Source organism: Chelonia mydas, chromosome 3 (assembly GCF_015237465.2).
Source record: "Chelonia mydas isolate rCheMyd1 chromosome 3, rCheMyd1.pri.v2, whole genome shotgun sequence".
Lineage (NCBI taxonomy): Eukaryota > Metazoa > Chordata > Testudines > Cheloniidae > Chelonia > Chelonia mydas.
In genome coordinates, this window is record NC_057851.1 from 182,791,382 (window position 1) to 182,863,470 (window position 72,089).

The window sequence follows — 72,089 nt, forward strand, 5'->3', positions numbered from 1 at the left end:
GGGGAAAACAAGCAGCACTTGAGAACAGGAGTTTTATGGTTCTGAGTGGGATACAAAGTACGGAGAGGTTACTCTGGACTCCTTAATGATTCTCATAATCCAGAGAATTTGTGTCTGCATAATCCCTGCAAATCAATAGGAGAATAAACCTAATTGCTCATTAAGGGCTAGATTCTGGTTTGGGGCAACATGCCTATGCACATAAATAAGAACTCCCCTTTTAACCATTGATGGGCCACTCAGATGTTGGGTCCAGGCATTCAGGAGTAAGTGGGGCTATGAGCCCACTTATTTTCCCCACCCCAAGGAAAGCAGGTGGAGAGTGCACAGAGGGGTGGAGAGTGGATAGTCTTGGTTTCACGCCCCCAAACGCTGACCAGCACAGCTGTGTTGGTCGGGGGAGGGAGGGAGCCACCAGAACTGGCTGTACAAATAGGCCAGCAGCAAATCACTAAGCCCCAGGAGCAAGGAGGAAGCAGGAATGGAATTGTGACTCAGAAGAGTTTCTCTGAGTCATAACATCTCCTGGGGCTATGCCTGGGTTGGTGCAGCTCGCACACCACCTCTTGCTCAGGAGTGTATCTACAGTCACAGTCTACGCTTTACTTAAACGATCTAAGTACAATATAAAGGTTCAGCCACATTATTTCCAAAACGTTTTTTTTTTAAATAAGAAGAGCGCATCTAGCACAAGCAGGTGGCTATCAAGGAAACATGCTCAGCTCAAGCTGCACCACTAACCACCTCCTTTATGATCTTCTCCCACTCTTGTATCCATGCCTTCTGCTATATAGTGTCTAGCATACCCCCGCCCCCCTTTTACTCTTTTCCTTTCATGGCAAATAATCCCTAAATATGGAAGAGTGGAAATGGGGCTCCTCATGTCTTCTGCAGGGACATGGAGATATTCTGGGAAGGAAAACAAGTTGTTCTTTTGGGACTTTTGCTTGTGCTCTAGTCTTTTCGCTGTTTTGGAGTGAAAAGAATAATTTAAAAGTGCATAATCCATAACCTCACTGCTCTTCTTTCTTCCTCTACCACTTCCAGTTATACCTGTCACTGGTGCAGTCACTCCCAAGTTCCACTAACACCCTCCCTCTCAAAATAACAACCCTGTTCCAAATGTGATCATGATTTCTGATGGTGTGAGTTAGTTCTGAACACAATGTTTCATTTCAGCAGCTCAGTTGGAGCCTTCCCATTCAGCAAAACTTCACATTTCCAGCTGGCTCCATATTGGGTTCCAATTTTCCTCCATTAACATTAATGCAAGTTACTGACTGAAATTCACCACAAGTCAATGAGAGGCTGGATCCCTTAATGTTTTCTTCAAGTTCACTCTTCAAGACCAGTATTACAGATGCACACAGGTTCGCTATGAAGAGCAAGCTTGCCAGGTGAATGACAAAAACCTTGAGAGCTAATGTTCTCAGGCTTTGAGGAGGCAGTTTATGTATGAGCCTGGCAGCAAGCCAAACAGAACAAGGCAGGTCTAGAAATTATTCAGAATGCAATTAAAACATGTCTTTCAAAGCTGATACATTTATATCTGGCAGCGTGGAAGATTAAAATGTAAAACACTTTCATACGCTCTGCATCTGGGATGGACAGATCTCACAGGGCTGAACCCCTTGGCAGTACTCCTTGACCTGAGGCTTCTCCTGTCAGGACCTCTTTTAAGCTCTCTCAGCTGCCAGTTCTCTCCCCTTTTCTCTGAACTCTGTCTCCTCTCAGACTCTCTGTGATCTGGATCCCTGTGAGGCACTAAACACCATCTAGTCCCAACTTCAGTGGGCGTTGAAGGTGCAGAGTGCCTTGCAGGACTGGTCTCTCTGTCTTTTCTCCTCCTTTCCTTCAGGCTTCCTTTGTGCTATCAGTGCCTTCTAAACTCATCATCCGGCAACCTGTCTGACACAGCCATCGTTATCTCACCACACTATTCCTGACTGCTACGTCTAATGTTATTGCTAATGTGCTAGCTAGCATCTTATTTCTTACCCATCTGCTCCTTGGCCTGCTCACTGTCTCTAATTGCCCAGCTGATTGATATTGAATTGTTACTCAAAATTTCCCCACCCCACTCTACCAGCCTTAAAGAGAAGCATTAACTATACAACTGGAATGGGGTCCACGCCCTCCAAACTGTGCCTGCTCTTTAGCAATTTTTAGACGTGCAAGGGAAAAAATGGCAGGATTAACTATTTAGCAACCCACCATCGCAGCTGTATTCTTCCAACCTACTACAACTAACGTAGCCACGATACAAACTAGAGTAGGTAGTAGGAGGTAGAACCTTCTCTGCCGTCTGGAACACCCTTCTGAAAACAATAGACGGACACTCACATTGGCCTTCATTAGACCCCCTCCCCCCCCCCCCCCCCGGTGTAAAAAAGACCATGACAAGAAGGAAACAACTAGGCAGTACATTCAACAGCCCACAATCCTCCATGCTTTTTTATAACTGACATGCAGCAGTGAGACACTACAGTGATAGGTGCTTTTAGAAATGCTGATTGATTAGATTGATTTCCCTTCCTCAGAGTCTGCACATCAGACTCCAAAGACAAAGGGAGCTGAAACATTAGTCCATACATTTTTTCCCATTCACTTGTAAAACTTGTTACACCTCATGGCACTAATGCTTTCGGAAAGGAGAGCATGGCTTGCACTGCATCTTGTCACTTTTCAGTTATTAGTTAATGCAGAGACATGCCAGTCAAGGAGGGCCTGCTCCCAGTCCCTCTGAAGTCAACTGGAGCTTTGCCATGGACTGCAGTGGGAGTAGGATGAGGCCTAGGGAAAGCAACCAGCCTCCCTAAACCACAGGGCATTGCTGAGTTTTTGGTGTATTAGTGAGGGAAAAGATGTTGAGATGCCACTTTTGGGAGATATGAATATATAACATGCAAAACTCCCACTAACTCAGGCTGTTTCACATTGTGAATGACTGCTATGGAGAGGAGGAGGACTCTTGGACTATGCTGAGGGTGATCCTTTGCACCTATACTTACTAACACAATAAAACAAAAGAGCCAAGTTTTGTCCTAACCATGCAGCCCCCATTAACTTCAATGAGGTGTAACTCGGGGCAGACCTAGGATCAGGATTTGCAACTATGCCAAGCTAAGTATAAAGTGAAAATACAATATAAATAAAAATCCCTCAGTCAATGAAAAGTGTTTGTTTTTCCAGTGATCTACAGGTCTGAGCTGTCTGCAAGAACAATATTCCTGAACAACAACAATATGATGGTAGATCAAGTCAGCTCAGCATTTAAAGGAGTAGTGTGAGCAACTCAAAAGAAGGCTAGAGGTTTTTAAAATGATATTTGTACAGAATTAGAAACTAATAATTAAAATGGCAAATTGTCAGAATGACACTACACTTACACCATCGTCACAATAATTATCTCACCAGAATTTCAGAGGCTGCTTTCTTTTCTATTAGACTTACAGTTAATCTTGTAGAAATAACAAATCCTCCCTGAGAGAGGAGTATAGTAGTAGTAATAATAATACTCAGTACTTCAAAGTGCTGTACAGTCATTAACTAATTGGTCCTCACAGCACTCTTGTATTATCATCATCTCCTTTTGGGGATGCTTATACATGGGAGGGGGAGAGTCAGATTCTGCTTTCAGCACACTAATGAAAACCTGGAGTAACTCCATTGACTACTGAGAGATTACTCCATATTTGCACCGGTGAAGATGATAGCAGAACCTGCCCCAGGTATTTTAAGTGACTTGTTCAGAGCCACACGTTGGGTTGTTGGCAGAGATGGGATTATAACTCAAGAGTTTCTGGCTATCAGTAATCTACTCAATCTGCTATTTCTTGCCAACATTGCACATATCCTGAACAGTATGTGCACAATAAACTACTATATTTCCTGTCTCCTGTGTGAGTAAATAGAAAATAAGTAACAGTCCAGAAAGCAAGATGAAATTCAAACTGCTTTGAGGTTCAGATCAGTTAGACCAGGTACCCTTCTCCAGTTCCAACAACCCCAAGGATTCTCCCTGCCTTTGGGGAAAACTTGCAAAATCAATCACAGGGTCTCAGCAGATCTGGCAGTCTCAGCTGGGTTTACTGCTGTTTTCAAATGTCATTTTATCCTGGAGCTTCCATGAGCCACAAGCTGAGAGGCATGTAAAGAGGGTCAGAGCAAGGGAAGCTGAAGATTATGGGAGGAAAGATGAGCATGGGTGGGGAAGAGCCAGATGATGGATGACCCAAGGATGTGCCTGCACCAGGAAGGAAAAGATGCAGGACTGAGGATTGGGCATTGCAGTGCGGAAAAGCATGTGACTAGGTGGCAGAAGACCTCTTCAGACTTTTTAAGACTTACCTGAATCTAATCACTAAATGAAAGAGGAATCTTTTCTTCCTACTTCTCAAAGTATGGTCCACCAAATTAAAGCATTCTATATTAAGGCAACATAAAGGGTTTGATCAATATAGGGAATTGCACTAAACCATAAATATTTGTAATTTCCTTTGCATCCCCAGGGTTATTTTGGTTTGTGGGCTATGGGGTTTTTTTTTTTGTTTTTGTTTTTTTTTAATGAAAGGGGTGGAAGCTTTTTGCAAAGCAAGGCTGTTGGAGAATATCATGGACATGTTCAGATATGAATTAATTAGAATTCCTGTACAGTTTTCTTATGTTAATTATAGCTTAATTTGATTGCTTAATAGCTCTAGTTTTCATAATGTTTAGCACCTGTTGTAAATTACACAAGATAAATTGTCTTCTACCATCTACTGTGTTTACTCCTAAATTTTGCCTTTACCTTTCAGCTCATGACTTTGGGTTGGAGCTGTCTCCTTTTCTTGCCTGTGGCCTTTTCATCAAAGAAATCTCTTTCACTGGGCTATTGAACCAATGAAGAAGTAGATTTCATTTAAATACCTTTTTTTAAAACAAAAAACAAGTGGTTTTAAAAAAAAAGTGTATTGGGAAACAAGAATGTTTCAGATGCTTTAAACAGTGCAAATGTTGACCCCTGGTATTATGCATTTATTCCATTTATGGGTCATCTTTTTTTCCCTTTCCCTTTTTGATGCACACCGGTTTTTTATTCTTCTTTTGCAGGATTATTAGACAGAAGTGGAGGCCCTGCATCATTAATTGATTTCTTCCATACATTGTACTATGATACAATTTTTCAAGGCTGTGCATAATTGTGTTCTCTGTGCCAGTGTTCTATGTTCTGTCCTTGTCATATTGTCATTGAAGGCTGATTCCACCCTCTGTAATTGGAGATGTTCTACTTTTGGACAAAGGTGTGGGGGCAGCTCAGGGGAACAGCACTGACATTTACTTCATCAATTTATTTTTATTGTTCCTACATTTATTGCAGCTATAACAGCCCTTTAATAGTTATATCTCCTCCCTGTAGGGTATTCTGGTATTTGAAATTTTTTTAACTCATTTGTTCTCATAGATAACAGTAAAGTGCATTTCATGCTAACCTTTAGGTTTCAATCTTCTCTCTTTTTTGGCTCTGAAGCAGTTGCAGCTTTAAACTTTTACTGCATTGTCAATCGAAAGGCCACCACCACCGAGTCCATTCTAATGCTGGAGTAACCACAAATTAGTGGTCCTGAAAATTTCAGGGAGGTTAGTACTCAACCAAGAGTACAGCGATTATCATCGTTCAAAACTGATCATCCTTTTACAGAAGAGGGGGGGAATACAGTAAATACTAACATCAAGTCTCCTTTTACAATCTCCAGTCAAATAAGGGATCATAATTAAATCTTTATGACTAATGGAGTAACGACTTGACCAGCTGTGAGTCTGTGCCCTTCAGTACCTGGCAGACAAGATATTGTACTAAATGTTTAAAGAAAATGTCAATTCAGTCTGCAATTTTTCCTTTGCCTCTAGTATTCCCCCCACTCCCTCCATGGAAGGGACATTGTCTCACTGGCCAATTATATCACACTTGGTACTTCATCTCCAGTATGATAGCATCAGGGCAGACGCATGGTTTCTAATATTTAACTCATGGATGAATTTAGGAAGGTAATTTTCACTATTCAAAGTTACACCCCCGACTCCGTATGTAAAGTTTCAAATAGTCACCTTCAATGAAAGTTTACAATGGCCTCTCTTATATGGCCCGTGGTTAGGGTGGACCTGAACTTGGCTGTATAAAACCCCAGATGGTGGACAAATTCAAATCCAGATGTGAACAACACAGCTGGACCGTGTTCTTACAGTGGGCAAGACAAGACAGCTGTATCCAACATCCCTACATTTTGGTGAAGTCTGGATTCAGAGCTAGCGCTGAACTTTGCAGCATGAGCCCATCTCTAATTTCTAAGGTGCTGTAAGAAGCTGACCACCTCTTGCTAGATGCTGACCTTCCTTGATGCTCATTGATCTCAATGGTCAATGGGTCAACTGAAGTCTGTGGAAGTTGAAGACACCCAGCACCTTGCGAAATCAGATCTCAAATGCAGCAGCTTATAAAGGATAGTGAATTAAATGCCAATAAAATACATTTCCTCAGACAGCGGGCCTGATTCTGGTTTTAAGGTACTTACACATGGCAGTTCTAGTGCTGTAAGTACTTAGGAAAATCCACCTGGAAAGCAAGTGTGCTTTCCTACAAAGATAGGGAAAAGGCACACAAGTGCTGTGCTGGGGTCCTGCGGCCACAGGAGGATCCATCTTTCTTTTAACTGCAGCGGTTGGCAAGAACATTTCTAACCTCACCCCTCTGGTTCCACCCTCTTTCATTACACAGACAGATTCTTTACCTCAAAGCCTTTTTTCTTAAAGACACTGCCAAGGAAGAGCTTAATTAAAGTGAATGGAGACATTCAAAAGAGAACAAATTAGGACAGGGAGATAAACAGAAATCAGATGATTAAGGATAAGAAAAGAGGACTAAAGAAAGCAGTGTAAAAAACCTATGTTGTTTCTAAAATGGAGCTGCGTGACTGTCTCTCTACTTGAAGTACCCAAATCTGCCCAAAGTTAAACAACATTGCATTGTGTGCTTTGCAGAGGACTTGTTTGTGTTTGCTAACTAGCCAGCAGACTAGATTATTTGGAAGGATGTTTATTAATGGCATATATAAGGGCTACCCACGAGAGAGGGGTAGTCTGGAGTCAGACTGCTTCTCCATAACAGTTACATTGTTTATGCCAAAGCGTCAGCTCTCAAGCCTGAGTCTGTATCAGGGGGCCTGATCTTGAGAGATGCTGAATACTGCTGGCATGGTGCTGTATGCGCTGCATATCATCTACATCAATATAAGTTAAGGCTGATGTCAATACTAGTTGATCATGCACAGGTCCTATAAGGAGGCACTCAGCGGCTATGGGACCAAATGCTGATAGCTGAGGAGTACATGCACCCACCACATTGGCTTCAGAAATCTTTGCCGGAACTGCAGTAAGTTCACTCCGAAGCTTGTTAAAGCTTGTGTTGCTGCTATCTCAAATTATACACATGTAAATCAGGAGTCATTCCACTGAAGTTGGGGATTGAAAAGTTTGTTGGAATTGGTCCTGCTTTGAGCAGTGGGTTGGACTAGATGACCTTCTGAGGTCCCTTCCAACTCTGATATTCTATGATTCTATGAAGTCAACGGCATTATTACACCACTGCAAAATTGGTGTGAGGGAGTTCAAAATCATGTCTTCTGTACTTACTGCCTTCAAACCTTACCAACACTGTTTAGTGCTTCCTCACACATGTAGGTCCACTGACGCCTGTAGAACGATGTATGTGGGTAAATGCTCGTCAGTGGGAGTCAGATTTGTAGAAGCTATATGAGTGCAAATATTAGATTTATCAGGCCAAATTTTCACAATAACCCACCGGAGCTCTGGGCCACGCCCAACTTCAAAGCACTGGCTACACAGCTATTTTTAGGGCGCTAGCAGGAGCCCTGCTAACTCATATCTGTCAACCCAGGAAAGCTTGCTGCTGTGGGCTGCATAGACAAACCCTTCATCTCTCTGTGCCATGATTCCCCCATCTGTAAAACAGGGATAATACTGTCTTGTCTTTATAGATTATAAACTCTCTGAGGCAGCGATTTTCTCTTATTATGTGTCTGGACAGCACCTAGCATAATGGAACCCTGATCTCAGTTGTTGTCCTAAGTGCTATTGTGATATAAGTATATAATAGTTAATAATAATTACAATAAGGTGATAACATGGAAAAAACAGAAAAATAGTAAAGGCCACATTGTCACCTGTTGGCTACATCTACACTAGAGAGTTTACAGCAGAGCAGCTGTACCAGTGCAACTGTGCCACTGTAATATCTCTCATGTAGCCGCTCTATGCCGAGGGGAGAGAGCTCTCCCGTTGACATAATTAATTCACCCCCAACAAGCAGCAGTAGCTATGCTGGTGGAAGAAGCTCTCCTGTCAACATAGCACCGTGCACACTAGCACTTATGCCAGTGTAATTTATGTCACGCAGGGGGGTGGAATATTCACACTCCTGAGCAACATACATTTTGCCAACGTAAGTGGTAGTGTAGACATAGCCTTACTCTCATTGGGGAGCAGTTACTCACATGAGTAGACCCAAAGAGAATAGCTTGTAGGCACTACAGTAATATAAATAAATAATAATAACAACAGTACTTTTAGGCAATTAAAAAACATAAGGCTCGTAGAAGTTTGAATGTGCGAATGTACAATCAACTAGTTTAAAATGCTTTCAATTTGTTTCCCAAACTATCAAAATGCAGAAAAGAGAGCAAAGTAAATGGAGTGTGGATGAAGCCCTGTTTGCACTTCTTAGCACTTATTTTAACTGAATACAGACAAGAGAAAGAGATCCAAGTGGGAAGCTATAAAAAGCAATTTTAATAAATTGGGTGACAGAGGATTTCAAAGAGCTTCTGAGAAACAGAAAAACAGATACTTACAACAGTACTTTTACATTTAACTTTTGTTATTAATTTGCAAGAACTGAAAAGTTTGTGTTCTGCATAGAGGCAAAACGAATTTCCACAAATATTCACACACAATTTTAATACATTTGCTGTGACTGTGGTGATGCCCCCTTTTGTGTTCCCTTTCTAGCTAGTGATTTTGCAAGCAGGAATGTTCAGAGGAAGAGCAAATTTAGGCAAATATTACAAACTACTTGTGGAAAGCAAAAGTTTGACTTTGTAATTGCAGGCACTCAAACTGGAGACCATATTCTAAAAATTATGTTCAGTCAGCTGTAGATTTAGCAAGAGGCTTGAGCACATGTGTCAAGGTTCCTTCCCCACTGTGAACTCTAGGGTACAGATGTGGGGACCTGCATGTAAGACCCCCTAAGCTTATTTCTACCAGCTTAGGGGAAAACTTCCCCAAGGCACAGATTTCTTTCTTGCCTTGGGAACTAGCTTAGGTTAAAAACCTGGTATGCTGCCACCACCAAGCAATGTAATAAAGAATCCGGGAAAAGCCCATTTGGAGACGTCTTCCCCCAAAATATCCCCCCAAGCCCTACACCCCCTTTCCTGGGGAGGCTTGAGAATAAACAAGATGAGCACAAACCCCTTGGATTTTTACGATCCCAAAAACCCAGATTCTTAAAAATCAGAACTTTATTAGAAGAACAAAAAAAAGGTAAGAGAACAACTCTGTGAGATCAGAATGGAAGATAATCTCACAGGGTGATCAGATTCAAAACATAGAGAATCCCTCTAGGCAAAACCTTAAGTTACAAAAAGACACAAAAACAGGAATACACATTTCCTCCATCACAGTGAATTTACAAGCCAAAACAAAGAAAAACCTAATGCATTTTCTAGCTAGAATACTTACTAACTTTACAGGAGTTGGAGAGCTTGCATCCTTGGTCTGTTCCTGGCAAAGGTATCACACAGACAGACAAAAACCTTTTTCCACCCCCTCCAGATTTGAAAGTATCTTGTCCCCTCATTGGTCATTTTGGGTCAGGTGCCAGCGAGGTTACCTTAGCTTCTTACCCCTTTACAGGTGAAAGGATTTTGCCTCTGGCCAGGAGGGATTTTATAGCACTGTATACAGAAAAGTGGTCACCCTTCCCTTTATATTTATGACAACATGTTTGTCTTTAAGCACAGGAATTGTCCCATTGGCTTGGAACTACTCATGTGCTTCAAGATAGCCAGTGATGTGGAGTTTGGGTATTTTCTGAGTGCAACTAATTTTGTTTACACCAGTCCTTCAACAGAGGCAGTTACATGCATGCCGGCAATCCCCTCTTTCAGGAATGTTGGCCAGAACACTGTGTCTGATTCCCAGGGAGCAATTCTGCCCCAAGAACTGATCCCAGTTAGATTAAGGCAGAGAGACCTCCCTGCTGCTTACAACAGCTTCTCCGAAAAGGAACTGAACCACGAAACTGACAACATAGCATTCTTCAGAGCCTGAACAGTGCTCAGAAAAAAGGACTTGTAAAACTATGTGCAACTCTCCACCTGGTGACTTCCACCATCACAGTGACTGTATTTCCCATCTTGTGTGAGCCCATTTTCAAACAAGAGACCCCTAAAGTTAGGCGCTGAAATGTGTATGTAGACACCTAAAAAGGCCCCGACATAGCAAGGTGCTTTTAAGCACATGCTTAGCTTTAAGCAGCTGAATGAACCCAACGACATATTTAATGTGCTTTGCTGGATTGAGGATTTTCAGAAGCGTTGAGTACCCCACAGCTCCAGCAGACCTGAATGTAGACATCTGTTTTCTGGAAATTGTGATAGAGGTTTCATTATTGGCAACCCCAAAAGTTCAAAAACCATGCATCAGACCCACAAAATTATGAGATTTACTTAAAATTCATGATTTTTAAAAAATCATAAATTGGGGGGCGGGGGTAATTTGTTTTCTGGATTGCATTCCTAGGATTCAGTTTTCCAAGCTTTACTCTACAGCCATGAGGGCTAGAAACTTAATTTAAAAAATAAAAATAAGAATAAAAAAGTGAGCTTCTCATATAACAAGACTAGGAACTGGGGCTTTTGGAAAAACAGCAATTATCACAAGACTTGACAACACTGAAATTTCCAGCCTGATTCTGCAGACCCAGGGCTTTGGATACACATCCACACTTTTACATGGCTATCTTACTGGACCTGAACTCTGAACTTTCCAAGGTTTGACCATCACAAATTATTCCAGTCTTTGCCAGTTTAAGTAAACCAGCAATTACCCTAGTAAGAATGCCAAAAAAAACAAAAACAACTTATAGTCTATGCCACCTGCAAGGAAGAGCGGCTGTTACAAAGCCAATCAGAAATGAAAGAATCAAATAGAGGTGCAAATATCTGTGCCAATCAAATACAATGTTTTCCCCGAGTGGCCTGGTTTATGGAGAAGGGTGACAAAGCTCATAGTGATAGCTGAGGAAGAAAGTGAAAGCAATAGGTCTGGGTCAAGCACTGAGCCTGTTATAAAGGAGGATTGCTATTACAATAACCACGTATTTGCAACGTTATACTGCAGTTAAGGTTGTGTCAGAGCTCCCATTAGGATCCCTCTATTCTTTCTATTCCCAAGGATTTATAACTCAGCCACAAAAATCTGCTATCAGTTTATATTTGTGGGGGTGGGGTTGCTTTCTTTGCTTTCAAAAGCAATTTGTAATTTGTAGGCCTTCATTTTTTAAATCAGAAAAGAGAATTTAAAAAAAGGCAGAAGCAACAGATGTTTATGCTCAGGTTCCTCAAACACTTTGATTTGCCTTTTCTACAATGAAATTTTGCAAGCAATTCATTTTTAACAGAAGGGCCTTTCCTAAATTGACTGCAAGTAATGATTTATTTTAAAATATAGTTAAGGTGCCAATAGTAAAAAAAATAGGATCAGAATAAGTTATTTTCTAAAGCTGACACTGGTTCAGCTGCCTGCTGACTGAGTAGTGCTCTTTGCTGAAGACGTCCCAGTGGCAATACATGTGGACACAGGAAGGAGCAGCAGAAATAAATATCCCCAGTACCAGGCCTTTCTATCTGATTCTTGGTTTTGTTATTCATGCTTATTATGATGCTAAGATGTGACTCCCAGATATGCTCGCCTTAGAAGGCAGGGATTTCTACAGTGACATGAGTTTACCTCCATCTAAGATTGGGAATATATCCCTGGAAAGCCTGCAGATGTCATTACATAGCCCATTTCCTCTCTACCCATAGGTATTCTTTTGAGGCTTCCAGCTACAGCTTTTAAACTAGCAATTGTGGGTGCCTCACTGTATAGCTTGCCAACTTCCTTAAAAGAGGCAGTGTGCCCGTTCTCTGAAAATTAAGCTTCTTTACGGTGTCTCAAGTTGGGCACCCAAAAATCACTAGTTACTTTTGAAAATGTAGGCCTTAATTCATATCCCCTCTTCAGTCTCTGTGATTTCCCTCTCTCTGCAGAAGTAATTATTCCCTCAGGCCAATTTCGTCTGTGGTGTACTTTCATTGAAGGCAATGGAGTTACACCAGAGAAGAATTTAGCCTTACAGTTTAAATAATTTACAAACGCATATAGGCTCAAAACATATTTGTTTCTTCTGTGTTTTATTTTACCAGCAACTTTTATTTGCACGTTTTAAAGCTTAGTATTAATAGTCTGATAGTTTGCAGACTTTGTTCCCATATGCCTTTGTAACCTGGTATGTTGCTTGTTTATTGCAAATAACATTTTATTTTTTATTTGCAAACTGATCACAATTAGTTTATCTGTAAAAATGTGGCTCACAAAACTCACATGCTTACCTCACGTGTTGTGAGGCTTAATTAGCAAATGTTTGTACAGTACATTAAAGATGAGAAATGCTACACAAGTATAATTACTGAGTCACATTTCTATTACTCTGTTGTTATTATTCAGCATGCTTTTTAGTCATATTTCAGTATACTGTGACTTATTGGGCTTTCATGGCATCTACCAAATCAGGATGGGGAAGAGAAGGCTTTTGATTAGTGCTCTAGTTCCAATCCCGGTGGATTGGTTTCCCCCTGGGATGAGTTCTGCTCAATTCTTATTCACTTTCTTGAAGAACTGAATAGCCACATGAACAAACCTTCCAAGTGTCACTCCCCTGTGGACAATGCACTTAGAACATGCCTGCAGCAAGCAGGATGTGTGCACGGGGAAGCACACACATGTATTTGTGGTTTTAAGGCCAGCCTGAATGGTGACAAGTCTGGTAAGTGTCTTCTTCAAGGAGCCAGGGCAGTTCCGAAGTACTATATGGCAGCACAATTTCAGAGCATATAGAGTTTAGGAAAGTCTTTAAGCCATTCTCCCCTTTTGCTACATGTTCTTTTATTCCTATTTATTTAATCTATAATTTATTGAAGATGTCACTTGATAGGGTCTTTACTATGCCTCGCTGGAACTTCTTCTAAAGTACTTCTCAGTAGGCACTGCATAACTCCCCTTTGATTACCATGTGATTAGTTTGTTCAACTGATGGCCTTTCTTCTCTAAGATACTCATTGTGTCTTCTGCCTCCTATGCAGTTCTTAAGAATTTAAATGAGCCATTTTATTTCTTCCTACAAGCAAAGATCGACAAACCCAGCCCCACCCTTCTGCTTTCACTTTTAGTGTGCCTAATAAAAGTCATGCAATTTTTTTTTCCTGTGGGTCATGGCTAATGGAGAATTTTATGTTGTTTCTGACATTGTTTGTTGTGCCTCCCACGAGACTAAATGCTTCTAAAGATTGAAAGACAGTAGCATAAATATCGGGGAAATGCCTCTGGTGTGTCAGATCTAATTAGACGCTTGCACTTGGGGGACAAACGCCTTCACCATATAACTCAAAGCTCACCCTCATGCACACAGAGACTAGCAAAGGGAAGGCAACATGAATAGTACATAGGCCTACGTAGAACAGTCTAACCTGGACACAGTGCCAAATTAGAGCCAATTGCTTTCACTCTTTTAGATCAACCCCCAAAACTTTTACTATATAAAATATATATGCCATATTTGCACTGCTTTATCTGTTTGCTTTTCCGAGATACAGAAAATCCTCTCCTTAGGGGCTCTCAGTTCAGGTTTCAACTGGGCTGAATTATGCACACGTGAAGAAAAACCAAATGAGACGAGTCACTTGACATGTACTCACCTGGGACCAGATCCCCCCAGAGGGGGACACAGCCCCAGTAAACGGACTGCTCAGTCAGCAGAGCATGGGCCTGTGGAATGGAAGCCTCTCACAGGTACTGGCAAAGTGCTGCAGTGGCTTTGGCAGGGAAAAGAGCAGTACTACTCCGGCTAGTGCAGGGCCTGGGAAGAAGTAGTAGCAGATGGAGCCCGCTGTACAAGCCCTCCATTGGGTTTTGGTCCCAGTGGAGCCATACTGGCAAAGACCTCACCTGCCATTATCTCTGTGTCCTAGTCCAAGGAGCTGCCATGCGGATAACTGATTCACAATGCACAAGAGGGTACAGAGTTCCCTGAAGGGGACTCTCCACTGCTTGAGGCCCTATATGGAGTGGAAACTTTTTTTCCTCCATGTTTGGGGCTTCATTCAGCCATGAGATTTTCCCTTTATTTTCATCCCTAAATCTTAAGCAGCAGCCTCCATCCCCTGCTGTTCTGACTTTACTCTTGCCAGGGTGTCTCTACAGCCTCTAAGTACCACAGAGATGGGTATCTTAGAAATACCTGCGACTGATGGATATTTATGAGTATTGTAAACAGGTGAACAGCTAGAGTGGCTTGTAACTACCAAACATATTTTAATTTGACAACTAATAGGGACTTGAATCCAGGAGGTGACAGGTGAGGACACTTGCCCAACTGTATCAGTTACATTCCTATGGCTAGTAGCAGATTTAGAGCCAGATTGGGAAGCTGTTATATTGGTGAGCACTTACTCATGCATGTAATCCCACAGAAACCTTCAGTGAGTAAATGCTCACCACTGTAAGTAAGGGCTCTCCAGTCTGGCCCCTACTGAATGTCTTCCACTATAATATAAATGTTCCTTAATCCACCCTCTACTGTTCAAATATCTAAAGTTGTTTTTTAAAAACAAGAAGTGGGACAGGTTTCTCCATTCTGCATGTGTATTGATGAGTGTCTAAGGTAGAGACTGATGTTTGGATTAGCAAAGTATAAACCCTCAGGATAAAAGTCCGGTGTAGACCTAATTTTAAACTTCCCCATCTCTCTCCACCCCAAACTTGAGAGAGCAGCTCCCTCTGTGGGTTTTCCTTCTTTGCTGTTTGTTTGTTCATTGACAGTGTATCTAGGGAAGTGAGCAAAGGAGAATACCTTGTGGCTGCTAAGAAGTATTCTTTATTACTTCTACGATGCATGTCAATTGACAGATGAATTTGAACAACAAAGAGAGAGAGGATCCTGCCCCGCAGAACTTGCAAGCTAGTGATAAAATCCAACCAACATTTACACACATACATAGCCCTAGCTCCACTGACTAGTCCCTTTGCAGTCAATTACACGCAAGTGTGGGAGTGAACTACCCATGTGAGTAAGTCTTGCAAATCTGTGTTCCACATTCTTAGTAAAGAGGCACTCAGGCATTGCAGTGATGGTCTCAATATAAGAACCTAATTAGAGAGAGAGAGAGATACTAGTAGAACTATATTACAGTAGCAGCCATAGGGCCCAGTGAGGACCATGGCCCCATTGTGCGAGGTGCTGTACAAACACATGGTCCCTGCCCCAAAGAGTTTGAGAATTTACAGTCTGCATTATGATAATTATTTATTAATTATCAATAAAATACACTTTCTTTCTACTGCACATACCAACTACAGTTTAATAAGTACCTTCCAAAATGCATAACAGATGAAATACATAAACTAAGTAAGAGTGTCCTATGAAAATCCTTGTCCAGTAAAAAGCCCTCTGTGACCTTCACCCAAAAATCAATGTGACCATCAGAACTTATAAGCTAAATAATTCTGGGTGCTTGGAAGTAAGAGATAGCTCTCTTCCCCTTGAGTCAGCACTGAATCTGTGATCCAGGGGCCATCTTTGAGATGAGATGTAAATCCAAAGCCCTGACCCTGTGGGGTCATTAAAGATTGTATGTCTGTTAAAGATCCCTTTGCACATTTCATGAGAGAAATGGTTTTGATCCTGGTGTCCTGCCTGAGTTTCTTCCTGTATAATTATGTGCTACTTACCTAAAATCCACTCTGCAGCTTTAACTGCATAAGTAAGCTCGGAATGATTAATTTTTATCAGTAATTGTTGGTAAACATCAATTTCACCATAAACACAAACTGATGAAAAAATATTTCCATCTATAATAATCGAAATTTACAGATATGCAAAGTAAGAAAAATGCTGCTAGAGAGTTAGAGATTGATTTAAGGATTTACTTTGTATATTTTTACCTGTGATGTTAACAATTTGTATTTTAAGAGTTATAAAGCTTTAACTCTTTGAATCTCAATAACTACTGTCATTAAGTAATTATTGTCGACCCTCGCCTGCATAATTTCCACAACTGTGAAAATTTAAATCAATTTAAAAAATGCTTGAAACCCATAATTTTGCAAAACTGCAAAAATTTAAACATACAAATTTTAAAAATGTTTAAATATAAACATTGATCTTAGTCATTGAAATTATAAAAAAAAAATTATTTCTGCCAAGCCTATGCATATGTTATCTTCACTTCCTGCTAGAGACAGGCCTGAGCCAATTGCCAAATCTAACTCCCTGGCCTGCCAAACTTTAGGAAGGTTTGGGTCCAGATTTGAATTCTGTAGCTGGCCTTTATGGTCCTGAAATTTGTTGAAGTTCGGCTCTAATTCCAGCTCCAAACTTTGCAGCTTGGGTTCACCACTAATTCCTACACATTGCTGTGCGATGTTAATACCTGCTGTTAAACAACTGCTGCTTTTCATCTCAGAGATGGCTGCATTTCTACAGTGGGTAAAGTGATTCCACTTCCAAAAGGGCTTTAGGCTCTTCGGATGTGAATAATGGTATTTAAAAGTACCTTCTCACCATATATTCTCCTTTTAAAAGAAACTATGCCCATGACACTTCTCACGGTAAGAAACAGAGTAGCCCAAAGAGCAGCAATATGTGGAGACAGAGATACAGTCTATATCCACTCCTACACAGAGATCCTACATAGGACCCAAAACCCTGCTCCTACTGACCTCAGAAGGAGAGGAGGTTTATGAAAGCCAACGGGACTTAGGGAAAATTTTACCCTAAGTAAAGTGAAGGCTCAATCTTTCTCTTAGCATGTTGAAGTCCCAAGTGCCAGACCACCGAATCCCACAAAGGTATCCGCGTATTATGAGCACAGCCAGTGCTCCCACTCTGCTCCTTTGGTGATGAGTAAAAGCTCTGACATGTTGTTCTAAACTAGATGGCATGAAGTGTGTGTGTCACTGGGGTAGGGAGTATTATATTCTCCTCTTGATCCAAGAGAATTTACATCCATTGCTCCCCAATGACTCAGACAAGAATACACCCTAGGGGAGTTTGCAATGGATGTGAGCGATACTAAGACAAAGAGGCACATTTGTGGGAGGGAGCCTCATTCTAAAGAGAGCCATCAAAAATGGTATCGGAATATTAGAATTGCAATCTTGTTCCCCTACATATTTTCTGAGATTGGTGGGGGAAGAAATCACTGTTAACAGTGTTCGGAACTTCAGCAGCAAAAGAAAAGGTTTTGCTTTGTTGTGATATGAGCAAGCAGCAGCCTCATGGGCTTAAAGTGTGCTTTTGAAATGAAGAGATTTTAATATTGTTCATTTCCAGCATGAGTTTGACCAGTTCCAGATTAGCTCCTGGTATTACAGAACTAAATGTTTTCAAAAATATCTTTAATGAACTGAAAATGTTAATTTGAAAGTCTGTGCTGTGGAAAGAGTGAGACTTGCAGAGGGAAGGAAATGACACACAGTTTGTTGACTGGCAGGAGGCTACTTTCAATCCTGCTTTAAAGAGGCAGAGGAGAGAGAAAGGTCTTTATCCTGTGTCAGAAATACAGAATCACACCTTGTCTTCAAGGAGAGCTTTGTCACAAATCATAAAGGATGATTCCATCTTCCCCAGCCTTTTGTTTCTGGACCATGACAGCCTCAAAATAAAATGTAAATCCACAAGCCAATTTGGATCTTTTTGAACCTGGCATGGCATGCTGGGAAATACACCCACAAAAACCCCTCAAAGGTTCCCTACATCACCATCATAGCAACAGTCAGATTTTTGTCAAGGTGCTATTTCGCATTAATGTCAGCAACACCCACAGCACAAAAAGAAAAACCGGAGAGTAACAGGCTGTGCTAAATATGCTGATTATAAATCATCTGACAGATATAATTATAGGAATTGCTCTCTGTACCCAAACTGTTATTTATTTCTGCTGCTGTGACCCTGCACAGGGAACTTGCCACCCCAACTCCCGCCAAAAAATGGCTTTTCTAACTGAAAGAAAATCCAAGCCAAGTTCTACTAGTACTCTTGGCTGGGTGCCAGGAAATGTGTAAATTTTCATGAGCTTCGGCTATTTTGCCAGAAGCCTGCAATGCGTCTGGACATGAACGGTTCCCTTTTGTAAGCCCCGGCCTGACCAACCAGGAAGTTCTAAACAGAGAAAGAGAGAGAGACTTCTGCACTGGTAATACAATGACTTTGCTGTAGTACCTTTCCTTTCTGTACCAGGCATCATATTTGGGGCGTGGAGATTGTTAGATCCTTTTAATCCTTCAAATAACCAATTTTTGTTCATTGATTTGCTGATAACCTCACTCTCGCTCTCTCAGCTTCACAATGGATATTATTAACTCCGCTTGTTTCTGCAAATACGAGCTTTAACCCCTTGTACTCCTATGGGATGGCAGGAGAAGGAAAAGAGACATTTATGTGATATTTATTTTCAAAGAGAAAGAAAGAGAGTCACAGTTTCAAGTAGCAACAAGCCCTTAACTCAGTGCTTCTGAGAAGAGTACTGGAAATGCATACTGCTTCAAAGTATCAACTTCTGCCCAACAAGCAAGTCTTTTTCCTTATAACTTTGGCTTGGAGTTTGTATTTGAATAAATATTAAATATTTCACATAACTCACAATAATATAATCTTTGGAACTTTTACTGCTTAATAAAATCCTTGTGGTTTGTCTCACAATTCCCTAGTTTTCGTTTCTTTCCTTTTTAAAGGTAGCCATAAACTTAAACACAGAAGTCACAATTATTTTCTTGCTCCACACTATCTTTTTAACTGGGTGTAGATAAAAGCATAACTGGGTGGTCATAAAAGCATAGCCAAAAATAAGTGTATGTTTATAAAGAAAATTAAAAATACAACTTCATACAACACCTCTTTCCTATACCATTCCATCCCATCTAGCACTAGAATTCAGCTCTTGAAAACATCCTTCAGTAAGAAATGAATACAGAGAAATGTTCACTGTGACTTTAGGCAGCCACACACCGCACAACAAAAACACTAACCCAGGAACCGATCCTTGCAACAAAGCCCGTTGCCAACTCTGTCTGCATATCTATTCAGGGGACACCATCATAGGACCTAATCACATCATCCACACTATCAGAGGCTCATTCACCTGCACATCTACCAATGTGATATATGCCATCATGTGCCAGCAATGCCCCTCTGCAATGTACTCTGGCCAAACCGGACAGTCTCTACGCAAAAGAATAAATGGACACAAATCAGACGTCAAGAATTATAACATTCAAAAACCAATCGTAGAACACTTCAACCTTCTGGGACACTCAGTTACAGACCTAAAAGTAGCAATTATTCAACAAAAAAACTTCAAAAACAGACTCCAACGAGAAACAGCAGAACTGGAATTAATCTGCAAACTGGACACCATTAAATTAGGCTTGAATAAAGACTGGGAGTGGATGAGTCATTACACTAACTAAAAACTATTTCCCCATGCTAATTTTCCCCCTACTGTTACTCACACCTTCTTGTCAACTGTTTGAAATGGGCCATCCTGATTATCACTACAAAACTTTTTTTTCTCCTGCTGATAATAGCGCACCTTAATCGATTGGTCTCATTAAGAGTTGGTATGGCAACCCCCATTTTTTCATGTTCTCTCTCTATATATATCTATCTTCCTACTGTATTTTCCACTGCATGCATCTGATGAAGTGGGCTTCAGCCCACGAAAGCTTATTCTCAAATAAATTTGTTAGTCTCTAAAGTGCCACAAGTACTCCTCGTTCTTTCTGCTGATACAGACTAACACGGCTACCACTCTGAAAACTTTAGGCAGACTGTGACTTTGTTGACTAGGAGGAAGCATTGCAATATGAGGTCCTGATTCAGGACAGCACATAAGCATGAGCTTAACTTTAATTGGACTTAAACATGTGAGAAAGAAACCCTTCAGACTTTGCATCTAAAACAGACCAGCAGGAACAATGGGGCTGAGGTAATATAAAGCAGTAACCAGGTCTGGAGTTCCACGGGCTCCATAGAATACAAAGATTATTATGACAGGTTTCAGAGTAGCAGCCGTGTTAGTCTGCATCCGCAAAAAGAAAAGGAGTACTTGTGGCATCTCAGAGACTAACAAATTTATTTAAGCATAAACTTTCGTGAGCTACAGCTCATTATGATAGTCACATTATAAAACATGTGAAGATAAGCAAATAACAGGACAGGTATATGTACCACCAAGCTGAATAAGGGAAGGGGAAATAAGGGAAATGGGAAGAGTGCAGCAGGAGACAAGTGATCACATACATGGCTGGGGAAAAAACCCACAGAATCTTTTAGATACAAAGCTCCACCGTGCTCTACAACAAATGAACCCAAGCTACAGCTGGACCACTGTGACAGTACTAACATACTGGGATTTATGTAATTTGTTCCACTTTTCTTAAAGCCATTGCCATCTTTCAGTCCAAATAATGCTGAAGTCTGTCCAGCTACAGAATGTGCCTCAGGATGTTTAACATTGAAAACACTGTCATTCCTGGTCCTGCAGACCTTATTCAGGCAAAAATCAACAGCCAAATGAAGATTTCAGGGAATGGCCAATTACATGTCCAACATTTGTAAAACTTGAACAAAAAAACACAATCTGATTTCATAGCTAGCCCCCCAAAAAGCACACCCACTCTCACACACACACACACTCCCCTGGTAGAAGAGTGGTAGCATATCAAGAGATCATATCAACTGTAAATGTTTCAAACATTAGGCCTTAAAACTAGAGCTATGCAGAGAACAGAAGTTCTGTTTCATGAAGTAGTCTGAGATTTTAAATTTAGCTTTGTCCTGAATCAGAACAAAACCCAAAAATTCCAAAATTCTCCACAAAGGAAAAGTCTGGAAAAAATCATGTTGGGTGATTCAAAACATTTTATTTTGACAGTTTTCACTTTTTTATGTTGTATTGTACATAATATATTATAATATATAATAAAATACAAAATAAAAAGTCTATATGAAAAGTCATTTCAACATGAAAAATGGAAACATTTCATTCTGAAAATGGTAAGAACCGGTAGTTTCTACGTTTTCAGAACTATCTTTCCCAGTTTTCTTCCTAATTAAATTCCAGCAAAATCAACCTGATTTCACAAAACCTTTTGATTTTGACAGAACTGCATATTCTGATAAAAAATGGTTCCATTGAAATTTCTCCAATATAGTCTACCTAGTGGATTCCCAGTAAATATTTACTTCTGTGTCTGGTATTAAAGGAGCCTTTGTCAGGTGGTCTTGTTGGGGTCCATTCTTGTTGCCTCTTCTATGGATAGTCATGTCAGGGTTTCATGCATACCTTCATGCTGACAATCAAGTCACAGGTCCCTCCCAGTGTTCTGCAGTGATTGCTTCTCCCTTTTCCCTGGTCCATTTCAGCTTGAGCTGGGCCAGCTCTAAATAGCATCCTCTACTCTTGCCCTGGAGTTACTGAGCTGCATTACCTTGAGGACTCTCTCTTCCAAGATATCCACCCAGCTTCCTTATTGACTAGCTGAGGTCCTGACCTGGCCCAGAAAAGAAGAAGAGCAGGTATAAGCAAGAGGTTTATTACATCACTCATATTTAAGTTACAGTAAGCTGATATCCTCACTCCAATAATTTGATGTACATGCAGAGTTCCTTGCTGGGAGGGAGCCAGGGGCTTCAGTGTCCAAGAGAGTCCAAAGGGAACAGAATAAGGAAGGTGCCCAAATGAACAAATTACCAGTAACAGCATTTTCTATTAAGGACTGTTTTGAAATCCTAAATACTCTTGAGTGCCTAAGTGAAAGGCAGCCCCCTGCAAAGAAAGTTAAGATGTACAACCAGCACTTACTAAGGAGATCACCGGAGGTCTCACTGACATTGTCAATGTTACAGGATACAGTCAAAATGTTCACGTGGATGAACTGTTCTTGAACAATTGCTCCAATGTATTAGGTATAAGCCGGCCTTTCTTCGGCATCAGGTGTGCCTGCATCTCTTTCCACCTAGTTTTCCTTCAATAAATATATTTAGTTTGGCCAAAGAAATTAAAATCCCAGTCTGAATTAACATTTTATTTCCCGCACATGCCACTTACAGCATTCAGTTTAGCAGCTGGAGTGTAAGATCCTGCTCAACATCAGTCTTTTTCAACTCCTCCAAGACACCGCTGCCAGCAAGCTGTGTTTATTGCACTTACCCAAATATAGTTTCATTTACTGGAGTTGGAGAGAACTGAGATTAACCCAATTCATCCTGGCCAAAAATGTGCAGGGCAACAGAAGCTGAAAGCACGAAGACAGCAGCTTTCTATCTATTGGAAGTGGCTGTACAAAGAGTGTCAGCATGAATAGGCTGTAACAAGGCTATTCCATGTCACCTGTTCATTTCCCCTAAATACAAGATATTGCCATGGATGACTTACTGGTGACAGAAGCTGTGTTTTTGTGATCAAATACAATCTAAGTGTACATTGATTAGGACTTTAGTTTAAAAAAATTAAAGTGTTTATGAAACGTTCATTCAAATGCAGCAGCAAACCTTCCAACACTCACCTAGAAGCTTGTGTACAATGGTGTCAATCTCAATATAGAACAGGCTGAACTAGCAGATCAGAAAAAGAAACCCATGTCTGTTCATGGGGGATGTCTGTTCTGAAAGCCTATGGAGGAGAATGGGGCATGCTCCCCCAGACTACAACTCCTATGAGAAGCAATGGTGGAATTTCTCAGTCAAAATGTTTGTTTTTAAATCAGAAGTTTTGGGCCAATATTTTTTGAGTTTTTGCTGAAAAACATTCAGCTTTTGGTTTTTCACTGAAAAGTCAAAATTTTCCATAGAAAATTTAGGTGAAAACTGATTTTTTTCTCATTTTAATAAAAATTTTCCCTGTGTGTGTTTGTTTGTTTCTGATCAACTCTACTCATGTGCTTTCTGGGTTTAACCCTGCTCCAAAAGCTGACTGTCACATTCTGCCCTAGCTTGCAATTCCAAATGGTTTGAAGATGTAATCCCCTCTAGGGTGCTGTGCAATACCCTAAAAGGTGTGAATAACTATGACAAGGTCCACATGAGGAAAGAAGGAATGCAACCTACTTGTCAAGTGTAGACTATAAGCGCTCTTGAGAATTACTGTCACCTGGGAATGCAGAAGCAGCTGGGGATCCAATAAAAAACAATTGTTTGACACACTCCACCAACTAGTGGCATCTATACCATTTCTGTTGGTTGCTTCCCTCAGCCTACAAGCATTATTCCATTCTTGTCTGGTTTGGGCTGTAGCTATGTCCCTGTAACAAGGCCTTCGCTTGCCCTCGCAACAAATCAGCCAGAGATCCCTTCTGAGTGCAATCACCAGCACTTTTTATTTTTAGTGTCAGCTCCCACCACCTTCTATTTACAGTCTGCTCCAAACCAGCAACCTGGGGGACAGCTCGCTTCTCCAGCCAGCAGGGCTGCACAGCCTTCGATTCGACTCGACTCGACTCGACTCCTTTCCTTTCTCTTCCCCCTCTCCCTTCCTGCCAGCTTTATATAGCCCCCGGCTAATAAGGCCCGCAGGTGCTTCTCTTCCAGCAATTAGGCGTGGCATACTCAGCCAGCCCCAATTAATGCTTCTTAATTGGAGCTGGGCTAACAGGGGCCTGGCTCAGGACCTCCTGGCCAGCACCCTGTTACAGTCCCCTTCTCTGTTAGAAACTGGATAAACTGATCCACCACACCTTCATGGGAAGAGACAGAAAATAAAGCTTGGTTTCATCAGCATACTTATAACACTGCCATCCAGACTTACTTACTAACCCTTTTAATGGCCCCATGTGCATGCTGAACTAGAGGGGTGACAAGATGGAATCCTGTGGAACTCTGTATGAACTGGAATAGATGCCCAAATGCCCAACACAACCCTTTACAAATCACCCATACAAAAAGGAGTAGAGACATACAAGCAACCCCAGGAGCGTCCCCAGATACATCAACCACAGCTTGTGGTCAGTGATGTCAAAGGCAGCTGATGAATACAAAAGAGTTAGAGCATGGACACCCAATCTTCCTCTGTCTCCGGAGAAGATTTCATCAGGGCCAACAGTGTGATTTCTATACTCTGTTTAGATCCCAGTGAATAGGTGTCTCAGTCAAGAAGACATAGTTTCAGCTGGGACTAATTGGCATTGCTGCAGGCAGTCTGAGCCAAGAGGCCAGGGACTGAAAGGGCATGGTGGCTCTGATCCTTAGAGGGGTCCCTCCAAATATAGGCTGAGATGTGTTGGTTGGTAGTGCAAGGAAGGCTGCTGTGACACTGCACATGCTGTATCTGTTCTCATTATGCAATGAACAGATTCAAAACACGGAAGTAAACAGAGGCCAGGGGACTGGCAAGAACACTGTACTTGTATAACTTGATTAACATAAGGGCCCAGATTCAGCAACGTATTTAAGCATGAGACTAACTTTAAGTAATGTCACTGATTTCACTCAAAGGCATGTGAATGTGGGTCCATATATTTGTGCCTTGTTGAAGCAGGGCCATAATTCAGAAAGATTAAGTATAAAACACTCCACAGTAATACAGTAATATGGGAAATTTTGGCAAAAGGTGGATCATAAGTGAATCATGTGAACAGTATGGTGAAACTGAACATTCCCTTGAATTCTAATGCCTGCCTGCCCCAAAGATAAATACAGGATGAGGACTGTAAGCCAGCACTTCTAGCCAAATGTCGAATTACTCTACAATGGAAATCCGGCATATCCTCCTCCAAGTCTGATTGGATAAAGGATATCAAAAATATAATCCATCTAGAAAAAACCTGCTAGTCAGGTAACTAAAAGAAACTCAATTCACCTTATTGATGCTCCCAGAATACAGTCATGAAAAATTCTCACGGTAAAACACATTAACGTGGGGATGGATAACTGTCTCACATCTCTAGCTCACCTATTAAAACTTAGTAATAAGCCTGACTTGCATAAAATATTCAGATTCTGTACTATCAATAAGTCTTCATATGACACATCTAAATCCCTACATGGTTCTACACAATCCATTGTATTCTGTTATCTACTATCTGTAAACCATCTGTAAACACTCAATTGTCATAACAGAGGAGATAGCCTCTTTTCTCCATTTACTGTATTATTTAAAATTCCTGAAAATAAATATAAAATCCCCCACGTCTTGGACTCTGCTAGCACTTTCCTTGACTCTTACCTTCTCCCTTCTCCCAAGGCCAAAAGTATTGGCGCTATCCTTGACTTCAAGCTTTCTTTTTCCTCTCCTCTCTCCCTTGCACATAAATCTTGTTTGTCAGCACCTCCAGAACATTGACAAAACTCATCCTTACCTTGACCCTGCCTTGGCTGAACTCTCTATCCAGACAATAATTACTTCCTATCTTGACTATTGTAAATTCTTTTTCGTGGTCTTCCTAACATACAAACGCTTTAAGCTTTAAGTAATCCAGATTCCTGTGACCAAACTATTTTCTTTCTCCAAAAATTTTCTATTTTCTCACTACATCACCCCCATCCTCTGTTACCTCTAGCTTCTGAGCTGTTTCCAGCTCCAATTCACAAGTGATCTGCTGGGGCCAAAATCTGCTCTATGTCCCATGGATCAAACACCCAGTGATTTCAGCGGGGCTTGCACTCACAGAAGTGAAAAGACATGAACCAAATATTACTTATTACTCCATCCTCCCTCCTTTCTCGACTGTAAAGGCTCTGGAGCAGGACCTGCCTCTTACAACATGTATATACAGTGCTCTCTCGTTTTTGCTCCCTGTGACATGTTTTGTTATAATGTGTATGAAGGGAAACTACATGCAAATTAATCACATCATATTGTACATTTAGATGTTCTAATGGCTGCCTGCCATGCAGCAAACCCAGAAGCCACAACACAACCTTTAATCTTGTGTGTGTTCATATGTGCTATAAGGAAAGATGTAAATATGCTACAGTTTCCCACCACATGTTGCCATGACATTAAGAACATTTATCAGTTTGGTAGGCTCTGGGTGATTTTTGGTTGAGAGGTATGTTGCTATTAGTAGTGATAGGGTGATCACTGACCCACAAGTATCAATCCCTATTCCAAAGAGTTTGCAATGTAAGGCCCTGATCCAGCAAAGACTTAAGCACATGCATATTTTATGTGTGTGAGTAGCCCCAGTGAAGTCAAGTTATACATATAATATAGGAAGTAGGCCTAAGAACTCAAACAACATATGAAGGGCTATAGAAAAGGATAAAACTAGACTGTATTTTCTCCAGAGCAAGGACTGTCCACAACTCTGTGTGCATACAGTGCCGAAGACAACAGAGAAGGGACCCAATCTTGGTTGGTCCTTAGGCACTACTGTAAACACGAGTAATAATAATAGAACATACAATCACATTTTTTAAAGTAAATATCAACTATCCCTCTCTGCCCCTCAACCTGGCCATTATTGCTTGGCTAGTTTCTCCTAGGCGTTGTGGCAGAAGAGGCTCTCGAGGAGATATATGAAGGAAGAGAGGGTAATGGCCTTACAGGTCAGTTCAAGGAAGGCATTTGATGTGCAGGAAACAAGGTAGAAGATAGTGAGGAGATGCAATACAACCTATCTCTCCAGGCAGGTCAAAAGTTTGGGACCTTCCCCACAGAGCTGGGCACAGCGGGACTGTAATCAGTCAGTGTTTCTCTAGTAGGTCCAACTTTGCTCCCCATCTTTTTGTAAAGTATAAAAAATGATGAATTGCTTACATAGGAATTGATCTAGCTATTATTTTATGAAAAATGAAGGATTTCCATATCTTTGGGAGGGCCATCTAAAGAAGTTTAAAATAAGGGACCCAAAGTGATTGCATTTCTCTGTCTTTTCTGGCATTTTTAGGTACTGATTAATATAGAGTCGTGGCTGTCTGAGCAGTCTGGGGAAATCAGTAACATTAACCATTGGGAAACATTTACATTTATGTAAACCTCTCAGTGTTCCATATGTTATGCTTGTTTTCTCTTCTTATTGCACATAGGACAGTTGAGACCATCCTGGCTCAGAGATACAGAGTGGCTTCCAGGTGCCACTGATTTAGAAAGATCTTTGATGTTGTAATTCAAGGGATAGATACTGTAGCAGTAAAAAGAAGCTATTCTGCTAATGTAAATGAGATGGTGCAAAGGAGTTAAACACCCACATGAAAAAACAAACACACACACACTCACAAAACCCTGCCATGCATTGTGCTCTTTAAATAGCTCCCTTATTCATTAAGATTATGTTGGCCAGTAAGGGTTAAAAAACCTTCCTAGTCCAATAGCCCTTTAGGGTTGATGTGAGTGACAGGAGTGCCACAAGCGATGATGTCACAAAGAGAGGTGCAGTTTGTCCTGCTATACCATCTTTCACTCCAGTGGACTCGCCTTCACAGACAAATTGATTTGCAAAGGTTCAGGCTGGCAGCTCAGCCTGCTTTGCATACAGAACGCTCCCTTGTGACACAATAAAAAGTAGCCTGGCAAACAGAGGAACACAGCGGGAACTGGCCGGTTCAAAGTCCAAACTCCACACCCCCTCACCCCAGTCTGGTTTGAAAGGTCACTGTGTGTCTGGGAAAATAGTCTCAGGATACGATCCTTTATTAAAGGTCACTATTTTTCAACGGCACTTAACACACACTTGCACACAAATTGAGACTGGAAAAAAAAAAACCTGGGGGCTGCCTTGCATTGTACATTGTGCTAGCAAGATTTATGTCTTGTGGTCACCAGCAGTAAACACACACTGCTTCAGTATTAAAGTTCACATTAATCCACAGATTTTTTTTTTTTTTTTAAATCTGCCTCTGTCTCTGCAAGGCAAACAGTGGCAAGCTAGGACTTTAGTTAATCTCTTTTGTTTCTGGCTCTGTGCTATATCATTACCTTCCCTTGTTATTATATATTTTTGTTTCACCGCCAGCATTATTCTTTATTTACTGGTCAGAGTTATAGCTTTTTTTAATTACATCAATGGGAACATGTTATTTTACTACACATCTCTATATAATATACCTAATATATACTGTACTATTTGTATCATAGTATTAATATCTAGAGAGAGAAATAGTTTGAGAGAAAAAATTAGAGTGTTATAATCAGCCATTAAACTATAAAATCAGAAATAGAGTAATTAAACCAGCAAGTACAAAGGTTTTTTAAAGCAAGTCAATCATATTTATTTTATCTTTTTCTTATGCAAATACATTATTAAAAACAAAACAACTATTGCAATTTTTCCTCCAGTGACAGCTATTTTACTACTAATTTACGAAGAATTTAAAAACAGCTACTGCTCAATTCAGAAGAAAACGGTTTCTAATGATGAGGCCAATAGTTTCTAAACTAATGTGCACAATTGCAAATGGCGGGGGCAAGGAGGGAATTCAGTGAATTTTAAATAGCAAACAAAGCATATAACATTGAGGATTTCCATCCTCCTACATAACACGCTTTTATAAAACTTTTGCCAAGAATATATTTCCTAGCTATCAAAAGTATATAATTTTTTTCTGATTACAACAGCTGTGAAAATATACCTGTGTAACTGTGAAAAATCCCAGACTTATTGTAGTACCCTAAACAAAACAAAGATGAAAGATTTTTTAAATATGGACTTGTAAAAAGTAAAATATTTATCACCATGAGAAATAATTCTGCATGTGTTTCTAATATTTTGTCATAAATACTTTAATCCTTTGGTCCATTCATTTTGCACCTCATCTGGATTTGACTTGTTAAGGGTTAGTTCCTTTGTAATGTCTTCAGCACCTCTCCATAGTTATTGATTGTGCTCTCATTAAAACAGCGAGATCATAAATACCATGCTGAAGAAGTGAGAGGAGGCCGCTGAAGAAGAATAGCTCTTCATATAGAAAGATAGTCTGAAAAAGCAGTGAGTGAGAAGGTAAAAGGGAAATGAAAATATTAGATAGAAGTGAAACTCCTTTAAACAGATGAGTCTATATATGTATGTGGGCTGTTTTTAGAAAAGTGCTATACTTCTCAAAGGTCATTAAACATGTTGAGTTCAGGGAGCTCATAAAATCTTTTGTCAGAGGATGAGATTTGATGGATTTTTATACACAGACACACACACAGACACACACACACACTCACAATTAAAAATAAAGGGCCAAATTGAGAACCCTTTGCTCCCAGTAGGGAGCAGTTAATCACCAGAGCAGGCCCATTTCACGTGTACAATTCCACTGAAGTCAATGGGACTGCCTGGGCATGTAACTACCAGAATTGGGGGTTCACAATTCTTTTGGGGTTCCAGTTCTATATTCCTTGCACATTCACACACCCAAACCCCAATGAGCATTGGAAAAAGCTTTGGGTAGGCAACAAATTCAGGATGTGGCCCTTTGTGTAATATGCCATCTTCACAAAGCTTCTCCCTCTTCCGTGCTAATGACCTAAAAATTCTCCTTGTACTGTATGTACCATAATCTGCTGTCCTGAAAGGAGTTTATGCACTTTGAATAAAGGCACTAAGTCTTTAAAAGGATGCCAGGAAAAGATAACAGAACTTTTAAACAAAGCAAGTTAACTGTCCAGAAGAATCAACCAAAATTGCTTTCTATCCTCTTAAAATGTATTAAAAAAAAGGCTTTCTACACCTTTTCAGCAGGGCTGTAAATTCAGCCGGGATTTGAAGTTAAGCTAGCACTGACCCTTCTTTGGTTCAGTTTCAAATAGGAGTTCTGGGATTTGAGGGCCACAGGTCAGACAGCAGAAGAACCAGTCACTACCCATTACAATACAGAGCCCAAATACAGGTTTTTCTCTCTCCTGAGGCAACCATTCTCCTTAACACTTCACAACTGTCCCTCAAAGCCATTACAAGAAAGATCTGGAGTCACACTGTAAACATAAATGCCTGTTGGAATTCAAACTTATGGCCCCAAAGTGTTGAAAGTCAGTTCACTAATACCTGAAACATTTGTGGCTGAACAGAATGATCTCATCTGTCTCAGCAAATGAGGCTTTTAGGACAGGTTCAGAAAGAGGTTGGGGAATCATATGACCAGGAGATGTGCTTTTTTCTCCTCCCCGCCTACCTATTTGTGTTCATGCCTTACCCCCACCCACCATTTCTCTCTCTCTCTAGGTGATTTATTCCCATGCTTATTGAGGTTCATTAAAGCAATATACATTAGCTGCAGTGACACCCACTGCTGAGGGAACAGTTGATCTACTGGCAATTCCCCTGCTGCTAAAGTCCACCAGCAGCTTGCCGTTATCTCCAGAAAATGCTACTCCTTTTTGTTCACCAAGCTTCATTTGCATCCTGTCCTGCAAGCATGCACAACTTCAGTTCTTTATGTATAATGGGCTAGAACCTCAGCTGCAGTTAAAGAACACATAGTGCAATTTGGAAAGAGGCCTGTGGCTGTGTTCCCTTGGTCTGGGACCAGCTGCATGCGAGGGCCTGTAAATCTATGCTAGCAGCAGAAAGGATGGTGTAGGAGCCTTTTACAGTGTTGCCAACTTGCATGATTTTATCATAAGTCTTGTGCTGTTTGGTGATTTGTCTTAAAGCCCCAGCTCCTGGAGTCATGGGATTACACATGGGAACTTAAACTTTCCATTTCAGATAAAAATTTTCTGGCTCTTATGGTTGCAGAGAGAATCTTTAAAACATAAACCCTAAATGATCAAAACCCAAAAGCAGGGCTGTCAAGCAATTTAAAAAATTAATTGTGATTAATCGCACTGCTAAACAATAATAGAATGCCATATATTTAAATATTTTTGGACGTTTCCTACATTTTAAAATATATTGATTTCAATTACAATACAGAATACAAAGTGTACAGTGCTTACTTTATATTTATTTTTATTACAAATATTTGTGCTGTAAAAAACAAACAAAATAGTATTTTTCAATTCACCTTATTTCAGTACTGTAGTGCAATCTCTTTATCATGAAAGTTGAACTTACAAATGTAGAATTATGTACAAAAAAAAACTGCATTCAAAAATAAAACAATGTAAAACTTTAGCGCCTACAAGTCTATTTAGCCCTACTTCTTGTTCAGCCAGTCCCTCAGACAAACAAGTTTGTTTACATTTGCAGAAGATAATGCTGCCCGTTTCTTGTTTACAATTTCACCTGAAAGTGAGAATAGACGTTGTAGCTGGTGTTGCAAGATATCAACGTGCCAGATGCACTAAAGATTCATATGTCCCTTCATCTTCAACCACCATTCCAGCGGACACGCGTCCATGCTGATGACGGGTTCTGATTGATAACGATCCAAAGCAGTGCAGACTGACACATGTTCACGTTCATCATCTGAGTCAGACGCCACCAGCAGAAGGTTGATTTTCTTTTTTGACGGTTCCGGTTTCCGCATCGGACTGTTGCTCCTTTAAGACTTCTGAAAGCATGTCTTAAATCTCATCCCTCCCAGATTTTGGAAGGCACTTCAGACTCTTAAACCTTGGGTGGAGTGCTGTAGCTATCTTTAGAAATCTCACATTGGTACCTTCTTTGCGTTTTGTCATATCTGCAGTGAAAGTGTTTTTAAACCAAACTATATTTGCTGGGTCATCATCCGAGACTGCTATAACATGAAATATATGTCAGAATGCAGGTAAAACAGAGTAGGAGACATACTATTCTCCCCCAAGGAGTTCAGTCAAAATTTAATTAACACATTACTTTTCTAATGAGCGTCATCAGCATGGAAGCATGTCCTCTGGAATAGTAGCCGAAACTTGAAGAGGCATATGAATGTTTAGCATATCTAGCATGTAAATATCTTGCAATGCTGGCTACAAAAATGCCATGCAAATGCCAGTTCTCACTTTCAGGTGACATTATAAACAAGAAGCAGGCAGCATTATCTCCCGTAAATGTAAACAAACTTATTTGTCTTAGAGATTGCCTGAATAAGATGTAGGACTGAGTGGACTTGTAGGCGCTCAAATTTTAACATTATTTTGGTTTTGAGTGCAGTTATGTAACAAAAAGAAATCTACATTTGTAAATTGCACTTTCACAGTAAAGAGATTGCAGTACAGTACTTATCTGAGGTGAATTGAAAAATACTATTTCTTTTATCATTTTTACAGTGCAAATATTTGTAATAAAAAGTGAGCACTGTACACTTTGTATTCACTGTTGTAATTTAAATCAATATATTTGAAAATGTAGAAAAACATCTAAAATAGTTAACAAATTTCAATTGGTATTCTATTGTTTCACAGTGTGATTAAAACTGCAATTAATCGCAATTAATTTTTAATTGACAGCCCTACCCAAAAGACATACAATAAGAATGTACATTTATTGTTTTTAAAACTCTCATGGTTTTTAAGCTAATATTCATGATTTTTGAGGCCTGATTTGTGATTTATTTTAATACTTGCAGTTGGCAATACTATATTTATTATTAATTATTATGTGTATTACCATTGCACCTAGGAGCCCTTGGCCCTGTACAAACACAAAAACAAAAAGATGGTCCCTCCCTCAAAGAGTTTACAATCTACAGTCATTATGCCAGCTCTACTCCACTGCATTCCCCTATACTCTGATTATCCTCCTATACAAACACAAGAGCAGAGATCCTAGTCTGTAATATAGAATAAGTGTATCTGTGTGTAGATCTGTATCATTACAGATGTGTGTAGCAATGCCTACACTTACAGTCGCCTGTGCACTTCCATTATAATGTAACATTTTAAAGTAGATTTTAACTTTTGGGCTGAAATTTGGTATGCTTGCTCTCAAACTGGGATTGGATTTTTTTTTTCCAGAAAGTTTCATCAGAAATGTTTGAGCCATTTTCAGTTACAGAAGGAGTCAATAAAATGCAGGTTTTTCTGTTAAGGAAAACCATGGGCAAGTTTTGTTTTTTTTTTAAATAGCTCTTGCACCTTAGGGCAAGGTGATAGAAACTTGAAATCCAGTAGACATGGAGTCTCTAGGTTATATATATTCCTTTCATTGGTACAGTGAAAATTGTATTAAAAACATACTTCATGCATACACATTAGATTATGATCCCCAATTAAAACTAACAGCATTCCAGTGTTCCACTGATCATATGCATGTGTGCACATATGAACTGGCTGGAAATTGCCACTGAATTGTCTCAGGATTCCACTGAACATGCATATGCCCATGAAATACATTGGAATGGAATTTCAGGTAGACAACGGTGGAATTTGATCTGTGAAGGTTCATATGAAAGGAGGGGGGGCCCAAGAGGAGCCTTACCTTAAGCCATGTGATTAGGGGTATGTCTACACTTTGAGATGGGGGTGTGTGGCTACACTATAGAGATCATAGAATATCAGGGTTGGAAGGGACCTCAGGAGGTCATCTAGTCCAACCCCCTGCTCAAAGCAGGACCAATCCCCAATTTTTTCCCCAGTTCCCTAAATGGCCTCCTTAAGGATTGAACTCACAACCCTGAGTTTAGCAGGCCAATGCTCAAACCACTGAGCTATCCCTCCCCCCACTATGTTTAGCATCCTAGCTCTGTGAGAGCTAGCAGAGGTGTGGCTCCTAAAACTGGGTATCACACCCCAGCTCAAAGTGTAGACATAGAAAAGTGCATATGGAAGGAGGCATATTGTGCAGTGCTCAGCATTCTACAGCAGTCTAGGAAATGGAGAAATAACATATGACAGAATGTCTTTGTTTCTTTATTTGGGGCAACAATATTTTATGAGAGTCTGAGCTTGGTTTTGCACATGCACTTCCATTTCCCTGCCCAAAGGAGAGTTGTGGAGAGCCCAAAAAGCTGGTTCCCCAAAATGTCACGTCCATGTTATGCTCAGCAGCTTGGCTGTGCACTTTTGGTCACACAAATTTACAAGTCTGGCTAAGGCCCCTCTGAAAATGTAGCCTTGTTTGTTTTAAAATAATACTATGCATGGTATTAAAATAATAGCATGCAAGGTGAGGTCAGTTTTGAAGAGTAGCAATAATATGGACACGTGAAAGCAAACGAAAATGAGGCTGCCCGAAAACAACACGGCGAAGAGCTATGGAAGCTGACCTGAAAAACCTGGAGCACAGCTGGGGAACCATTGAAAGGCTTGCCAGAAACAGACAGGAGTGGAGGATCTTCCTCACTTCCCTAAATGCAAGAGGCGTAATAGGAACATGATGATGATAACGATGGGGGGAAAGAGTCAATAAATATCTTGATACATGGATGTATCCATTGTTCAGGACTCTTCTAGAAAAGAGGGGTATGTGAGAATGCAAGTGTGTGTACCTGGCCCTGGGAAATTTTCCATAAATAGAATAGGGGCTAGGGTAGAGGCAATATATTGTAAACTTGGTCTTTACACATGGTGGCCCTTTCCTCATTCCTCCCTCCAAGGCATGGTTTTGCTTTGGCAAAGCTGCCATGTGTCAGATTTTTCTGAGCATTACCTCTTTCCTCACCTCTGTAAATGGCTGGGCCATGCACCTGACCTTTGTTATAATAGTAATTACAATGATTTTGATTACCTTAGAACTATACTTTGGAGAGCTGCTGTCACAGAAATGATCAAGTTTTGAAAAAAAGGTTTGCTTTTGGTGCCTGTAGAGGAGCTGATGCAAGCCTGGGACAGGATGAGTTAATAAGAGATGAGTGGGGTGATATGTAAAGCAACAAATCCCTAACCTACTGCACAAATCTTTGATGGCTATGATCAATAGATTCTCAGACCACACTGACATAACCTTGTCATGCCTCAACAAGGGTACAGTGGCTAAAAAGGCACAAGAAAGAGGGGAAGGTATCATTTGCACCCCACTCCAACAATCAGAATGTAGCAAGTGACCGGTAATGGCTCCTTGGCCTTGTACTGCTTTTACAATCCTTCAGCTGAAGCAGCTCAGCTCCGACTGCCAGCAAAGCTTGAGCACCCTTGAGACCCTGGTGCAGATAATCATCATCCACTCAGTGACAAGAAGCAGAGCACTGCTTCGGTACCAAGGAGACAGAATGTGGCAGGGCACCAGGGTGCCATCTTAGACCAATCCCAGCAGCAGCAGCAGCAGCATACAGAGATGGGTGTGTGTGTTTTCCTTTTAGTATCCTCTCAATAAGGAGGCTGTCAATGCAGTTTTCCTTCTAGAGTGCCTGCTGCACCAAACTGAGCCCAGCAGCAAACACTGTTATAAAAAAAAATTACATTAATGTGTGTAAAAGCGTAATAAAAAGAAAGGTGGTTGGGCTATTTTTTCTTGCTTAAACTGAAATCCAGGTTTGGGTTTCTGATTATATAAACAAAGCTAGCAAGCCAGAGGCACCACTCCTTCCTCACAGTACTTCTCATAGTGCTCTTGCTGTCATGTGACAGCATTATGGTTAATGGTATTGCATTGTGTGTACAATACACAGTGAATTGTACCGCTGCATGGGACAGCCCCTAAGGTTTGGGGAGTGATTGGTATTTTTTGTGCTGACTAAAGGGTGGGAGAGGAATCATTTGAGGGACAGAGAAGGGGGGTGGGGGAGAAAGCTATTTAAATCTGAAACAATTATTCAAATATCCAGATTCTATGGGCCTTTGTAATCATTGCTCTTCCCATTTCTACAGCACCCCTGGCTATTGGTTTGCCTTTTCAGAGTTGCATTGGTGCCTGCAGCTCCTAGGCAGAGTCTGAACAAAGCATCTCTTGCTTCCTTGTATTAAAACATCTCTATAAACAGTCAACACTATTTGACAAATGTCCATAATCTAGTTTCCTTCCCCCCTCCCCATCCAGGTACAGTTTGTAGGAGCACCTCCGTGTACAATGATTCTTATCTCTATATACATACAGTTTCAGCTCCAGGCTCTCAAACATCTGATGTCTAGAGCTGAATAGAATATGTACAACTTTATAAAAACAAGTCAGACAAGAGCAGAATGAAGTTTGGGAAACACAAACACGACCTTCAGGATGGGGAAAACAATAAAGCTTTATTCAGTTAGTTAATGCCATACAACTCCAAGAGCTAAATACCTAGCTAGCGTAAGTGAGTGTAGCTCCATTGACCTCCACATAACTATGCTGATTTACACCTGCTGAGGATCTGGCCCTGTAAGATAGGCCTTTTATGCACAGTGCACATCCACTCAGAATGAATCAGCCACAGGCACAGATCGAGAACGAGGCAGATGGCACCATCCTAGACTGAGCTTCTCAGAGACAATAGACGTGGTGGCTCTGCTGTATCCTGAAAGTGACTATATAAAAATGGCACTTCCCTGCACACAGGAGATCTGCTCTCTGTGTGTGTGTGCATTCAGTCATGTCTGCTTACTTTAGTGATAAGAATAAGTTTTTACTGGGTTTTACTCCTCTAAGCCCTGCAGACCTAACGCAGCTATCAGGCCCTTATTCAGCAAGGTATTTAAGCTCATGCCTAACTTTAAACACGTGAATAGTGCCATTGAATTCAATGGAACTATACATTTAGGCATATATTTAAGTACCATGCTGAGTGAATCAATTGTATTGAAATTCTGCTTATAAAACATCCATTGAAGAAAATGGGGACACAGAGGTTTTGCTGAGGGCATAATTTGACCCACAGATTTTTTATTACTGGTGGGGATATTAGGGAAGGAAAGAACCCAGCTTGACTCTCAGATCCCAGGTTGAGGATGAAGGGGTAATCCACTGATAAAATTAATTAACTGACCACATTTCAGCTGGAAATCATTGAGATGCAGGAAATACGCCGACAGTGCGTTAAAGCCACTATTCAGGTACTATCATGTCAGAGGGAAGGACTGCATTAAATAAGATGTGAAAAAGCCTTGTATTCTGAGCTCATTCTACTCCATCCATAACCATGTGCAGAGTTTCAGTAGATCTTGAAGAGCCACATTTTAAATTTGGAGGCTGGTAACAACCCTGTCTGGCAACTGGGATTGAGAGGAACACTGAGAGAAACACGAATTCAAATGATCTAGAAACCCCAAAATGTAGTGTGAAGGCCAGTGGTTCCCAAATCCACTAATGGATCAGGCTATATTCCAAAGGGTTGTGGTCTCAGAATGACCCCATTGTACTCCAAAGTAATCTAAAGTAAACCTACTTTCACAGTAATCACTCCATCACTTCCTGTTTGGGTCAAGAATGTGTGTAGTCATCCAGCGCTCAGCCTCGGCTTGGCCATCATCTCTTTATGTTTCATGCTCCTGGGTCCACTCTGGAACCTCCACTCCTGGGCAAGGTCACTCCCTGCTGGTGTTGAGCTCACTCCAAGGCTCCTTTCTGAGTCTAATTATCTCCAGTCCCTGGTGCTGCTCCTCAGATTCAGCTACAGGGCAATGACAGAGAGAAGACATCCAGAACTCTGCTCAGGGCTGCAGCGTCTGTCTGCCCCAAATGGGGACGGGAGGGAAGAGCAGTCACTGTCTTGGGCTGGGCTCCCTAGCAATCTCTAGCAGCCTCTCTTTTTGGGCAAACTCTCTCCCACACCCTTGCTCTATGACCAGCTTCACCTTTTTAAAGCTCCTCTTTTCCAGGTAGAGCAAGCTGTGGAGATGCATCTAATTGGCACTGCCTGAGGGTTATGGATGCTGGTTAGGCTTGCTGCCAGTGGGGTGGAGGTGTTTCCCGTCCCATGGCATAAGCAGGTAGTAATAGGTGGGATTACTTTCAATTGCTGGGTAATTTTAAAGGCTAGCAGCTAGGGATGTGCAACATCAAAATATGTAGAGGTCCAAGCAAGCATCAAAGCTAGGAATCTTATCTGCAATATTCAAATTTTAAGACTCCCTTCCTGTGTCCTCTCCCCCAGTACTCTTACCCAGCCACCCCTCTCTCTCCATAAGTGCCTAATAAACTCTAAGTCCCTATGCTTTCCAACTGCCTCACAACTTTCCTTCCAGCGGCTCCCCACTCTGCATAACTTTGGTCCTCTCCATCTTCCTGCAGAACCAATATGCCCTTGACTCTCCTTTCAACTTGACAACTCTTCACTAGCACACACACCTCGGATCCTCCTTCACTTTCCAAAGGCTCATTACTTCCTCATAACCTTCCCTAAACTTCCCTCTGAAGTTCCTGTCTCAGGGAGCTGCACTCTCTCGGTGGCATCCTGGCCACTAGTGAATTCAAATCTTGCCAGTTCTGATGCTACACACCGCAACATTAATTATGGATTGTAGAACATCTGAGATGTGAATTCAGTAGCAGAAAAAGTAATGCACACAGTCAGCTTGTGGGCCCAGCAACAGGGTCTTTCAATATAAGGGATTGTAGGAAAAGCGGAGATGTCAAGGGACACGACTGTAAAACAGCCAGGGCCTTTTGGAGCTTTATGGAGAAGAAAGGGGTAAGAGGCCCATCTGGGTTTTATAGAAATAGAAGAATAGGTGGGCGTATTGGGGAGGAAATAAACTACACGTACATTGTGAATCGGAGATTGAAATTGCAGAACTACTAACTGTGGTATGTAACCTATCATTTAAATCAGCTTCTGTACCAGATGACTGGAGGATAGCTAATGTGATGCCAATTTTTAAACTAGGATCCAGAGGTAATCTCAGCAATCACAGGCCAGTAAGCCTAACTTCAGTACTGGGCAAACTGGCTGAAATTATAGTAAAGAACAGAATTAGCAGATGCAGAGTTGAACACGATTTGTTGGGGAAGAGTCAACATGCTTTTTGTAAAAGGAAATCATGTCTCACCAATCTACTAGAATTGTTTGAGGAGCTCAACAAGGGGTATCCAGTGGCTATAGTGTACTTAGATTTTCAAAAAGCCTTTGACAAGGTCCTTTCCAAAGGCTCTCAAGCAAAGTAAGCTGTCAGGATAAGAGGGAAGGTCCTTTCATGAATCAGTAACTGGTTAAAAGATAGGAAATGAAGAGTCAGAATAAATGGTAAATTTTCAGAATGGAGAGAGGTAAATAGTGGTGTCCCCTAGGAGTCTGTACTGGGGCCAGTACTGTTCAAAATATTCATAAATGATCTGGAAAAAGGGGTAAATGGTGAGGTGGCAAAAACTACTCAAGATAGTGAAGTCCAAAGCAGACCGCGAAGAGTTACAAAATGTTCAGCAGCAGCAGTCAAAAAAGTGAACAGACTGTTGGAAATCATTAGGAAAGGGATAGATAATAAGAGAGAAAATATCACGTTGCCTCTATATAAATCCATGGTACGCCCACAACTTGAATACTGCATGCAGATGGGGTCACCCCATCTCAAAAAAGATACATTGGACTTGGAAAAGGTTAAGAAAAGGACAAAAATTAACAAGTTAACAAAAGTTAACAAAAATTATTAGAGGGATGTAACAGCATCCATATGAGGAGAGATTAATAAAACTGGGATTTTTCAGCTTGGAAAAGAGACAACTAAGGTGGGATATGATAGAGGTCTATAAAATCATGCCTGGTGTGGAGAAACTAAATAAGCAAGTGTTATTTACTCCTTCTCATAACACAAGAACTAGGGATCACCAAATGAAATTAATAGGCAGCAGGCTTAAACCAAACAAAAGGAAGTATTTCTTCACACAGCGCACAGTCATCCTGTGGAACTCTTTGGCAGGGGATGTTGTGAAGGCCAAAACTATAACAGGGTTAAAAAAAGAACTAGATAAGTTCATGGAGGATAGATCCATCAATGGCTATCAGCCAGGATGGGCAGAGATGGTGTCCTAGCCTCTGTTTGCCAGAAGCTGGGAATGGGTGACAGAGGATGGATCACTTGATTACCTGGTCTGTTCATTTCCTCTGAAGCATCTGGCACTGGACACTGTTGGATGACAGGATACTGGGCTAGATGGACCTTTGGTCTGACCCAGTATGGCTGTTCTTACATCAGACATCTTGGCTGTCCTGTGGATGTCTTCTTTACCAGATAAGTATAAATGCACTTGAGATACCAAATTTAGGTCCAGATCTGAATCTGGAATTAGAACCAGGGTTTCAGGGTGTTCATAGCCATGGTTTTGGTTCAGGCCCATTTCTATAGATAAGGACATAAAAAGAGGTTGAGTCTGTCTCTGCAGCCCATGCTCTGTTTGTGATCTTGCCCGGGGTTACTAAAATAAAAGATCATCCAGAGAACTGAAAGAATTGTAGTGGTTACTCTGCGTGCACACTACCCAAGGGTGCTAAGTCAATGTTTAAAATACAATCTGGTGCATGATTGCTGTGTGTAATGTGTGTGACAAACCTCCGTTGCAGAGAAATCTGAAATATATTGGGTGCTGTTTGTATCACAGTGGCCAGAGGTACAGAGGAAATAGTGCTGTGCCTGGGTGAGGTGTTTTTTTTTGGTGAACGGTTCCGTATGTATGCCTGGAAAATGAGCCAAAAGAGATCAGTTGAACAAATCATCATCATAAGTGGAGATGAGATAGCTCATCGTCAGTACCCCTGAAACTTTTTTGATTTTTGAGAAAAGAAAATCCAGTGAGGTCTTACACTGCATCCAGTTTTTAACAAGGTTCAGGTAATTGAAAAATGTAGACTGGAAAAATGCTACAAAAATACTGTAAACAAATGACCATGAAAACTCCGTTTTCTTTGCAATTCAAACTGCTGCCGGCTTTCAAATTCTAGGGCTTGGTTCTGCATATCAGTTGCATATCTTGGTTACTCATATCACTAATCTTTACTTACGCAAATCATCCCACATAAATCAGTGCAACTACTTACCTGAATAAGGTTTGCAAAATCATCTCCTGGATTTCCATTTGCCATGTTTGGTTTCTTTTAAATAACTGGAGGTCTAGGATTACATCAAATTTTTAACATTCAACTGTCCTTAACATAAACCAAACACTTCCCAGTTTCAGCCTAGTCATATTGAGAGCAACTGAACTGTCTTTGCTCAAGTTTGCCCTATTTGGGGGGGAGGGATAGCTCAGTGGTTTGAGCATTGGCCTGCTAAACCCAGGGTTGTGAGTTCAATCCTCAAGGGGGCCATTTAGGGATCTGGGGCAAAAATTGGGGATTGGTCCTGCTTTGAGCAGGGGGTTGGACTAGATGACCTCCTGAGGTCCCTTCCAACCCTGATATTCTATGATTCTAACTTGTTTCCTTAAGCCCTATTTGACTGAATACTATATCTAGAAACAGCATCAGAAACTGATCTCTGCCTAAAAGGCAGGTATTATAGACGGTCAAAGGTCTGATTTGGCACAGCAAATTCTGTGAAATTTAATCTTAAAATTGACAATTATTTTCTGGTATGTTTTTATACAGAATGTTGGGACTCCTTAAGAAAGGGATCGATCAAGGGTCGGCAACCTTCGGCATGCAGCCCATTAAGGTAATCTGCTGGCAGGCCGCGAGACATTTTGTTTACGTTGACCGTCCACAGGCCAATGGGAGCTGCAGGAAGTGGTGCAGGCTGCAACGGATTACCTGATGGGCCGCGTGCCAAAGGTTGCCGACCCCTGGGATAGATAACAAAACAGAAAATATCATATTGCCTCTATATAAATCCATGGTAAGCCCATATCTTGAATACTGCTTGCAGATGTGGTCGCCCCATCTCATAAAAGACGTATTAGAATTGGAAAAGTTTCATAAAAGGGCAATAAAAATTAGGAATATGGAACGGCTCCCGTGTGTGTGGCGAAAGTAAATAAGGAAGTGTTATTTACTCCTTCTCATAACACAAAGCACTGGAGGTCACCCAATGAAATTAATAGGCAGCAGGTTTAAACCAAACAAAAGGAAGTATTTTTTCACACAATGCACAGTCGACCTGTGGAACTCCTTGCCAGAGGATATTGTGAAGGCCAAGACTATATCAGCGTTCAAAAAAGAACTAGATACATTCATGGAGGATAGGTCCATCAGTGACTATTAGCCAGGATGGGCAGGGATGATGTCCTTAGCCTCCGTTTGCCAGAAGCTGGGAATGGGCAACAGGGGATGGATCACTTGATGATTACCTGTTCTGTTCATTCCCTCTGAAGCACCTGGCATTGGCACTGTCAGAAGACAGGATACTGGGCTAGATGGACCTTTGGTCTGACCCAGTATGGCCGTTCTTATGTTTTTACACACACACACAAACACTTTACATCAATTCATCTGGCCTTTCCAGCATACACTTGCACAAAATCTATATCAAACATTAATATTATTTCTGTTGTGAGTGCCTGGGTGCCCGTAGCTAGCCTCTTAATCCAGATATAGGCACTTAAATAAGATGTCAATCCAAACTCAGCACCTCAGAAAATCAGGTCACTTCTATTTAGGTGCTTAATCATGGATTTAGATCACTGGTTTTAAGCACCCAGGTCTAAAAGTGTTGGCCCTAGTGCTTGTGAACATTGCCACACTGACAGACCAGGACACTGTTCTGTTTATCCATGAAACACCTATACTCTGGGTAGCAGCCTCACAAGGTTTCCCACACTGCCCTGTTAGTGATCCATGAACCTTTCCAGGAAAGTCAGCCTCTAGGGGTGAGAGGATAGTTCAATCTCCATGTCTTCTCAGGACTTGGCCCCTCTGCTAATCCTGACCAGCTGCAGTGGAGGCTTTTCAACAGTCACTAAGGGGGAACTGGCCTGAGATTCCCATATTAAATGAATTTGGTACCCCCCAATCCCTCAAGCCATTCAGCTCCACAGAAGTTATTATTTTAACCAGTGACTCAGTGCACGTCTCAGTTCTTCCTTTCCCTGTCATGTTATGTCCCAGAGCTGACATATGGTTGAACTGATATCCTTCCTCTGTTTCCTTTCTTGTTACTAAATGTCCAGTAGTATTGCATAAAAGCACCCAACAGGAAAGGTCAAGCTGAGTTTCAAGCCTGAGGTCTAGGATTACATCAAATTTTTAACGTTCAACTGTCCTTAACATCAACCAAACACTTCCCGGTTTCAGCCTAGTCATATTGAGAGCAACTGAACTGTCTTTGCTCAAGTTTGCCCTATTCTTACCTCTGATTTTTGTTCTTAATTCCCAGATTAGGCTTCCCACATCCACGTACCCTCTGACTGCTAATTGCACATATGGAACAGGCTGAGGCTGTGTGCACATAGCTAGAGACCTCCAGCAGCTCCTGAAGATGGACCAAAATGAAAAGTAAAGCCATAGAGAAGATCGGGTCAAAAAATTGCAGTTTTAATTTTCTTATGACATTTTTCATTAAAATATTCTTGACTACCAAAAAAAAAACCAACCAAAATGATTTCGGTTTTTCAAACAACTATAGAGCTGCTTCAAATTTTCTGAATTCTGCATTTTCAATTACAATTTATTTTTGATTACTAATAAAACAAATGTTTTTTATTAACATATTTTTGAACAGCTCTAACTTAAAGGTTTTTTATTTCTATAAATAAATGCAGTAATAGTACTTTGGATTTATCTATCTATGTGCTTATGTGGCTCACACTGCCTGAATATCTCACAAACCAATATGTCTATTTGAACAATTCCCTGATGAGGTGTAGAAGAAAAATCTCGATGTTAGAGTGGAACTGATACAGAGAGGTTAAGTGACTTGCCTAAGGTCGCTCACAAAGCCTGTAGCAGAGCTGAGAACTGAATCCATAGGTCCTCTGTCTACTGCCTTAACCACAAGATCATCCATCATCTAGCAGGCACACCTTCAGCAAACACTTATGCTTATGTTTAACTTTACACACAGAAGTATTTCCATTTATTTCAATGAGACTATTTACACACTGAAAATTAAGCACATGCTCAAATACCTTCCTCAGCTGGGGTCTTACATAATACCTATCACCTGAGGTTCTCAAAGCACTTCAGAAACATTAAGATTCACAACATCCAACTCCTCTGGCTTTCCCACCTTCAACCTGTCTGGTTTCCCCTCCTCAGCCTCCTCATCTGACTGGAGTATCTAGATCCCTCATGCCAGGGCACTCTGCTCTACTTTCCACAGCTGGAGTCCATGTTCTGAGAGGACGGAGCTCTCCCTTCAGAACTGATGTCACTGCGGTTTTTCTCATCATGGACAGGAGGGAACTGTAGCTTTGATATCAACCATAAGGCCATCTTGTTTTCATGCATTTATGGTAATGTGCATGCAGTAGATGCATATAGTAAGGCAGACCTGAGATCTATAGCAAGGCTAGTTGCATGTCACCTCTCAGAACATAAGAACGGCCATACCGGGTCAGACCAAAGATCCATCCAGCCCAGTATCCTATCTACCGACAGTGGCCAATGCCAGGTGCCCCAGAGGGAGTGAACCTAACAGGTAATGATCAAGTGATCTCTCTCCTGCCATCCATCTCCACCCTCTGACAAACAGAGGCTAGGGACACCATTCCTTACCCATCCTGGCTAATAGCCATTAATGGACTTAACTGCCATGAATTTATCCAGTTCCCTTTTAAACCCTGTTATAGTCCTAGCCTTCACAACCTCCTCAGGCAAGGAGTTCCACAGGTTGACTGTGCGCTGAGTGACAAAGAACTTCCTTTTATTTGTTTTAAACCTGCTACTCATTAATTTCATTTGGTGGCCCCTAGTTCTTATATTATGGGAACAAGTAAATAACTTTTCCTTATTCATTTTCTCCACACAACTCATGATTTTATATACCTCTATCATATCCCCCCTTAGTTTCCTCTTTTCCAAGCTGAAAAGTCCTAGCCTCTTTAATCTCTCCTCATATGGGACCCGTTCCAAACCCCTAATCATTTTAGTTGCCCTTTTCTGAACCTTTTCTAATGCCAGTATATCTTTTTTGAGATGAGGGGACCACATCTGTATGCAGTATTCAAGATGTGGGCGTACCATGGATTTATATAAGGGCAATAAGATATTCTCAGTCTTATTCTCTATCCCTTTTTTAATGATTCCTAACATCCTGTTTGCTTTTTTGACTGCCGCTGCACATTGCGTGGATGTCTTCAGAGAACTATCCACGATGACTCCAAGATCTTTCTCCTGATTAGTTGTAGCTAAATTAGCTCCCATCATATTGTATGGAGAGTTGGGGTTATTTTTTCCAATGTGCATTACTTTACATTTATCCACATTAAATTTCATTTGCCATTTTGTTGCTTAATCACTTAGTTTTGTGAGATCTTTTTGAAGTTCTTCACAGTCTGCTTTGGTCTTAACTATCTTGAGCAGTTTAGTATCATCAGCAGGGACTGGGAGATAAGGTGGGGTAGTTTTTGCATTTACTGAGGAAGCAGCAGGAAGCACACAAATGGTGTCAGTATAAGGGATGGAGTTGTGCCAAAGAAAAGTGCTGGTATGACATCGCTGCCTATACCACTGTGCACTCTGATCTCAGCTGATGCAGCCTGTATGCCAGATCTGACATTTTAGATTCTGACATTGCTCTTCCCTCTTGGCTTTTGTTTTACAATCTGTGCTTTAGTACACACGTTGAATGCTGTTATTTAACCCTGACAGCCTTCCCATGGGAGCAATTAAAGTATTTAAGATCTTACCTACATTTCACCAGAAGTCTTCTCATTAAATAGTTACTCAGATGTTCCTGAGGCCCAAAAACATTAAGATTTAAAGGAAACAATTGACTGTTTTTTCCATGCCAAATCAGATGTTTGTTTAACATGGCTACAGCGAACACTAAGGTTAGTGAAACAGAAAAAAGGGGGGTTGTATATTATTTCAGAAAAGGGCTTAGCAGGTAATAATAAACCAGTATCAGAAAACCAGCCAACCTTAAGCATAAACAAGACACTAAAATACCCTGGCTAGAAAATTTATTACAGCCTCAGCAACTTGCCTCTCTGGTCACCTGCACCACACCCGCTCCTGGCAGCTGGACCATGGAAGAAGGTAGTTCAGAGCTTGATTCTCTGAACATCTTTTCTTGGTCCACCCACAGACTGTAAGAACACCCTTGTCAGAAAGGTTCAGTGTAAGCAAAAAAGTCATTTCAGAAACATTTAGGGAAGGGCAAATTTGTGCTTCCACCTCCCCGCTGAGGCCACAGATGCTTATGGAGAATTAGTGGGCAGCAGCTGGCCAAGGGGGATGCTCATTGGTGGCAGGCCCAGAGGAGGGATTGGGGCCCGGGTTGATCCACGCTCAGTTCCAGTCACCACCGCTGCTTCCTGTCCAGCGAGTGAGGAGAAGGGAGAGACACTGACAATACAGTGATTAGGAGCCCCGTCTCAGAGCACCCTGCAGTGGCCCTGGAGGGCTAGAGGAAACACTGCAGACCTGGCTGGAGAAGAGCGATGAAAAGTCTGGGGAGGAAAAATAAAGGTCTGGTGGGGGGAGCAACTGCTCCCCATGCCCCATAACAAATGCCCCCCTCCCACCCGTAACTAACAAGTAATAAAAAGCAAATACTTTAATGCAGCATTACCTAGAGAGAACTAGGTCGGTCTGGAAAATTGTTCTTTTAGGAACCAATTCTGCCACTTTCACACACTTTGAATAGTACCTTACTCCACAAATAGCCCTATGATTGTCAAGGGGGCTAAGTCAGGTATTACTGAAAATGTGGGAGGGTGAGAAAACCTGGCCTTTAGTAAGAAAAGAAAAAGAGAAGGGACAAGAAAAAGACAAAGGGTTAAGCCAGCCCAATTCACCTACAGTTTTTTACCCTTGTCCATTTTTATGGACCCATTTTCTAGGCCTTTTTTAATATGACCTATGCCAATGAAAACAAAGCATTCAGATTGAAAATCAGAAGTGCAGCACTCCATATATGCTCATTATGTATTATTGGTTTTTGGTTTCACTAACAATGAGCTAGGCCCACATAGTCCCTGCTCCTTCTGCAAAACAAAATGATGTAATGATGTCTAACATCAATATCTGTGATAACAGCCACCAAAATTAGTGAGCTCCCTCCAACTATTTTAACTACTGCTTAGGGTATGTCTACACTACGAAATTAGGTCGAATTTATAGAAGTCGGTTTTGTAGAAAGCGTTTTTCTACAGTTGATTGTGTGTGTCCTCACACAAATGCTCTAAGTGCATGTAGTCGGCGGAGTGTGTCCACAGTACCGAGGCAACTGTCAACTTCCGGAGCGTTGCACTGTGGGTGGCTATCCCACAGTTCCCGCAGTCTCCGCTGCCCATTTGAATCCCAATGCCTGATGGGGCTAAAACATTGTCGCGGGTGGTTCTGGGTACATATCGTCAAGCCCCCATTCCCTCCCTCTCTCCGTGAAAGCAGGGGCAGACAATTGTTTTGCACCTTTTTTCTTGCGTTACCTGTGCAGACGCCATACCACGGCAAGCATGGAGCCCGCTCAGCTCACTGTCACCGTATGTCTCCTGGGTGCTGGCAGACGTGGTACTGCATTGCTACACAGCAGCAGTTTATTGCCTTTTGGCAGCAGACAGTGCAGTATGACTGGTAGCCGTCGTCGACATAGTCCTGGGTGCTCTTTTAACCGGGCGCCTGGGCAAACATGGGAGTGACTCAGCCAAGTCATTTCCCTTGTTTCATCTCGTGGTGATTCAGTCCTGCACTGTCTTTTAATCTGCAGCTAGCAGAAGATGATGGCCAGTAGTGAGACTGCACCGTCTTCTGCTGAGCACCCAGGAGATGATGATGGCTAGCAGTCGTACTCCACAATCTGCTGCCAGCAAGATGTATAAAGATAGATGAAGTGGCTCAAAACAAGAAATAGACCAGATTTGTTTTGTATTCATTTTCTCCTTCCTCCCTCCCTCTGTGAAATCAACGGCCTGCTAAACCCAGTTTTGAGTTCTATCCTTGAGGGGGCCATTCAGTTTCTCGCAAAGCCACCCCCTTTGTTGATTTCAATTCTCTGTAAGCCAACCCTGTAAGCAGTCAGAGCAACGGCAGACAATCGTTCCACGCCTTTTTTCTGTGCAGACGCCATACCACGGCAAGCATGGAGCCTGCTCAGATCACTTGGGCAATTAGGAGCACATTAAACACCACGCGCATTATCCAGCAGTATATGCAGCACCGGAACCTGCCAAAGCGATACCGGGCGACTAGGCGACGTCAGCACGGTGACGTGAGCGATGAGGACATGGACACAGACTTCTCTCAAAGCACGGACCCTGGCAATATGGGCATCATGGTGCTAATGGGGCAGGTTTATGTTGTGGAACGCCGATTCTGGGCTCGGGAAACAAGCACAGACTGATGGGACCGCATAGTGTTGCAGGTCTGGGACAATTCCCAGTGGCTGCGAAACTTTCGCATGCGTAAGGGCATTTTCATGGAACTTTGTGGCTTGCTTTCCCCTGCCCTCAGGTGCAAGAATACCAAGATGAGAGCAGCCCTCACAGTAGAGAAGTGAGTGACAATAGCCCTGTGGAAGCTTGCAACGCCAGACAGCTACCAGTCAGTCAGGAATCAATTTGGAGTGGGCAAATCTACTGTGGGGGCTGCTATGATGCAAGTAGCCAACGCAATCAAAGATCTGCTGATATCAAAGGTAGTGACCCTGGGAAATGTGCAGGTCATAGTGGATGGCTTTGCTGCAATGGGATTCCCTAACTCTGGTGGAGCCATAGACGGAACCCATATCCCTATCTTGGCACCGGAGCACCAAGCCGGCGAGTACATAAACCGCAAGGGGTACTTTTCAATAGTGCTGCAAGCACTGGTGGATCACAAGGGACGTTTCACCAACATCAACATGGGATGGCCGGGAAAGGTACATGACGCTCACATCTTCAGGAACTCTGGTCTGTTTCAAAAGCTGCAGGAAGGGACTTTATTTCCAGACCAGAAAATAACCTTTGGGGATGTTAAAATGCCTATAGTTATCCTTGGGGACCCAGCCTACCCCTTAATGCCATGGCTCATGAAGTCGTACACAGGCAGCCTGGACAGTAGTCAGGAGCTGTTCAACTACAGGCTGAGCAAGTGCAGAATGCTGGTAGAATGTGCATTTGGATGTTTAAAGGCGCAGTTTACTGACTCGGTTAGACCTCAGCGAAACAAATATTCCCACTGTTATTACTGCTTGCTGTGTGCTCCACAATATCTGTGAGAGAAAGGGGGAGACGTTTATGGCAGGGTGGGAGGTTGAGGCAAATCGCCTGGCCGCTGGTTATGCACAGCCAGACACTAGGGCAGTTAGAAGAGCACAGGAGGGCACGGTGTGCATCAGAGAAGCTTTGAAAACCAGTTTCATGATTGGACAGGCTATGGTGTGAAAGTTCTGTTTGTTTCTCCTTGATGAAACCCCCCGCCCCTTGGTTCACTCTACTTCCCTGTAAGCTAACCACCCTTATCACCACTTGCAGAGGCAATAAAGTCATTGTTGCTTCACATTCATGCATTCTTTATTCTTTCATTACACAAATGGGGGATAACTACCAAGGTAGCCCAGGGTGGTGGTGGAGAAGAGAAGCACCAGGAGGGGTGGTGGAGGAGGGAAGGACAAGGCCACACAGCACTTTAAAAGTTTAAAACTTTAAAACTTATTGAATGCCAGCCTTCTGTTGCTTGGGCAATCCTCTGGGGTGGAGTGACTGGTTGGCCGGAGGCCCCCCCACCACGTTCTTGGGCATCTGGGTGAGGAGGCTATGGAACTTGGGGAGGAGGGCGGTTGGTTACACAGGGGCTGTAGCGGCGGTCTGTGCTCCTGTTGCCTTTCCTGCAGCTCAGTCATACACTGGAGCATATTGGTTTGATCCTCCAGCAGCCTCAGCATTGAATCCTGCCTCCTCTCATGCTGCCACCACCTTTCAGCTTCAGCCCTCTCTTCAGCCCACCACCTCTCCTCCCGGTCATTTTGTGCTTTCCTGCACTCTGACATTGTCTGCCTCCACGCATTCATCTGTGCTCCGTCAGTGTGGGAGGACAGCTTGAGCTCAGAGAACATTTCATCACAAGTGCATTTTTTTCGCCTTCTAATCTTCGCTAGCCTCTGGGAAGGAGAAGATCCTGTGATCCTTGAAACACATGCAGCTGGTGGAGAAAAAAAAAAGGGACAGTGGTATTTAAAAAGACACATTTTATAGAACAATGGGTACACTCTTTCACAGTAAACCTTGCTGTTAACATTACATACATAGCACATGTGCTTTCGTTACAAGGTTGCATTTTGCCTCCCCCCAGTGCGTGGCTAGCCCCTCCACCCTCCCCGTGGCTAACAGCGGGGAACATTTCTGTTCAGCCACAGGCAAACAGCCCAGAAGGAACGGGCACCTCTGAGTGTCCCCTTAAAAAAAGCACCCTGTTTCAACCAGTGACCAGGAATGAGATCACTCTCCTGAGGATAACACAGAGAGATAAAGAACGGATGTTGTTTGAATGCCAGAAAACATGCACTGCAATGCTTTGTTGTACAATGATTCCCGAGTACATGTTACTGGCCTGGAGTGGTAAAGTGTCCTACCATGGTGGATGGAATAAGGCTACCCCCCCCAGAAACCTTTTGCAAAGGCTTTGGGAGTATATCCAGGAGAGCCACGAATGCCAGGGCAAATTAATCATTAAACATGCTTGCTTTTAAACCATGTATAGTATTTTAAAAGGTACACTCACCAGAGGTCCCTTCTCCGCCTGGCGGGTCCAGGAGGCAGCCTTGGGTGGGTTCGGGGGGTACTGGCTCCAGGTCCAGGATGAGAAACAGTTCCTGGCTGTCGGGAAAAACGGTTTCTCCACTTGCTTGCAGTGAGCTATCTACAACCTCATCATCATCATCTTCCTCGTCCCCAAAACCTGCTTCCGTGTTGCCTCCATCTCCAGTGAAGGAGTCAAACAAACAACACAGCTGGGGTAGTGGTGGCTGAACCCCCTAAAATGGCATGCAGCTCATCATAGAAGCGGCATGTTTGGGGCTCAGATGCGGAGCGGCCATTTGCCTCTCTGGTTTTCTGAGAGGCTTGCCTGAGCTCCTTAAGTTTCATGTGGCACTGCTTCGGGTCCCTGTTATGGCCTCTGTCCTTCATGCCCTGGGAGATTTTGACAAATGTTTTGGCATTTCGAAAACTGGAATGGAGTTCTGATAGCACGGATTCTTCTCCCCATACAGCGATCAGATCCCGTACCTCCCGTTCAGTCCATGCTGGAGCTCTTTTGCGATTCTGGGACTCCATCATGGTCACCTCTGCTGATGAGCTCTGCATGGTCACCAGCAGCTTGCCACGCTAGCCAAACAGGAAATTGAAATTCAAAAGTTCGCGGGCCTTTTCCTGTCTACCTGGCCAGTGCATCTGAGTTGAGAGTCCTGTCCAGAGCGGTCACAATGGAGCACTCTGGGATAGCTCCCAGAGGCCAATACCGTCTAATTGCGTCCACAGTACCCCAAATTCGACCCAGCAAGGCCAATTTCAGCGCTAATCCCCTTGTCGGGGGTGGAGTAAGGAAATCGATTTTAAGAGCCCTTTAAATTGAAAAAAAGGGCTTCATTGTGTGGACGGGTGCAGGGTTAAATCGATTTAACGCTGCTAAATTCGACCTCAACTCCTAGTGTAGACCAGGGCTTAGTGGAGATATTCATCCATCAAAGTTGATTCGTCTTCTGCAGCCAACCCTCCTTTCAATTATTACTGCAAGAGCTTTGCTATGTGGAGAAGATTTCAATCTTGGAGCTATTTTACATGTTGGATTGGGAAAAGGTTGTGCAGAATGAAATGAAAAAGCTAGCAGACCAAAGGAAAAGAATAAAAACTTCTTTAAGAAAAATGAGTGCTTTAATGAAATGCTTGTCCCTTAAATGAACAGCAACATGTAGTGGCTCAGTGTGTGGGCCCTCCCACTCCAGGTCCTCGGGAGGCCACCCCACCTCACTACGTCACTGATACGTCAGTCACCGTGAGGAACAAAGAGGTCTCCGCTCGCAGCTGGGACCTGAGCCTGTGCTCAGACTGGGTGGGAAACAAACTGTCAATTGGCCCCAGCCCTGGATCAAGGTGGGGCAACACAGGGTCTGAGGCTCAGGTTTCCGGCCTGAGGAAGGGGAGACTGCCACCCCCGGCTTGGTGTGGCAGGGGGGATGCAGGCCCACCCATAGCACTGCGTCCTGGCCCAGGGCCCTCGCAGTGACAAAGCGCTTTGTCACTGGGTCAGCGGGGATCCACACCACAACACACGGACTCACCCTCTGTCAGCGGGAAAAAATACGTGGGTTCTCTGTACCCACCGGCAGCCAAGCTCCCCTCCCCCCGTCCCACCTCCTACCCCCCTCCCCGAGTGCGCCACGTCCCCGCTCCTCCACCTACCTCCCAGCGTTTCCCACCTGGCCGCCTCCAAACAGCTGTTTGGCAGTGTTAGCATGCTCCGGGAAGGACGGGGAGGAGCGGGAACGTGGCACACTCAGGGGGAGTGGCGGGGCCAGGGCAGGGATTTGGGGACAGAGTTGGAATATTGGCAGGGAGGGGGCGGAGTTGGGGCAGGGACTTTGGGGTAGGAGTTGGAATGGGGGCTGGGAAGAGGTGGGGCGGGGCCTCATGGAAGGGGTGGAGTGGGGGCAGGGTCAGGGGCAGAGGGGGAGTTGAGTACCCACATGAAAGAGGGGAAGTCGGTGCTTACTGTTGCCGTAAGGAGGGGTCAAAGTTGACGGCAGCTTCTGAGACTGCGAGCAAGTCTTTGGGAGTCTGGTCCGTCTGTGGTCTGGGCCAGTCATCTTCTCCCCCCAGGGTCAGGTCCCATGGCAGTCTGGGCAGTCTGGGCCAGTTGTCTGCTTCCTCCAGGTCTGAATCAGCTAGCAGCCCCAGTGGCCCAGGCCAGTCCTCTGCTCCCTCAGCACTCTCTGCCGCTTCTCAACTCGGGAGGCCAGAGGAGGCATCTGGTGTCTCCAGTGGTTGCCTCCCTACTGAGCTTTCTGGGCCGCCTTTTATACATCCTGCCCCTCCCACCCACTTCCTGGGGGAGGGGCAACTAGGCCCTGGTTCCGCCCACCAGGGTTCAGTGTGGGGGTCCTCCCACTCCGGGTCCTCGGGGGGCCACCCCGCCTCACTACACAGCATAAATAATTTGACAAATAATACAAGCATTAAAGATTAAAAAAACTGAAGGGGCGCATACAGAAGATATCAGAAAACCCTAGAGTCCATCACCTCTGAACTTTAATGGCTTATCTATGGGGGAAAGTTTTATTAGTTCTGTGGCATAATTATACCAATATATTAGACTTCTATAGTTATACCAGCATAACTCCTGTTATGGACACTCTGATTCCAGAAAAAGGGTGTCTATAGGGGACGTTATACCGATATAACTATATTGGTTTAAATTTACATCTTGCGTTATACTTGTATAACTTTCCCGAGTAGTCAAGCCCTGAATGTTTAAATCTGGGTGCAGACTTAGCAGCTCACACCTCATCCACATTGGGGATGTGCCCAGATTCCAGTCATTGCTGTACCTTCAGCAGTGCAAACTGGCAGTGTGGATGGGCAAAGCTGTATTTGCATCAGGAACTTATCCCTGCTTGAAACCAGGCTAAAATGGACAGGTGCAAATCCCAGTTTATGGGAATTGCTCCAGGGCAGCTACAAATGGTTGGAAACAAATCGGAGCAAATCCCAAAGCTGACAAGGCCTCAAGGTCCATCAGTAAAATGCAAAAGCAACTGCCAGGGGAAAGAGATGAGATAGAATACTCCTGACTGGAAAGCTGCTGTTACTTCTCCACTGGCTGGCAGGAAAGACTGGTAGTCTCAGAAACCTCCCAACCAAGCACTCAACTCCTCCTGCTGCTTCCACTTCATATTTCCCTGCCCAGTGCATCCTCACTTCAACTAGTCAGAAGGAAGAACTCAAGGTAGGGAAAGCAAGATGAGTTCTTCCTCAGACTTAGCAGAGGAGAGGGAGCTGTGCTCCCCAGTTCCCCTTACTTTAATCGCTTGATATGGAGTTAAAAACACAATGAGGTGCATATGCTGTAGTTCTGCAACGGCGTGTTGTGAACAGAGAAGGGTTTTGAAACTAGTGCTCTCAAAGCCCAAGTGTAAAATCCTGGCCCCAGTGGGTATGTCTATACTGCACTTATACACCTGTGATGGCCAGTGTCAGCTGACTCAAGCTTCCAGGCCTCAGACTATAGGGCTGCTTCACTGTGGTGGAGACGTTCAGGCTCAGACTGGAGCCCAAGCTCTGGGATCCCGAGATTGGGAGGGTTCCAGAGCCTGGCTTCCACCTGAGCCCAAATGTCTACACTGCAATTAAACAGCCCTATAGTCCGAGCCAGAATCAGCTGACACCCGCCAGCCACGGGTGTTTAACTGCGGTGTAGACATAACCAGTGATGACAATGGGCTTTTTGTCATTGACTTCAATGGAGCCAGGATTTCACCCTCAGTATCTTCTTACTGAACCTATAAGTGTTATGTTCCCACAGAGTCATGTGTTATGTAGGTTTCTATGGCTCAGCACCCAGTACAAAGGGGCCCTGATCCTGAGTGGGACACTTGGATACTACAATAATACAAATAATGAGCAATAACAATAGTAATCAGGCATGGTAAAGTATTATATTTTAATATACTTTCTTTGAAAGGTGATCTGGTTACTAAAAAAATATTGGCCTCATATATCAGGTGCATTACCAGTAGGCCTCTTTAGAAAGAGAGCTCCTAGGTGGAACGGATAGTAGTAGAGGCTTTCCTCTAATGGCAGGGTATTTCAAACTTGCTTATGCAAATGTAATACTGTAGGGTTTGTCAAAAATGGTCAATAGACTGCTGCCATGAGAGGGCATAGATCACTTATCAAGGGGCAGCAAAGTCTTGTATTACTTAAATGTTGAAACAAGAAATAGATATATTGACAACTTCCTAGCAAATGACCAACAATGTTTGTAAAAGGAGAGAGGACCAGTGCTATATACTCATTTTAACTAAAAACTCTACTCAGCTAATCAATAGGCTACAGTGTTTCTTTTAAAAAATGAGTTATTAACATTGTGAGCCCAAATTCTCTTCTCACGTACCCCCCTGCAGTCCCAGAGACTTCAAATACAATGACACAAAGTGCAGTGAAGTCAGTGAGGCTGCACGGGTGTGACTGAGCACAGAATTTGAACCCACATGGATTCAAACAGAAACGCCTGATGGTTTGTGGTTTGACTTGACGCCCCTCTAATACACCAGTGTATTTGCCAAGGTGCTCAGCCATTCTGGGGCAGATTTTCAAAACCAGCCCCAAAACTGCACCAGAAAGTATTGCCCATAGAGATTGAGTAGTCAGCCAACTAACCTTGCTGTGAGCTCAAATGCAGGGGTCAGACTGAGACTGCGTTGAAAATGATATCCTATGTGTTTTGAATGATTGTAAGTGGGGAATCTGACCCTAGCTTATACCCACCATATTCATTCATGTTCACATGCACAGTAGGGAGAAGAATGTGGATCTGATTCTCCACTGCCTTGTGCTTTGATATACACAATGTAGTTGCAGCAGTGCCAGTCACTGGGTATTAGAAACACAAGGTAGATGAGGTAATATCTTTTATTGGACGAGCTTCTGTTGTTGTCTCTCTCACCAATCCAAGTTGGTCCAATAAAAGACACTCCCCCACTCACTGTGTGCCTTGAGAGTCATTTACCCCAATGCAAAGTAAACAGCTTTGCATTGGGGTAAATGCACAACACTCTCATTTTATTCTGGTAGCATTTTACACCCCATTTTGCACAGGTGTAGGCCATAGAGAAGTAGACCCTCTTTGATTAACCTAGGAAATGTGGAGAGGTGGGTAGATCCTTTCCTATTCAAAGGCTGTATTGAGCAGACAGAAGGACTTGGTGGTGAGGATGAATTGGGTCCATTCAAATAATGGACCTAATCTTGCAACACGTTGAGCCTCTCCTAGGAATTACGCAGTGCCTTCATCTTCTACTGACATTTCTGGGGCTTAAGGGTGCTCAGCCCCTCACAGAGCAAGTGTCAGTGTATTGGAAGAAATTAGGGATGGTTGAAAATTTTAAGTTGAAACTATGTGGGAGGGAGGCTTGACTAAATCAGAAATTTCACAGGAAGTGTCTACTTTCCTCAGAAATTTTAAATTTTCTGTTGGAAAGCTGAAAAAAATGGCCAATACCCAATTTCCAGTTTTTGGCTAACATTTAATCACTTTTGGAAATTTCCAGGTGAAAATTATTCTGTCGTCATTTTTCAATGAAAGGTTGAAAAATTCTGTGAAAAAAAACCCCACTTTCCAACTAACTTCAGAGGAAATACAAACAATGAGCCCAATCCTGCTAGTTGATGTATGCCTGGAGCTCCTCTTGAAGAGTCTTTTGTTTTCAGTGAGAGTTGCAAGCGCTTGATACTTCTGTGGAGACACTCAGAGCGTCAAGGAATTGGGCTTGTTGTGGCAAACACAGACACAAATTAATTTTTAACTAATAAGCAACATAACTTGTGTTAGCGATTTTACATTAATTAAAAGCAGATTCCGGCACTGACAAACTTGAGCAAAAATTCTAGCAGAATTAAAAATGTAAAGAAAACATTCAAAACTAATTATAAACTTTGATTGGAAGAAGGGAGCTCTCACCAAATACACCGAACACTCACCGCTGAACTGACATTGGGGGTAGAGTTGGTGGTGAAGTGAGTAAAAACCTCTGCTCTGTGGAACTATGGAGGAATAGAACAAATGTGCAGAAACATCCAAATCTGGTAAAAATAGCATTTTCTGTAAAAACTGTAAAATCATAACTGATTTAAAACCTTAGTTATGAGCCTCCCAAGGCATTGCCCATTCTGTGATAAAAATCTTCCTAAGTAGGCTCTCTCCCTTACCCTCAAGCACCTTCTTTAATTGTGTCTTTGACTAAGAGCAAATCCTTCTGCCTCTTAATATCAAGTTTGATTAACTTAATCTTGATGTGATATCATGAAATAATATTTACTGCTCTCCAATAATTTATGTAAATAACTTCCCCTTTCATCCCTGCTGTACAGGATGACAGGTAATTCAATGCCGCTGTTTCATACACACATCTATGACCAGCTTGTAAGCATTTGTACTGTGCCAGGGTCTACGCAGGTGCTCTTTAAAGAGAGCAGAGTAACAAGCAGTTGTGTTAATAAAATGTACAGATTAACAATAAAGGTGAAACCCATCCCTCTGTTGATCCTGTAGCTGGTCCACAATGCAGCAATAGGATCGGATCCTGTAAATAAGAAAAACATCATCTTTTTAAAATAATTTATCATTATATGATTTAATAATTTATTTTCATTTTAAATAAAGGAAATACAGAAATGTACATTGATACTGAATTAGTCTGAGCAATTTCCAACATGATTAGCTATCATGGTCACTTTACAACGCCATCCTGAAGCCAAAATAATCACAGCAACTTAAACAAATTAATACCTCACCCCACCCCAAAAAAATCATAAATAAAGAAATCCCCCAAATCAACAAAGACACAGGACAAGATAAGTGAAAGGCAGGATGAACCACTTATAAATAACCACCACTGGAAGACCAAGTCACATGTTAACCAATCAAGGCCTCAAACAAACGTTCCATTTGTAAAATGTAGGTGGTCTGTCATGGCAGTTACTATTCCCACTTCAAACCAGGCTTCTAGTTCAGTGTGAAACAACAGTAAAGGAGGGTGAATCAAGTTTTATGGTTGCAAATTGTAGTAGCACCATACTGTCAAATGAACTTCACTTGCATGCTACCACTAAAAATGTCTTGTTAATTATACCTCTGTGGATAATCAATTTATTATGATGGAGGACCAGATCATTCCCTGCTCATGTACCCTTTTGCACGTGAAAGACCCTCTCTGCCCTGGACCCTGAAGAGAGACCTTCCATTGTCCAGAATCCACTTGTGGGAAGGGGAATGGGCTGGGGAAGTGCCTGATCCCACCACCAAACCCTTTTCCTTTCAGCTGTATTTCACCAACAATAGCAAAATACTCACGTTCAGTGAGTTTTTTTCCTTTAATTAGTTAAGTGATTGTAGAAGATTCCTAGAAGACTAACATCTTCTGTCCATCCATAAAATAAATACAGTGCAGGCAGTAGCAATGCAATCTTCTTTATGCTGCCCAAAGAGTGTGCTTCAACCCTCATCTTTATGGACCATGCTCTGGTGGCAAGAGATTCCATGACCCATTCACTCCTTGCCCTCTCTGATGGGACCGCAAATAAGAATGCCAAGTAAGATGGTGTTTTTAGTGATGTGGGCAACTGTCCCCTAGAAACTTGACTGAGATTACCAACTCATTAATAACAGACCAGATTCAAAGAGCCACCAGATGGTAACAGCTTTCAGTCAATAGTGCAACATGTTTTGCAATCACTGATTGCTTTTCAAAAGTAGAGCAAGACCAGCCTTCTCATCTGAAACACTTAATAAACTGGTGAAAAAAGCTTAAGAATTGCAGAAATAACTTCAGGCAGAATTTGTACACACACACACACACACTGCAATAATAAGATTGAAACAGTCCCATCATAGAAATTTCTCCTGGGGCAGCCTTCATTTTTCTATGCAAGGCTCTTCTTCATGTCCCTTGAATCCTCTTTGGGTTGGTCCCACAGCTGACCCAATAAAAAGGAAAAGTCCCCAGCCATAATTAAGGGCTCCGCTGTAACCAAATGCTTTCATTAGCACCTCAGTCCAACAAAGCCACCAGTTGGATTACTCATGTTGTCAAGGTTCCTTCCCCACTCTGAACTCTAGGGTACAGACGTGGGGACCTGCATGAAAGATCCCCTAAGCTTATTGTTACCAGCTTAGGTTAAAAACTTCCTCAAGGTACAAACTTTGCCTTGTCCTTGAACCCTATGCTGCCACCACCAAGCGTGTTAAACAGAGAACAGGGAAAGAGCCCACTTGGAGACGTCTTCCCCCAAAATATCCCCCCAAGCCCTACCCGCTTTCCTGGGGAAGGCTTGATAACAATCCTCACCAATTTGTACAGGTGAACACAGACCCAAACCCTTGGATCTTAAGAACAATGAAAAACAATCAGGTTCTTAAAAGAAGAATTTTAATTAAAGAAAAAGTAAAAGAATCACCTCTGTAAAATCAGGATGGTAAATACCTTACAGGGTAATCAGATTCAAAACATAGAGAATCCCTCTAGGCAAAACCTTAAGTTACAAAAAGACACAAAAACAGGAATATACATTCCATTCAGCACAGCTTATTTTACCAGCCATTAAACAAAAGGAAATCTAAAGCCTTTCTAGCTAGATTACTTACTAACTTTTTACAGGAGTTCTGAGCTGCATTCCTGATCTGTTCCCAGCAAAAGCATCACACCAACAGACAGACCCTTTGTTTCCCCCTCCCCCCTTCAGCTTTGAAAGTATCTTGTCTCCTCATTGGTCATTTGGTCAGGTGCCAGCGAAGTTATCTTAGCTTCTTAACCCTTTACAGGTGAAAGGGTTTTGCCTCTGGCCAGGAGGGATTTAAAGGTCGTTACCCTTCCCTTCATATTTATGACACATGTGCTTAATGTTAAGCATATGCTTAAATGCTCTACTGAGTTGTGGTGGGAGGCAGTGGAGCATGGTCGGTAAATGGGTCAGGACCAGGAATCAGGAGACTTGGGGCTTCTCGAAACAGTGATGATCCACTCTGCCTGTTAGTACTCAGCAAACTAGTGCGCTGTAGATTCACACCCTTGTTTGCCACACACTACCTCACCATCTAGACAAACGCTTGAATTATTTCCCAGCTCTGCCAATGATCTATAGCGTGACTTCGAGAAATTTACTCTCCTGTTGTGTGCCTCGGTTTCCTTATCTGTACAATGGGGCTAATGATACTTTCTAACATTTGTAAAGCACTCTCAGATCTATGGATGAAAATCACTATGGGTCACATTCTGCTTGCTGTTACATTGTAAATCTGGAATATCTCCTTTAATTTTAGTGGAGTTACTCCAGATTTATACTGTTTAATTGTGAGGTGAATCTAGCTCTATGTAAATGTAATTCTGATTAATAATAGTTCAGATCATTAGTGTTCACCCCTTTTATTGCCAAACTGAAGGAAGAAAAATTGACAAAGGAAGTCCAAAATCCATTTCCTTCAAACATCTGCTATTAACTGGTGCACAGATTTAATTCATATTCCTGCACATTTCTGTCATTGTAATTTCCACAAAGGCTGTCTATTTTACATATAGTATTCCCACTGCCTGATAATCACAAGCAAATTAAAAACGGATCAATCACCTGCACCTGATAGCGATTCTGAATTGTTCAGAGCAAGCATCACATCCATGTAAAGGCTTTTAACACTGAAATCACATTTTTACCATACTTTTGAAATGAACTTGTCATGGTACAATTTTCATCAAAGAACAGAAAGTTAGAGAAAGCACCTGCACTTCTTTTCTCTTTCTGTCTTGGCTGATTGCAGTTTTTCTGCATCTCACCCACACAATCTTTTCAGAACCTGGATTCTGATTTCATTGAGTTCTTTGTGCTTAGTCCAAAGCCTACTGAAGTCAGTGGAAGGATTCGCATTGAATTCCATGGGCTTTGGATCAGGATCTTGGTACTTCATTTTTATATAAATACAAACGATGATAATAATGCACGTTCTGTGACTTGCATATAGATGTGCCGGTTAGGAGTATTCTGTGCCTGAATTCAGTTCCAACCCGCTTTCTCTCAGATATTATTCCCGACTTCACACAGTTATATTTGAGGAATATAATAAATTCATTATCTGTGCTTAAAATCAGCATGGTTCTTTCTTTGAGAAGAGGGCACAGTGTTTTCAATGGCCATCTGAAGTGTGATTCCTGACTAACCCATAACCAGAGTCCATTTAGGGGAGGGAAGAGAATCAGAAAAATCCCATTTAACATCTTCACCTCCTTACCCAATCAAACTAAAATGGCACTAAGGGAACCCTCTGTCTTACACTAGCATTTTAAAACAAAAACATTTTCCCTGTTACAGTCCCAGGTAAAACTCAGTCTGGACAGCAAATAGAAATGATGTAAGTAATGTCAGGGGCCAGCCCAAGACTGAACTCCCACAGGAGCTTCAACACAAACCCCACCATCTTCTGCTCCAAGTGCAAAGTGTACTTCTTCACCCTTGCCTTCTCTAATATAAACACAGCAGCGAATCCAAAAAATAACCAGAATCAAACCCCTATGAAAACAAAACACCACACAGCACACACAATTCTCCCCTGGGGGGAGGGTGACAGAGAGATGTCAGTCATGTCACTTAATACACTACTGGAAGGTGCTCAGGTACTGCAGTGGTGAGAGCAGTGTAAGAACCTGAATAGAATAGAATGTAGGTAATTCTCTTTCCCGTTCAACCCATGGGCACCAAGAGACAGCAAAGACCATCCCCAACCTGAGCTGCTATTCTGGTGTCCATTATTAAACAAGTGATATTAAAATAATGCTACCATTAGGCAATTATGATTAATATTACATGCACTACTTGCAATCAGAACAGAAGGGAGGGTGAAGCAGAATATACAAGCACAGAAATAAACACTTAGGAAGATGACTAGGATTTTTCTGCAATAATAAGATTGAAACAGTCCAATCATAGAAATTTCTTTTGGGGCTTCCTTCACTTTTCTATGCAGGGCTCTTCTTGATGACCCTTGAATCCTCTTTGGGTTGATCCTACAGCTGACCCAATAAAAGGGAAAAGTCCCCAGCCATAATGAAGGGCCCAGGTGTCCAAATGCTTTCATTAGCACCTCAGTCCAACAAAGCCACCAGTGGGATTACTCAAGTGCTTAATGTTAAGCGTATGCTTAACTGCTGTACTGAATTGTGGTCACGACATTGTGCCTCACTTTATGACAACGCCCGTCACAGATTTCCATTGGGGTAAAACTCACCACCAAAGTACAGACCTCCACTATTGGCATCACTCCATTCACTGTTAGTAGTAGTAAGGTCTTCGCCGCTATATCAGCTGAACTAGCCAACACAATAGGGACATGACATACTTAGCCCATATGTTACATGTTTGTAAGGTGTCTTATGTGCAGAGACCTCTGCATGTCTAATACAATGTAATAATAAATATACATAAGAAAGGCAACATGGCTCACTAATGACTTCATGGAAGAAGGAAAAGACAAAAACAAACACAAACCTACTACCAAACCACCTCACATCTACAATAAAAGATTGGGTTTGCTGCACTATAATTTGTATTGGGCTAGCACCTATAGGCTCCAGTCTGGAGAGGAGCCCCATTGTCCTAGATGCTTTGCAATCACATAGCAAGTGTCAGCCCTGAAATTACAATTGAGAACTGGAAATACCAATGTGTTGGTGCTGAGATGTAACTAGCTCCTTGGAGACAGTACTTCCAGAAACATTTTAGCACAAGGCCTGGGGAGCAGTGAAATCGCTGCCTATCCCTTCAGAGTGAGTGAAGGAAAAGGCTCCTTGCTGTGTGTACCACACAGCTCTGCTCCATTGTGGTTCCACCCACCCTGCTGTGGAGAGGGTTCTGGGGCCAGTAACAAGGGTTCTGGGGCCAGTGTATCTGCAGCTATTTGAATTCACCAGATAAATACCTCCATGTCAAGACATGAGGGCATCATTTTCAGTCTACTGAAGCCCAGAGGCTGCAGTGCTAGCTGCACAAACTGTCATTCCACAGACTGGAGGGAGGGCTCCCATCCCATCTGACCCCACCAGACCTTGCTACCTTGCTTTGCACAAGGGAAAGGAATAGGCCCAAGGTGACCTGGAAGTAGACTCACAAAACTCTGTTTTTCCCTTCCCTGTTTAAAAAAAAAAAAGAGAGAGAGCGCACCAACTATGCCCCTAGTGAGATATTCCTCAATTCTTGAAATGGTTTCTGCCCTCTAATCTGTAAGTTCTTGCTCTTTGGCATGTGATAGAAAAAATTCAAACTCCACTTACAAACTATGCAATACTGATTTAGTGGAATTTTTGGTGATGTAGCCTACCGTCGTTCCTATCAGAAACTATCTGTGCCTATCGAATGGAATACATTAAAGAACCTCCCATCAACCTTGAATACAGTTCTTGAGGTGCAGGTTTATTGGCTATGAGTCACCAGCACCACGTGCCACCATTTGTTTTATTGTTGTTATGAAAAAAACTTTACAGGAGAATTTTAACCTGCAGATGTGGTGAATATTAAAAATCAGTATTGAGCCCTTTGTTGAAGTGCCAGGCTGGAAGAGCAAAGCACAAAGAAATATTCCTGTAGCTGTTTCTCTGTGACATAGTGGTGCAAGCTAGGGAAAGATGATGCAAACATTTTTGTATGAGTTAGAGATGCAACAAAAGAGATTTGGAACCACCAGGTCTGCTTAAATGCTATTCACTGGCAGGGATTTAGGTTGGTCAAGCTGTCAAAGTATACATCCTCAGGCTAAACTGGCCTCATTCAGACGTAGCTGGGGTTTTAGCTTTCGCCCAGCCCTAGAATGAAGAGTTTTTCAACATACACATTCACATCTACCATTGTAACTTTCAAAGCTCCGGGAGTGAGTAACAAATGTAGCCAAATGACTATGGCTAGTATACCAAAATTCTGGGGCAGGTCTTGGCCTGCACCATAGCAGCTTTAAGCCAGTCCACCTATGTCAATCTGCCCTAAACCCACCAGATCTAACCTCTTGAGGATCTCCCCCTGTGGAGGAGGGGGCGAGGCCCTATGAGTGGTGTAGGAGCACCATAGTGGCTCCAAGGCACACAACTTGGCCTTTGCAATAGAAGATGTGCCCAAAGCAAAGGGAACATGGCTGGGGCATTCCTACTCCCTGGTGATTCCTATCTGCTGAAACAGCCTCTTTGAACCATAGCCTAGATTAGCCTTCAGGCTGCCCTAATTTAGTCCATCAATTAGAACAACTTCAGGAATGGAAGACACAAAAGTGGCTTAAAGCTACCTTTGCCCATCCACTCCTCAGCTGCAGCTGATTACTGGAGCCTAAATCTGCATCTCTACTATCTTTAGGAGGAAAAAAAAAAAAAACAAATCACCTTGATGTGGATATATTTAGTCTGTGCCCAGGTCATTGACAAGTTGTTATAATATCACTCTCCCAGCTTACAAATTTGCAAGGTATTCTTCCTTTTCTGAACATTTGCCTAGACTAAACAACCAGCTTGAGAGATAAACTGTATTTTACATTTATGTTAGCAAAAACTAAAGTAAATTATCATGTCCCATATAGCTCCCCTATACTCCCTTTCAGTCATAATAAATGGGAGATTTACAGAGCACCCAGCCAAACTCTTACTGTCACATATTAGTAATATATGCACAATACCTCTGGAGGTATTTTTTTCTGACAGTACTTCTTACTACAGGAAATTGCCCATTAGACTTCCACACCCATCATTCCTTAGCTGGAAGCTGGGAGTGTCTGGGGGACAGAAAACAAAGCATGTTGGATCATTAGAGGAACCACTCACTCATAGTCTCTGTCTTTCCTTCCAAATTCATGAGTGTACAATATACGGAAGAGTTAGCGATTAGTGTGTGATCTTCCATACAAAAGTGTGCTGCAGCTGAAAGAAAAGGACTCCAGCAAAATGTCTGTGAAGGCATATTATTTATGAGTCTATACACAAACTAATATGGGTTGTACTAGGATTTTAACCCCCCCAAAACAAACAACTTTTCCCCCAAGGCTAAACTCTTTTGTCAAATTGCATTTAGGAATTTAACTTCCCTTCTCACTATTTTTAGTCGAATGAAAAGCAAGCTCTCTCCCACAAATTGACAGGCAAAAATTCTCAGGAAGAGTAACCTTTTACTTCCACTCTTTTTCGTTTTGCAGAGATTCTAGTTAAAACATGAATAACTTCCGTTAATTTTCAAACTCAAAATTCCCTCTTTTGCTGCAGCATACAATTCTTGAAAAGAGAAGATTTCTTTCCAAAACTTTTTTCCATGATAGAAGAAAAACACACTCAAATCTGTGCTCAGAAAGAAAAGCATCTTTTGCCTCAAAGAGAGGTAAATACAGTACTTGATGCCTAACTGGCTAAAATTACAGCGCTACCTGAGAGTAAGCCAATCAACAGGCAGAATTTGCCCAAGTCTAGTAAATCCAAGCGCATTCTTTCAGTACAATGTTACAAGTCTGATGGACAGTTGGAGTGTACCTATACTAGAAATTGTCATAAGAGCTCTGCTCCCCAAGCCTCTTTACCTTAACAAGTCCAGTGTAGACATAGCCTTAGAGACCCACTTTTGAGTCACAATTCCTCCCCTCTCACTCCTCATTTCAGGGGGAGGCGAATGAAGGCATGGCCAGACATCACACCCTGAATCACCAGGCTCCCCAGGAATAGTCTAGGGGTCCAACAGCTTATGCACCACCCCTTGCTCAAGGCAGTGTCTAAAGTAAAAATCCAGCCTGAAGTACCTAATTGCAGATGCTTAACTGTGTAAGTGGTAGGATGTAAGACTACAATTAATTGCAGGTACAACAGTGCAGGCACAAATTTTGGAGTGCATACCGCACAGAAAGAAACATAGTACATCTTCTGAAAATCTGAGCCAGTTAATCACTGTGGGTGAAATCCTGGCCACATTGAAGACAATGGCAGAGTTCCCATTGATTTTAGTGGGACTAGGATTTCACTCTTTAACCAGGCATGCAGCTGCTTGGTAGCAGGTATGTTCACACCTGTTACAATGCATTACCTAAATACGTTTATAACAACACAGGTTTCATTACTACTGTTACAGATATTTCATATAGCTAGGGTTTATTAGCTAACATGTAAATCTCTTCTTAGAAAAGCTAAACAAAGGCCTACTGTTATCATAAAATATGTGCCAGCCCTGTAGTTCCAGTAGCAGTTAAATAGCATGTAATAAAACTCACTCTCATGCTATTTCAAAACTCTGCATCAACATTTGCCACCGTTCTGCTGGGCTCTGAAGATTTTATTTTCAATGCTATCTGAACAACAAAGGAGTGCTCATTTGCACAAAATGCAAACTGGGGCCTTAGGACACTTTGCCACCCACACAGTTAATTACTCCTTAAGAAAAGTTTTGGATGGGGTGTTTAGTATCTAAACCGTCCTCTGGCTAGCAGAGACATGAAGACCATTTGGCACCAAACTTGACATCAAACAAAATAACAAGGGTGTGGCAAAACTGATGCTCTGTATCAGAAGTTGTGGGAGAAATGAATGTATTTTTATGGATCAGATGCTCATAAATGCTCATGACCTTATATTTATACGGCACTTTTCAGCCAGATGGATTCCAAAGTTGTTGCATGCCAGTGTGTAGTGAGGTTTGGTGAGGCAGGACATAAATGGGTCAGCAAGAAGCATGGTAGAACCAGTGGATCCACCACTATGTTTATCCATCTGATAGCAGGAGTAGGAAGCACATGCCACCCAACAGAAGCACCAGCAAGAATACTGGTAATTAGTGTCAAAGTATCAATGTTATTGGCTGATGACAGACTGAGACTAAATATTATGGATCATAACAACACAAAGTAAAAGGCAACATGATATTTTTAGTTTTATGTTTCTTACACAAACTTGGCACTTGCTATAAAGGGAGATTTTAAGGAGTATATAGTCAGTAGATTGTACCGGGATTTCACAATGTGACTTCCATTGTCCTCAATGACAGGCACTCACTTGACTACAAACTAGTTTAACAATGTGAACAGTCACTTTATTTTTCTTCTCTTTTCTGAGATTCCATGTTTGATTTTCACGTGTACTTTCTGTTTTGCCTAACACACTAAGGAATAAATGGAGCTCACCAAGTAGAAATAGAAGAATTCAAATATGGCCATGGGTCCAATATTATTGTCATGGCTTTTCTTAGATCCCTTGCTTCCCTTGCATGTTTGCTCCCATTACATAATGTTTTCTGAATGTTATTGTTATGTCTCACCTTTGCAGACCTATGTTCTAAATCCTCAGAAAATAGTGTTTTTATCTGTATTTCCTTTGAAGAATCTGATCCTATGAACAGAAGGTCAGCATGTTTTGACCATTTTCCTAAATCATGATAGATAAGGGCCTGGAAATCAATAACTCTTTATTTAAAAAAAAATAGTTTGGGTCTTTGAAAGGTTAATTCTAACATTCCAAAGAAAGTAGGCATGTGAAAATATTCCATATAGACTATAGAGACTATCTCTAATATACATACTCTATTCTAGGGGTTCTCGCAACATACTTTTTGTTGGCCACTAACTCTTGCTGTTGGCTGCAATTACACTTTTTCCTAAAATTATTTATTTTTCTTAAAGTTAATAAAGTAATATGCACATATATACGTCCAAATCATTGTAATTTATTTATGTAAGGTTTGGGGGTTTTTTTGCAGACTCAATAATAAAAATCATGCACAGTTATCTCTATTCTTTACTGGACTTAACAGAATAGAAACACAAATAAGGTGATTTGCATGGTCTTGTCTTTTTTATTGTTGTTTCTTTTGCTTTTTTGGTAAAAGTGGTTGTCTCTATAACAATCCTGAAGTAAATTTAAAAATGCTTTTACATAATAAAAGTCCAAATAATAATGAAAAACATATCTGGGTGGCTTGGGTCTGGGAAGCGGAGGGGAAGGGAGAAAAGGCTGTGGGTGGCCTGGGGCTCCTCCAGGCAGATGTGGGGGCTCAGGGTTTCAGCCAGCCTGGAGCTCATCTGGACGAAAGGGATGGGGCATTCTGGGTTTCTGCTCACCTCCTCACTCCCCAGCTTGCAGCTAAACCGCCACCTGCCCTCCTCACCCTGTTGCTGGCTCACCGCTCACCTCCTTACTCCTCCGCCAGGGTCGTCCCCCCGCCACTCGCCTCTTGCCTCCTCATTCCTCCCCCCACCTGCTGCTCACCTTCTCACCCCCTCCTCACCATCTCACCTTGCTCCTTAAGCATTGTGTGTCCCACCTGTGTCGCCAGAGAAGCAGCGCATGCAGGAGCAACAGGGAGGAAGGGGAGGGGCTGATGCTGCACAGGAAACTGCCATGGCCGCAGGGAAACCCCAAGGTGGCCGCATTTGAGAAACGGTGCTCTATACGTATAATTATACCCTAGGATTGTCAATAGCTCAAGGAAGGGTCATGTGATCAAAAGTTCTCTTGCACTATTATCCTTCTTACTAATCATTAGTTATTGAGGTTTGTGGGCTTTTTTATAGTCATTAGGTTTCTCATTAGTTATTCAGGAACTTTTTGGGGGGGTAAGAGGTTTTTGTGGGGTAAGAGGTAACTGTAACTGACTGATACACAATCGCAAGCCACCATGCTAAGTAACCCACAAATCAGAGGCTACCAACTAAACTACTCATCTTTACAATTCAAACCCTCATTCATTCTCAAATGAATTCAAGGCTACTTCAGACAGTGCTGCCAGACCAGCAGCTGTAAGGGATGCCCAGATCTTGGAGACCCACTAGTGCTAGTGTGAGACTCACTGTGCATGACGCAGTGCAGCATGGTAAGAAGAACAATCTCTTTTGTGCCGACAGTGCTCTGGGAGAGTCAGAACTTAAGCCCTCTGTGGAATCATAACATCTCATTCTGTCCCACTGCCCTGGCTGGGACATGTCACACATCCCTCTATTCCTCTTGTCTAACAGGTAATCTTGCTCCCCTATCCCCTAGCTCTCTCCACAAGCATGCACACACACTATTTGTGCAATTCCGGACATGTTGCTTATTTCCCTATTCTGTCTCTCATCTGCCACCTGGCATGGTAGAGTACAGGGTTTACAAGAAAGCCACACACTTAAATTAGCTTTCCCATCAGGGCAGAGCACAAACAATTGCTTTGCAGGAAACCATGGATTTGTTTGAACCAGGTCTGAATGACTTAATAGTAGCTGAGCAAAAATACAAAATCTAAAGTGTCCTCCCAATGTAAACAATAGCAATGGAAACACAGTTCCTGTCTATTTAAAATTATCCCTGCATTTCTTACTAGTGGCCTAATCCAAAGCCAGAAATCAATGGAAAGACCCCCTTTGACTTCACTGGGCTTTGGATCAGGGCTACGCTGCTAATGGATGCAAACACAGAACGCAATGTGGCAGACCTTGTTCTCATGAGAGGTTCCCCCGGGGCCCACGAAGACAGCAAAAACAGAGTGGGAAATGGTGGCCTTGGCTGCATGTATGTGACCATTGAGACCTAACCCATACCTGGCTTCCTAGCAGCATTCCCATGCATCTTTTGTGTGCAGTGTTGAAAAGGCACACTGTCTAAAGACTGGCATTTCTGCTAGGGTGCCCACTCTTTGATTCACCATGGGCTTCCTTGGCAACTTGCCACAGGCCTGAGGTCACACTTAATTTGCATATAACTTCACATCATTTTAAAAGTAAAAGTAAGTGCACACTGCCATGCTATTTGCTTCTTTTCCTTAAGGCAAATGGAAATTGCTCATTGATTGAATTCACCACCAGTAAAAACCTGGAGAGCAAAGATTGAAGTCAGTGGGAGTTTTGCCAGTTACAGTCTGTACATATTCAAGATTGATAATAATCACTAAATGCAAATGTTACTATAAGCTTCTGTTCATTCACTGGTATCTAGATGATATAAACAAGGATGGGGCAAATTTTCAAGCTTAGATGCCTGAAGATAGGCACTTAAATACCAATGTTAGGTACCTAAGTGCTGATTTGGGCCTTTCAATGGTTTGATTTAGGAACCAGAATTTGATTCACATTAAGTGATTTAGGCACTTAAAACAGCACTTCAATGCTTATAAACTGCTATTTAAGTACCTAACTTTTAGCTCCTTGATTTGAGAACTGGGCTCAGAATACCCAAAGTGCCTATATTCCTAGATTGTATATTTATTCAGTCTTGGGAATCTAATGTAATGAATAAACCACTCAAGCTTCAGTCTTATGTTTTATATGGTCACCAAAAAATCTTTAAACAAAAATTAACCTCTGGGTAATTCACACCATTTGGGTACAGTTCAACAAAAGAGGGAAAATTCATTCATTTGAAATAGATTTGGACCAGAGCCACAAAGTTTTGGTCTACATCCAAACTTCCCCAGAGTTCAGGGGTGTTGAGGTTTTGCTCTGACCCATTCAAGAGAAAAAGGTCAGTTATAATGTTCAGATCTCAGCTTCTTGAGGGGCTGAGGGTGGTCAGGTCAGGAGCTTTGGTTCAAGTCCATCTCTAAAATAAAGCTGAATAAATGAACGCTGCCTTGTAGCCTAGTTTCCTGAAGTGTCACGCACATGCTCATACCACGTGTTCTAATGCAAATAAAGGTAATGCTTATTTAGACCTTTAGATATTTTACTTCAATTTCAATATCACTTTACAGCCTTCATAAATCAGTCTCCCCATCTTTACTAATGTTGAATAAACTGTAGAAAGTTAGAATATTTTTGGCCAAACAGCCTACACACAGTATAATAAACCCCTGTACCATTTTATCAATATTGCTTGAGTTCTTAATGAGACTCCGAGCGCCTGACTAGCAAAATACATTAACTGTCATAGTCTGTATTTATTTTTACAATGAGAAACAATGATGTTCTATTATGACCAGCGCTGAGTAACAGAGGTCAGAGTCGGACTGTTAATTGAAAAAGCACGTGCACTGGGTGTGCTGACTGGACAACCAATCCCACCCTTCTGATGTATTATTATAATGCCGGCCTCTAGGTCAGAACCTCCTCCTGCTAGAAGGGGGCTAGATGAAGAGCGCAAGGGAGTCCAGCTTCCTGACGTGCAGTGTACTTCATGCAATGACTTAAGTAGTCTCCTATTAAAACTGGAACAAAACAAAGTTTCAATTCTCATTAATGTCACAAGGAGTTGCAGCTGGTCAGCACCTTGCAGGATCAGGTCCAGAGGAAAAAATACCTGAAGGATATTATGCAATGCATTTTGGATCAGCTGAAAAAAAGCTCAAGCCAGGGTAGTGCAAGATTGGCTTGCCTTCAGGAAATGCCTGGTTGTATGCAGCAGCTGTGGTGAGAGTAGTACAACAAATTCACTTACTGAATGACAACAGCTTTATTGGCAAGCCAATTCAATTAAAGCCACTGCAACCAACAAAGTAGCAGGCAGCACTCTCTGCATAAAGAATATGGAATCATGCCTACATTTCCCTGAGTGCCCTCAGCCCTAGCTGTCCCTCTACATGAGAGGGAAAGGGATGAATGAATTAGACTCGGATGATGGTAATTAATGGCTGGCTGTCAGAGAGTCATTTTGTAGCCCCAGCAGTTGAAAGCTCCATATTAAAGATAGAATCCTAGCACATTGCCCAGACCGGGCAACCTGACTCTCATAACGGTGGAAGTGAAGAAACGTTGCTGTTTTGCATTGATCAATGCTCTGCACTATTGATATAAAAATAATATGTTCATTTTTCATTTTTACAAAATATATCCTTCAGGCTACAGTTATGAGAAACTCACTTTGGAGTTTTGACATGAGCTTATTAGGAAAAAAGTATCCTTACTGCTGGCCTATAAACAAAATAAATATTCTTATAAAATATACATAGGAAATCATTTTAGCCTTCGGTAACAAAGATAAAACCAGGATTTTTTAATTTTTTTTTTTTTATCACTGGAACTTTGCTTGCTAAAAACAACAATTTGTTTGAGATTTTTTTTCAAGTTCCGACTAATTTTGTAATGTTGCTTAATTAGAGGGCTTTAATTTTGTCTTCTGGAGTGTCACAAATAATAATAATACTTTGTTCTTATAAGACTTAATTGAAAGTTAATGGGAGTTTTTCGATTGACTTGAACAGCAACAGTATCAAGCCCATCTAATGCATCCCAAAATACTTGATAAGTGTGTATTATTACCTCCGGTTTACAAAGATGGGCACTGAAAGTTTATGGGCAATATTTTCATGCCAAAGACAAGTCGAGTAGCATCTTAGTCCAT

At 42.0% G+C, this 72,089-nt stretch overlaps 2 long non-coding RNA genes across 2 annotated transcripts; both read right to left on the bottom strand.

Moving 5' to 3' along the window:
* Positions 1–37,399: 37,399 nt before the first annotated feature.
* On the bottom strand, positions 37,400–47,172 carry LOC122465230. The gene is made up of 3 exons (XR_006289915.1): positions 45,790–47,172; positions 43,341–43,412; positions 37,400–37,687 (listed from the first exon to the last, which is right to left on the bottom strand). It is a non-coding gene; the product is annotated as an uncharacterized LOC122465230 (long non-coding RNA).
* A 9,131-nt stretch (positions 47,173–56,303) lies between these two features.
* On the bottom strand, positions 56,304–68,199 carry LOC122465232. Its single transcript, XR_006289917.1, has 2 exons — positions 68,076–68,199; positions 56,304–57,380 (listed from the first exon to the last, which is right to left on the bottom strand). It is a non-coding gene; the product is annotated as an uncharacterized LOC122465232 (long non-coding RNA).
* Positions 68,200–72,089: the final 3,890 nt, after the last annotated feature.